Source organism: Neltuma alba, unplaced genomic scaffold (assembly GCF_004799145.2).
Source record: "Neltuma alba isolate B1F8T4 unplaced genomic scaffold, ASM479914v2 tig00010087_pilon, whole genome shotgun sequence".
NCBI lineage: Eukaryota > Viridiplantae > Streptophyta > Magnoliopsida > Fabales > Fabaceae > Neltuma > Neltuma alba.
The window spans coordinates 971,203-1,043,291 of NW_021635044.1; the positions used below are offsets into that span (position 1 = coordinate 971,203).

Consider the following 72,089-nt stretch of genomic DNA (forward strand, 5'->3'; position numbering starts at 1 on the left):
TTTTAATCCAAAATCTCAATTTTTATGTAAAATCCAAAAATCAACCAATTAATCCAATAATGCATAAAAAGTTCATTTAAGCTCAAAATTATCATTTAAATCCTAAATTATTGTGGGATAAAATTTATAAAAATTGGGATTTATCATGAATCAATTTTTTTAAGAGTCATATTACTTTAGATAATACTTGAAGAATTATTGTCATTCACTTCCATGTTCTAAGACTTTAAAACAAATAAATTATTAACAACAATTAATTTCTCAATAATAATTATTACTGATAATTGACACTTGGTAAAATTAAAGTCTTAGAATATGAAAGTGAGTGAAAATGATTTTTCAGATATTATCTAAAATGAATAAACTATTAATAGAAATGTATTTGTCAACAATGACTTTTATTGACAGGTCCCCACTTGAGTAAAATCAAAGTTCTAAAACTTGACAGTGGATGACAACACTTTTTCAGGTATTATTTAAAATGAATAAGCTACTAACAAAAATTAATTTTTCAGTAACAACTTTATATCTAGTGTATCATCTTTTCTATATATAACTTGGCCGTAGTAGTATCTTTTAGCAATATTTTAATATTCCAAATTAGTCCATCCACCATGATATGGTATTACGCAAATTCAACACACCAATTTATCTTGTATGCATTTTAAAAATCTTTTTGTGGGATATTCCCTGTAATGAATATGCAAAGTTTCATTTTTTTTTAATTTTTTTATCATGTTCTATGAATTCTAATAATATTTTTTATGATAATTTTATTTAAACAAGATATAATATTATGCAAATTATCTTTGGGTGAGTACCCCAAACTCATTAGATTTACACCCAAATATGATATTGACAGCCTAGATTTAGTTTTTTATTTTTATTTTTAAGATAATTATTTTAATAGATATAAAATAAAAAATAAACATAATTTCTCAACTGTCATTTTTTCAAAAAAAAAAATCTAAAAATAATTAACTAAAGATGTTATATTTGGATAGGATCTGGATGATTCAAGTTGCTCATCAAGTGATGAGCGTTAATTAGCACCAAAACCTGATCTGATGAGTCTCTCTATTGCTCACCTTAAACTAGACTTGCTTTTTGCAGTGTTTGAATGGAATCCAGTTTGCATTGGAAACAAAAAGTTTGTACAAAAAGTAATCTAATTACTGAAATAGTGTAGTCCTTTTTGCTTTCCATTACGTTAGAAGAAGCAGAAAAAATTAGTTTAGATGGACTAGAGCAATGAAGAAGCAACCGCCCAAAGGTCACATAATGGTGATTTGGACACCACTAAAGCATGGCTGGTGTAAGCTTAATATTGATGAGATTGAAAAAGTAATGGTGTAAAGGGCTGTGGAGAACTCATTTGGGGTGATTGTGGAGAATGGATCAAGGGCTTTTCAACCAGATTAGGATGACGAGATATTTTGATAGTTGAGATGTGGGGTTTATATAAGGGACTTCAACTGTGTTGGGAGTCGGGTTTCAGAAAAGTCATAGTAGAATGTGATTCAGCAGAAGGAGTGGAACGTACTTATCAAGCTGCAGACCTCCTTGAGAGAGACGTCAAAACTGGCTAAACAGATTAGACACCTTCTAAACAGAGAATGACAAGTTCAAGCCAAGCATATTTACAGCCAATATGCAAATTGATTAGCACAAATGAGCTTGAGACAAGATTATTAAAGGCGAACAAGGTGGGACATGCTTCCTAATGAGCTCGTGGAATAGTTACATGGTAGTGGAATCCTTAGAAGGATTGTCTTTTAATTATTTGAGCTCAGCCTTCTTTATTCCAAAAAAAAAAAAGGTTTAGAAGAAGGAGAATAAAAAAGTTTATGGGAGCGAACGTAGTTAGTCCGAGTGTTCCACATAAGAAACAGATGAGCTGGTCCTATGTCTAGTTGTTTGATTCATAGACAAATTAGTGAAATATTTAAGTATTTAGATAGATCCAGGAAAGAGCAAAAGTATTATCTATCAGCAAGTCACAGCTTCAATTGAGAAATGAACTACTTCTTGGAAAGTTAGGATGCTCTCTTAAGCATCTAGATTAACCCTTACTCAATTTGTACTTTCAGCAGCCAACCTGCACGTCTTATCTACCATCAAACTTCCTTCCTACATTGGTAATAAGACAGATGCAAGGTGTAGGCGGTAGCACCAAAATTCTCCAAGATCCAGTAGATCTTCCACCTCCTCTGTAATGCTCGGCAAACCCTGTTGACAGCAGCACTTGCAGAGAACGGTAAATCCGAGTCGTGGCGGCACTCCCCAGGATTAAACAGATTCTTCTTGTAAGAATAGGGTGAGCAGAACAACGAAAAACAAAGAACTCAGTAAGGCAGAACACCAGAGGAGGGAAGAGAGTTGCCAGAAAGCTTAGAGGAGGGAAGAGAGTTGCCAGAAAGCTCAGAGCACGGCGGTCCCTCTCTGAAGTTCCTGCATTTGACTCGTGCACAAATGGGTGAGGGGAAATTGCCGGATTTGTCTCCGATGGCCCATTGTGCGCGTAAGTCCACTCCTCCTCTTGGCCCATTTGGTAGCCCAAGACTACTTATTACTTTGACCCTTACAATCCCAAGCAATGTGGGACTCTTCCTTTGACACACCCACACGCATTATTTACAACACAAGGTGCACTAACTGTCTTGGGAGTCGATCGATGATAAGAAGAAAATGCATTTGAAATATAGGGATTTCCTTTTAAAAAATATTGATCAGGGGGCTTGGATTCAGATCCTCTGAAAAAATGAATATTGCTCTTCTCCCCAAGCAGATTTGGCGCATTCTATCCTCTCCTGAAGACTCCTTAGGGAAGCAAACTCTGTGTACCAAGTATCTGGAGATAACTAAGCCGAATTTGTTTAAGAAACCTTACAATTCCTCTTGGGTTTGGAACGGAATACTCCATAGTGGCTTCCTTTGAATTGGAAAGTAGGGAATGGTCAATCCATCAACATCAACCACCATTTATGGTGGCCCATGTAATCAAGATCTACAACTGGGAGTCCCCTGTGAACAATTGCTGATCTTTTAATGCATTTTCCAACAAGTTAGAACCTAGTCAAATGGAATAAGAGGCTAATCTTCAAGATTTATCATCCTACAATTGCCAAAGATATTGTCAGTATCCCTCTTTCCTTTTTGAATGATTCAGATTGTCTACTATGGAAAGGTAATTCTATTGAGGATGATCCGGTAAGTGATGGATTCAAATTAATTGATTCTCTACCTAATAGTTTAAGAGACTAGGATGACTTTTGGACCTTCTTATGGTCCATTTCCTTGCCTTTTAAATCTCTGTTGTTCATATGGAAGCTAATTAACGAAGCCACCCAACTGGAGACATCCTTCGGTATCATCATTTGGTTATTCATTCCCTTTGCCCTTTCGGATGTGATGAATCTGAATCCTTGGGAAATATGTTCTTTACTTGTCCTTTTGCCGGATCAAGTCGGTTTGGTCTCCTATCCATCAAATTCGGGCATTATGAGTTTGATAATTTCAGACAGTGGTTAAAAGTTACTTTGATGAATTTGAGCCGTGATGGTCATACAAAGCTCATCAACCAGATCATCATTTTGCTGAACCTCATTTGAAAAACAAGAAATACTCCTCCGGTCCTTAATATAAGACCCATTTAACTAATTTGATTAGATTAAGGAAGTTAGATAAGTTGGTTAATTATAAGAAAAGTGACACATTTTTCTAAAACACCATAATCATCTTTCTTAATACCCCCTCTTCCTCTTCTATTTAATTATAGTTGAGGGAATATCCATAGGGGTAATTTAGAGAAAACTGATAAATATGAGAAATGAGTCTTATATTTAGGACCAAAATCAACTCAACAATTGGGTCCTATATTAAGGACCGGAGGAGTAATATATATCATTCACAATACAAGGAAGATGTCTCAGGTGGCTCTAAAAAATTTAGAAGTGTGGAAAATTTTGCTCTTCCGGCCTTCATCATCAACCCTCCTCATCTGCTATTCCCAATAAGAAAAATGGAGATGTCAATTACTATTTATGGTCATTAATATAAGATTTAGTTTAAAGTAATTTGGTAATTTTTTTTAATTTTCTCAAATTAATCAATTGGGTTTTATAATAAGGATAATACTGATTTAATTTTGGAATCTTAGAGGAAAATAGATGGGCAATCATGCTCAATAAATTCCGAAATAGTAGATGCTTGCTCTGTGAAGCTTGGGTGGGCTACAATGGTCAATTTCTTCAGAAGTTTACTTAGAAAAAGGTATCACCCTGTGCATTGCCCTTCGTGATAACCTGCTTCAGATTGGTCCTTTATTGGATCACAAACTTTGCCTTTTTTCATGAGGATGAGTACAACGTTTTGAAGGTTATATGTATTAAAAAGCAGCTCATTCCTCCCTTGAATGGTTTCTGTAAGGCTTCGAAGCAGATTAATTAATACATTGCTTTACTCCTAAAACAGTTCTCTACCGTTTTAATGGTGGCTGCTTGAAGGATAAATTCTTCCTATCTTGCATCTTCAAATTCTTGTCCTTATTACTACGTTTGGACGACTTAATTCAATACTTGTAACGTTTTCTTTCAATGCATTTTGATCTTTTCATAAAAAAATGTAAAATGGGTTAGTTCAAAAAAAATAAAAAACATAAGGTTCATAGTTATAAATATTTGTTTATTGTGCCACATGGACATTTAGAAAAAGATCGTGAGTATTTTTACACATAACTCGAATTTATAAATACTTGTGAAAACTATATTTTGTGGTTGAATTAAAAGTTTGGGTGGTTTTTTTATTTACGAAAGAATTGTTATGAAATTTTAGTTTATTTTTAGTATCAGCAATCCAGACATTTGTTTAAATTAATTAAGATTTAAAAAACCAGACCAGATATTAAACCAGTTGAAATAGTGGTTCAAGGGCTAATGAGTCAGATCAGATCAATTCAGATCAAACAAGCTACAATTAAAATAATATAATATGATTAAAAATTTACAAAATATGTTTATATTTAATCACAAAAAATAATATTTAAATAAACAATGAATTAATTGAATTGATTTCAAGCAAAAGAATAACCGTTCTATTGAAAACCAATAATTCAAGTAAAATTTCTCAGTACATTAGGCATATCATAGGCCATACATTGATGACCGGGCTTAGTGCGTGCTTGCAGTAGATGCACAGTGGAACTTTTTGACTTTCCATCTCACCATGTGAAGCCTCCGGAACTTGCATTTTTAATTATATCAATTAAAAAAATGGCTTCTTTTTCACTTTTCAAGTTCTCCTTCTGCTAGGCGTTTCTCTTTCTCAGAAGGTAAAAATGTTGTCATTATAGATCTTCTAAAGGTGTTGGCGAGAAGCCGAGAACACAGCTACAACGGAAGAAACAATCATAAGCACGATTAAGGGGGTGTTTGGATAACCTCAAACCATGGTTTGGAGAATAGCTTTTGGAGAATAGATTCTGGAGAGAATAGATTCTGAAGAGAATAGATTCTGAAAGAATAGCTTTTCTGAAAAAGTGATTCTGATAAAATGAGAGTGTTTGGATAATTGTTGTCAGAAGTGTTTTTTTATATGTAAAAATTACTAAAAAAGACATAAGTTTAAATGATAATTACATATAAAATATATTTCATAATATATCAAAGAGTTCACTTTGAACTCCTTCACCAATGCTTCACATTGAAGCTGGACCATAATCTGCAACCCCGTCACATAACGCATCCTTATCTCAGTGTAATAATCGTCAAAACTTAGAACCCTCACGGTATTTGAACCCCCAAAATTGCCTGGAACCGAGAAACCAGCCTCATTAAATTGGAAACCATAATCTGAATCTCTTTCTACCTTAAAACCACCCTCAGAACAATTTCCTTGACATTGAGGAGCTTCGTCTTCCAACCCCAGACTTCATGAACTGAGACTGGGAATCGTAGATGGAATCATACTGAGAAATGGGTTCAACCTTGATCGCATGCAAACGCTGGCGGCGGTGACTGGCTAAGTAGATGCCGCCGCTAGCGTCTCCTCCCTTGTTGACGAAGTCCTCATCGGCCACACCGGTGTCAACTATGTCGTCAGCCTGAGAGCCACATCGAAGGCAGTAGAAGAAGCCATCGGAACCATCAGCTAGACCCACGTTGCCACAGGTATGGTAGGTCCAGGTGTGGCTATTATCCATTCCCGACGATGGACGGCGGAACCGGTGGCGGAGACGTTATCGGCGAACGAAGAGGCGCCAGTACCCTTCAAGCTTTCATATTAGCAAGATACGGACAGAGGAGAAAGACGGCGACGGCGAGGAGATGTAGCCACGAGCATTGCAGAAGAGGCAGCCGCGACTCACGAAACGGCAAAGTGAGAAGAGAGAGTGTGCAGTCGCCAGGGCAGTCTTCGATGAGAAGGCCAAAGAGCTCAGAGTGTTTGCATTCTGAGAAGCTACAATTTTTTGCTTCTCCGGAAACCTTAGTTTTGCTGGCCAAAACCAAGGTTTTGGCAGAAACCTTGGTTTTAAAAAAAAAAGGGGTGTTTGGCAATCAGCTTCTCTAAACCAAGGTTTAGGGCCCAGAAGCACTTTTGCCCCATTTGCCAAACACCCCCTAAGATGATAGATGAGAAGTGAGACGTCCAATTTTTTTTTTTTACTCATTTTTCTCTAATTCTTGATTTTGTTCTTATTTCTTCCTCTTTTCCATCTTTTCTTCACTGAACCTTTCCATTTTTCCCCCTTCTTCCCTTTTCTGGCCCAATATAGTATTGCACCTAAACTCTAGAAAAAGTGGTCGATCTGATTTACCTAGTTTGTGGCTGGTTCATTCTGGTTTAATTCAGTCCAATATAGTTCACTTTTCCACCAGTTTTGTCGCTAAACCAGGTTAGACCTATACTGATTCACTGGTTTTCGGTTTGACATGGCCAGTTCAGTTCGGTCTGGTTTTTTATTCCTTGAAATTAATAACAATGACATTTTTGCATCCTTTTAGGCTTTTATAATTTTCATGGACACTTTTGCACCCAAGTGAGCATTAGTGTCAAGTGCCTATTTTCAGATACTTGGTAACCATATTTGTACAATAACTCTTTAAATACCATGTAATGTATTCCTTCGGTCTTTAATCTAATATTTATTTAACTAATTTGATTAGATTAAAGAAATTAGGTAAGTTGGTTAATTATAAGAAATATAACATGTTTTTCCCAAAACACTATAATTATTTTTCTTAATATTCTCCATTCCTCTCTTACTTGATGGTGGTTGAGGGATTATTAATTGATAAATATAATAAATAGGTCTTACATTTAGAAATAAAATCAACTCAATAATTAGATTATATTTTAAGGGTAGGAGAAATATTATATATTCTACCATCTTGTAACACAAATTACATAAACAATATTCAACTTTCATAATATCCAAGAAATATTATCCACATGTACATTTTATTTGCATTGATAAAGTTAAAGATTAGAATCAAGAATAGTATTTTAATTAATGTGATACCTTTTCTAAATTAAAGAACTAGATTCTTTGGAGTTTAGATTGGAAGTTTTAGGGCATCCATATTTTTTGGGAAAAATAATAATATATTTCTTTTCACACCAATTATAAAAAGAATCAGAATATCAAATCAGTCAGCTTCCTTTAAAATCTTCTAAGAGGGTGTTTGGCTATCTCCCCAAACCATGGTTTGGAAAAAAAAATTGCCAAACACACTATAAAAATCTCAAAACCATGGTTTTGGATAAAGCTACCAGGAGCTGCTTCTGCTTTAAATTATTGAACGTTGGTAGTGGGCCGAGGGAATATTATACAGAGCAGGCGTCAATTATTTGCTTCCTCCTTCACTCTTCACCGAGCTCTTGGTAAGAAATAATCATATTTTTTGTTGGCAAAATAAATTATTTTACAAAAAACGTATTTACTTATTTTATTAATATATATATGTATTAATTTTTTTATTTATATTATTTATGTCTTATTTATTTTGTTGCCAAAATATATATTATTAACAAATTTATTACTTCAAATAAACATATATTATGAAATATATCTTATATGTAATTATCATTTAAACTTATGTTCTTTTTAGTAATTTTTACATATAGAAAAACACTTCTGACAATAACTATCCAAACACTTTCACTTTATCAGAATCACTTTTTCAGAAAATCTATTCTCTCCAATATCTATTCTTCAGAAATTATTCTCCAAACCATAATTTAGCTTCATCCAAACACCCTCTCTAAAGTCCTGTTTCATCTCTTTCCTTCCGGCCGAAGGAACCACATACCAAAACTTAAACAAAGTAAACCCTGTCTGCTCTCACCACCCCCCCCCCCCCCCAAAATAATTTTAATTTTTTAATTTGTCTCCTTCTTCATAATTTGCATTCATTTCGATCATCTGCCCAAATAATCGATTAACCTGAGACTTTCGTCGCCACTGTAAATTATCGTTATTCCGATTAGATGACTCCGATTTTGGCATGTCGCCGGCGTTGGTAGTTCCCGGAGCTCCGGTGCATACCGACAATCCCACTGGTTGGGCCTCTCCTCCTATCTCCTTCGAGCTTTTTCGGTTTTCTCCAATCAGCCAATTCGGACGACATCAAAAGTTTCCGCATCACATGGAACAAACCAATGCCATGGATGGAGCATCTGGGATTTCAAAATCGAAGGTCCAGAATTCGAATTTCACCTTTAGCAGCCCTTCTGCTCCATCTTCGCGCCCGGTTTCGGGTCTGTCTAGGCCGAGATTGATGAAGGTTCGCAAGCAGAATAATGCTCAGAATTTGAGGGCGACGACAGGGATCGAGGAGAATCTGCTTGCTCCTGGTTTCAATCCTTTTGCTTCTGTTGGCGACAACGTGGTGCGACCCGTTTCTGGGTCGGGGATGGCTTCGTCGTCTCTATTCAGTGAAATTGATGCGGGACAGACTGGAAATGAGCCATTTGTCTTTGGAGGCAAGAGGGTTGATCCGGGTTCGAATTTAAACAAGAACCACATGGGTTCTGCGGTGAATTTCGATCAAGGAATTGCTGATCAAATGAGAAATTTGAAAATGGGCAATGTGAATGATGTTTCAAACTTTAAAGATGGGGGTTATAAGAAGGGTGAGTATGCATTTCAGAGTGGTCATAAGAAGAGTTTCAGTCATGATGGAAGCTTGGTCTCAGCGCTTCCAGAAGACATGAGGAAGTTGAATATTGGCGTTGGCGGAGTTGAAGACATTGACAAAACCAAAAGCAGATACTTAAATACATATACGGATGATTTTTCCAAATTCACATTCCAGAGTACATCCAACCCAAGTATTTCTTCCACTGTTGAAATAGAACTCCAAAGAGAGTTGAACAAGAAATTGAGCATTAAAGAAAGCAGTTCTGTTGGTCTACATATTGATAACTCAACAAATGAAGTTCTCAACCAAATGAAGAACTTAAATGTGAAGGATTCTTCGGCTTTTGGTAGTGTTAAGAAGAATGAAGTTGATGTAACAACTGGTAGAAGCACAGAAGCCAGTCTGTTGAGAGAAATGGAGAAGTTAAAGTTATTCAGTGAGAAGGAGGACTTCACTAGACCAAAATTTTGGAATCCTTCCTCTCAGGTACCTGAGGGGGAAATTAACCAAACAGTTGGAAGTGGTGGTCAGGTAGACAAACCCAAGGAAGGCATCAGCATGACACAAAATGCCACGCCTTCATTGTCATTCTTATCTGGAGGCGTAAATTTTCCCATGGTTGGAAATTCTTCTGGAGTCACCAAGAGAGATGAATTTGTCTTTACAGGGAAGAAAGATGGTTCAAACTCATCTTTTGTTGAGTTCAAAACACCAGGATTAAGCAAGGAACAAACTAGCAACCCAAGAGTGAAGAAAAGAAGAGGTAAACTTAAGCTGTCTACCCCTGTCCAGTTGTTTCATGGACAAGATTTTGTTTCAAAGGAAACTGTTACCGAAGGAAACCCAGAGGCTTCTGAGGCTTATTCACCAATGGAAGTCTCTCCATATCGGGAAACATGGGCTGAAACTCGTTGTTCAAGGGAGAATTCTGTGACGTCCAACGAGTCCTTGAGTCTTGATACCAACTCTACTGCTACTGATGTGGTGCAGACTTCTCATGATGCTATAGATGAAGATCTAATTGCAAAAACAGAATGCTTACTTATCGATGAATGTGATGCTGCATGCAAGGAAACAAAGGAGAAAGCTTCAGAGTACCACATTCCTAAAATTATTTTCAGTGAGGATCCACAAGATGGGTCTACATCTGGGGTGGAAACTGAAAGCTTTAAATCTGCAAATGATGAAGTGGAAGCTGCGAGCAGTCCACGCTCAAGTGTTGAAGCCTGTGGTGTTGATAGTATGCCACATCTCAGTCGTACTTCAAGTTCAAATGATATAAGTGGGTTCCCCTTCACATTCGCTGCCTCTCACTCGGCTGAAGCTCAATCATCTAGTCCTAAGCGTCACCTCAAAAAGAAAAATTGGCTAAATTTTGGTTATGATGCCCACAGCTCGACTCCAAGCTTGAAGATTTCTTATTCATCACCATCAATGTCCTTTTCTTCATGCTCAGAGACATCATGTCTTTTCACATCAGGGCAAGCTCAGAAAGACAAAGTATCAACTCCTCAACCTAAGACGAGGGATTCTGAGATTAATAAGGAGCAGGGGATGAAGGAGGAGGCTGCTTCTAAAAATGCTGCAAACATTGCTGCTCAGGAAGCTTGTGAGAAGTGGCGACTCAGGTTATTATGCACTTGGGCAGTATTTTTCTTTTTTAATTTTTACTTTTACACTCGTCTATAATGTGCTTAGTTTCATTATATTCACATCACATCTATACTGAAGTAACTTCTAATCAGGGGAAACCAAGCCTATAAAAACGGGGATTTATCTGTGGCAGAGGATTGTTACACTAAAGGACTTCAATGTGTTTCTAAAGAGGCAACATCCAGGAGCTCCATGAGAGCTTTGATGCTCTGTTATAGCAATCGTGCTGCCACACGCATGTCTCTTGGGAGGATGAGAGATGCACTAAAAGATTGTATACTGGCGGCTGAAATAGATCCAAATTTCCTCAGGGTACAACTTAGAGCTGCAAAGTAAGGTTTCCATTCTGGTTCTGATACATACATTGATTGATTTGTAGGAGTGAACGAATTAAAGGGAGTGAGATCTGGTTCATCCTAATATGCACTCCATTTCCGTTGAACTTTGCTATTCAAGATTTCCATTTTAGAGCTAGAATAAATAGAAGTATTATCAGCGTTCTTGTGCTTTTTCTTATGTGTGATTTTGAGGATCTTCTCATGTGATTGTTTTCTGTTCACGTTTTGCTCAGCAATATTTTCCCCCTCATAGGATGAAGTTATGTTGGATTATTTTACTCTAATTTTATATGAGGGAGTAAGATATAGATAAAAGAAGACTTTGTCTTTGACGATATGATATTCATAAGAAGCAGAAGAACTGGAACAAGTTTAAACACAATGAGTTATAAAATCATAATTTCACCAACTGGTATTCTGTTCTTCCCTCTAATAATGTTCACTATTTCCCCAAACTATTGAAATGGAAGAAAGAACCAGCCTGTTATGTTTTTATCAAAGAGGGTCCATCGACCCCTGATGTTGTTTGTTTTGTTGACGAGTAGTTCATCATTAACCATTTTGTAACAAAATTAATCACGTTTGTGGTTGATTGATCCTTTTTCAGGATGCTCTAGAAATGTATCCACATATATTATCACTTCAAAGTTTGAACCTCGCATGAAATTCAGCGCAGATTTGTTGGAAATTAATGGACAGCTTGGGGGCTATGTTTAATAGAAATAACCAAGTTCACTCAGAATATTCATTAATAATGGTTGCGAAGTAATTGAACTCAACGTTAAACCATTACCGAAAAGGAAAGTGTCGGACTTTTCCTGTAGCTATACTAATGCTGGTATTGTACGCTTGATTGTAGATAGCTTGGCAGCGGTACCAATTTAATAAAAGCAAGAACTGCATATGTCAGAATTGTTGATGATTGATAAACAAGAGTTTCTTGTCTTTTTCTCTTCTCTCTTTATAGTCTTTTCTTGTGCTTAATGACGTATCTAAGTGGGTTGGTTCTCCCATTTCAGCAACTAACTTTTGGGAATAGGTTCCCCATCCTTTTTAGGTACCCATCAGCTTCCTTTATTTTTTGCTCTTGTCGTCCCGTCAATGCCCAATGTTTACTCTCATAAATAGTAAATATTTATTGAAAATATTCATTGGGCCTTGTTAGAGTTATTAATAATATATTTCATGTTAGAGATATTAATAAAATGTTTATTGGGCTTTTTAGGTAGTTTTAGCGTTTTGGGATGAAACGGGGGTTATCCGTTATTAATGGAAAAAAGTTACATCACAACTAAACTTTCTAAAATTAAATAAATGGACAAGAAATAATGCGGGACTTCATCAGCTAGGCAGAATTTAGCTATCCTTGAAAATTCCATGATTATGTTCCCCTGAGGCTATGGAAACTAGATATCCAAAACCTCAATCTATTGTCCACTCTTTTCCTTGTTTTCTGATCATCATTAAATGATCTATGATCTATCTCATCCGTCCTCCTTCTATATTTGTGTATATAGAAATACATATGTGTGGTTTGACGTGCTTTCTTTATAGTTACCAAGGGATAATTATATCTGCTGACTTTTTTTCTTCCTTTTTTTGCTTTTTTAAATTTTCAATGTTGTTAAGTTGTTACCTTGCTTTGGGAGAAGTTGGAGATGCATTGCAATATTTCAAGAGGTGCTTACAAACAGGAGCTGATGTATGTGTAGATCGAAAAATTGCTGTGGAAGCCTCTGACGGCTTACAAAAAGCACAGGTTCGATAACATTTAGTTATTTTGTATGGATAAGTAAATGTATTATTATTAGAGTTAATTCATTGTCTTTTCACAATTTTTTCTGCTTTGTTGGCTATGGGCTGTGCACATAATGCTTTAGTATTTGAAACTTTCTACATCCAACTGCTCTGATATCATATATATATATATATTATGCTGTGAGATGGAAAATCATTTTGAAGAACACTTATGGTTCCAAATTGTATTGTATTCAAATAGGAAGGGAAGAATAAATGGATACGGCAGCCTCAATCAAATGAAGGTGATAGGCTGAGATCCTAGCGATCAGGCCAGAATTCTAGGAAATTCAAAAAGATACTGCATTGAATAATAATAATGATAAAACAGCATAATGCTCCTAGAAACCAGATTGCATCAGAAATTTAAGTTTCAAACTATTGCTAATTAGGATTAGGGCTTTTAGTTCCACGGCCCAATTCTTCTTCAGCAGCCAACACTCCCCCTCAAGCTGGCAAGTAAATATCTAACATGCCCAAAGCTTGGATCTGTCCAAAGGTTTAGTGAGTACATCAGCTATTTGTGGGGAAGTATTTATGCGTGAGAGATGTGGCATGCATACATGAGTCTGCGTGTGAGAGAGTGGGAGAGAATGTTGGATTTTATTATTTTGTACTCTAAGATTCTCCTGTTTGGTATCTTGTCACTGCTCCAAATATGGTGCTGTGTTATCCATCAGTTTCCTTTTCACGTGCTATCCTGTTAACAATCCTTTGCAGAAATTCTGAGTTCATTTGTTAAGCTATTTTGCTGTGTGGAAGCCACCCCATCTGCCCTTTTTGGTTTTTCACTCCCGAGTTCTCCTATGTCATTTTCTGTGTTGTTCAATTTCATTTTGAAGGATTTCAGTAAATGTTCGTACTCGCTAGTATTTATGACTACAATTTGATTTATCAATGCCCTGAAAGAAAGTGTCTGTAATGATCTATGGATTTCTCTTTTGGCACTTTAGCATTTTCTTCCCTCGACGTATTTCTATTTAACTTTGCATTGCAACAGTCGGTGCTTTTTTTTTCCCCCCCATTTTTTTTGCTTTTGTTTTTGATAAGATGCATAGAGAAACTTTCTGTGCTTTCACTGTAAATGATTGAAAAGAAAAAAGCACTACCTAGAACTCTTTTCCGCATTGTGACAATGGGGAGTCCTGTGACCTTCTAGTTTAAAACAGTGCTTACATCCCATGTTTTTCAGAGGTCTCAGATAGTGTTTAGTGAGTTTAATTTGAAGAGGGGTAGTGTTAGGAACAGTCATAGGCTACACAAGGACCAGATTAGAATCATTGTGTCAATAAATGGCCCTTCCACTCATGGAATTTTCCTCCTTCATGGCTCTTTTTGGGAAATTAGGCTGATTCTCAAAAAATGTCGCATTCGTACTAAGGAAATACTTCTGAATTGTAGGAGAACAACACCTGTACCAATTTTTTTAGTTGAGGAGTATGCCAAAAATATACATTTTTCGGCCCAAGGGTTGTATTTTTCTCCATGATCATTATGAAGAAAAACAGTACACCGATATATCTTTTGAGGAATGGCAGATAGGACGGGTACAGAAGGGTGGACTTCAAGAAGTTGTTGAATTGTTGTACTGGCATTCAATGTTTTTGTAGCATCTGGTTCATCAAATTGGCTAAAGTATTGCATCTCCCGAAAGATGGTGTGGAGCATTGTTGGTGAGTATAAGGGGCCTAGCAATCTTAAAAAGATATATATTTTTCCTTTAAGCAAACCCATTTTGTTGTGGGTTATTAACACATTATATTTTGTGAATAATCCCATGATTGGATAAATGCTGATCAAAAGCTTGGTTGAGGTTTTCCTTGGGATTATCATTTCTCAAAATCTGGATTTTGGCCTGACATTGAGTTTGTATGTGAGAGTGAAAAGGTTTTGAAAATTTGAAATACCTCATATTTTTCTCTCATAAGTTAAATCCATGTGATCTATTTGTGTTCATCTATAAAAATAACAAACCACCAAGCATTTTTCTGGGTTTCTATCTTTGATGGACCCCATCTTTTGCTATGAACTATATAGCAAAAGGCTTAATGGGTTCATATGGCTGTGGGAATAGGAAGTTTTTGTGTGTTCGGAGAACTAACAAAATTCATATTGAAGGGAAGTATAATCTTTACTGGTAAGAGTTGGATACAGCTGCTTCATATAAGATAAACTAGGGTGACACAGCCTACAATACCACAACATTATCACTGTTTTAGAGGAGCAAGTGACACTTGCTGTCTTTATGTCAGCTTCTGTTAGGTAATAGAATCCACCAATTTTCCTAGCACTGCCGATCTTCTTTCCTAGCTCAAAATCCTGAAAAAATACAGACATTAGGATGATAATTATCCATACAAATGTTCTCTATCAGAACTTATTCACTGATAACAGATTGCAATCTAAATCAGGCACAAACAGGGCATCTTTTAGGATCAAATCCTTGTTTATGTCCACTGAACTGACCCAAAGATCTTAGCATATTCACCATTGGGCACTTCCACATTTATACTTTCTGAACAGGGCTCAAAGTCAACTATTGAGTTGGCATTACTAGTCATGTGGCCTATGACATTGGAATCCACAACCCAAGAGCTGTTGTGAAGATTTTTTGTATTTGTTGGTGCTAGATTGCATGCATTTCCACAGTTCTCTTGTTTTGATTCATGTTTACTCAATATATTCGTCAAGAGATCCATCTCTTCCTTGCTGAATTGGTAGCTGCTATTCTCAGGCGTCTCCCTATCAGTAACAATAAATCCTTTTTCCTAGGTTTTGGACTTCCCTTTGAAATTTGCAAACTTCGCATGGGTCTTCCAGAGTTTCCCTTTCTTCTACAATTCTTGCCCACCATTTCCTCTGTTTACCAAGATCAAGGCATCTGGAACACTTAGGCTGAAAAGACTGGTCGCTTCTTGCTTTCTCCCATGATAGACAAAATAGGATGAGCTGCCTTGATTCTGGCACATACCTCATACGGGACTGCAGATTCAGATTCAGCGAATGGAGATTCGCATTCTCTAGTTGAAGTTGCTCATGCAGACTCCTCTCCTCGAGGGATTTAGATGGGGATCAGATAACGATTTAGACTCAATGGAGGCTGAGGTTGAAGCATCTCATTCATGTCTTGCAAAAGTGAAAAAAATATCCTCCTCCTTTCTTTCAATCTTACTATCAATCATTGACCATTAGGCATATCCAAGAAAGACAGAAGGGGTTGCTTTACTCTAACAAGTAAGCAAGCAAACTACCTGGGGGAAATTTTTTTTTCCTAACTGTGCAAGCAAGACACTGGACCTTATACAGCAACTTCTCCCTCACCTTGTCCAAGCTTGACCATCGACCTTAAATCGAAGAGAGAGTAAGAGGGACGCTTTGCGAGCCAAGTAACTCAAGATGAGGACTTTTTATGAAGAAACAAACAAATACAAGTGACGAAGCCTAACCAAAACTACTTGACTTTCACCACTCGACTTTACTAGCTCCTGAAACAAGACTTATGACCAATGTGAGGATCAGATATAGATTAAAAGGAGGAAAAGTTAAGCTTGCTAACAAAGGGGCTGGGATTTACCTTGCCCTAGTACACCAACCAGGAAGAAAGATTTTGTGCTTTTTCACCTTTTTGCCAAACCAGAACAGAGCCAGTCGGGTCAATCAGAATGTCTTTCTTTCACAGTGCTATGACATTCTCAAGTATTCTTCTAGTTTGACTTTCTCTATTCTAAGTAGCACCCAATAAAGCGCATGCTAAGCAGATCTTTACCAAAGCCATATCTTCATAAGCATCCAAAGCTGCCTACTCATTGGTAGTGAAAAATGCAACAACATAGATATGTTTACTAAGCCAGGAGCTGCTCCCCACTAGAAACACTGAATTGAGCCTAAGATGAAACTTATAGACACTCACAAAGAAGGCCCTTGATCTGGAACAAAGAAACAGCATTTTCCATGGTTGAGTATGTTTGTTTGACACTCTCCTGCGTGTTGAACTGTCTTAGCAAGAACGTAACCCTCATTAATTTCCAGACTCAATGATTGACACAACCAGGTCATAACCTGATTATTTTCAGTCTTCCAACTCTCATACTCTGGATCTGTGGCAACTGGTTCAGCTATTTCTCTAGTTAGATGCTTCTCCTTTCCTCCTCCTCTTGTATACATCAGAATAATTTGATACCACTGCAAATAGATATTTCCTTTCAGATTGTGGCCCGTATCAGGATTCTAATGGACTAAAAGCCCAAAAAAATAAAAGGGAAAGTAAGATATTCTGTAATCAATGACAGATTGAAGCTAATATCATGCCAACAGTTAATGAGAACATCACTGTTTATGATGAATCTAACTTCTAGCAACTGCTTATTTTTTAAAACGAAAGTGCTAAACTCTCAATTTCTTTGGTAATTTTTGATGAAATGTGAAGATTTGTTTTGTTGTATTTTCTCATAACATTTTAACTTGGGTGTGAATAGGAACTATTCCTGAGCTGATCAGTTCTCTTTATGGATGACAGAAAGTATCAGAATTCACCAATCATTCTGCTGAACTTCTGCAAAGTAGGACAATCTCTGACACAGATAGGGCATTGGAACAAATTAATGAGGCGCTGATGATAAGTTCATACTCTGAAAAATTACTTGAACTGAAAGCAGAAGCTCTTCTCATGGTCTGTGCCACCTTGTTATTTGCCGGCATTTTGTTATGAAAATGTCTTGAGACAGTTAGTTGTAGGCTGTTTGTGCAAGAATTTACCATAACACCAATGAAGTCTCTTTAAATGGCAGTTGTGTAAATTTGAGGAGGTGATTCAGCTGTGTGATGAGACACTTGGTTCTGCTGAGAAGAATTTTTGTTCATTGGATGCTGAGGGAGAAGTTATAAATTCGGATATCTCACAACTCCAAAAATGCTTCTACTTCAGGCTATGGCGATGCTCAAGGAAACTTAAATCCTACTTTCACCTTGGAAAGCTTGAAGAAGGTCTTTCTTCACTGGAGGAACAAGAAAAAATGATGTCTTCCATGAACAAGTAAGGATTACTAATCTTTGAGCCTATACACCCTTTCTCTCTCTTCCCCTCAGGGGATGGGATGAAATACGATAAGGCAAAATGGATATATTTGATGGAGATGAGCTTGGATGATGACCCTGCAGGAGTGGAAGCAATGTTTTCAACTCACTGATTCCCCTGGCTCCCATTGTACGTGAACTCTTACATCACAAGGTTTGTTTATACCATTTTGTAACCCTTAAATTCTTCTGTCAGATCTAATGCATCATTACGTAGTTTGGTTGTCTCTTAAAATGTGTCTATGGATGCTGTTTGGCATCCAAATTAGAAGTTGTGCCTGTTTCTGTTCCATTGATGGGTTTATTTAGCAAATTCAGCTTTCTGTGTTCTGATAAGTGTCCAGTTATCAATGATTAGGGAACTTTGATTGTTTCAAACATGAATACTTTAAGATCTGTTCAATTATTCGTTAGAACTGCAAGATGGTGTCAAGTAAAGAGATGATTTTGTAACTTTTAGAACTTCTTCAATCATAGCCAAAGCATTTCTATCCCATGCTGACCTATTTTTGTGATGTGAATTTTGCTATTGCATAAAAATTGCTTGTGTGAGGCTTGATTCAAATGTGTTCAATTCCAGACTGTGGGGAATGAAGCATTTCTGGCAGGAAGGCATGCAGAAGCTGTTGAGCATTATACTGCAGCTTTGTCATGTAATGTGGAATCTCGCCCATTTGCAGCTGTCTGCTTTTGTAATCGTGCTGCTGCTTATACAGCATTAGGTCAAATCACTGATGCTATTGCAGATTGCTGTCTAGCTATAGCTCTGGATGGAAATTATTTGAAGGTTTTCCTCTTCAACTGAAAGTACTATTTGAGTTGTTAGAAAAACCTGTTCGATTCTTAAGAAGACATGAGAATTAAAATGTTGCATGAGATTTCAGGATCCTTCGTAGTCCCTAAAGGCGTTTCTTTTGAATGTCTATATGGGAAGACCAGCTTCGAGAATTGATAAGCATCATGGGGTACATTTATTAAAGCTTCAACTACTGCAATTGAATCCCCCCCCCCCCCCCCCCAAAAAAAAAACCCCCACACTGCTGGCCTTTTTTAACTGGATGCTCGTTTGGCAACTACTAAAGAACTAAATGGACGTGAGAGATTTAATAACTTGATTGTTAATAATTACTTTGACCAATCACTTGTCAACAACCATTTTGTCTTTTTACCCCCTTGGTATAGGGACATGCATATGGGCTATAGGATGTTTCATAGATGGTGTTTTTGGTATTTTAAATGTTAGAAATTCTTCAAGCTTTGCCGTTCTGTTATGTATGATGATCATTTCTGGCATTTTCCAACTATGTTTATATTGCATGCTGGTCTGATTAAAAATTTCTAGTTCATGTTTAATAGAGGTGGCATTTTTTGCTGACGGTTTTCGTACCCTTGCAGGCACTTTCTAGGCGTGCAACTCTGTATGAGATGATCAGAGATTATGCCCAAGCAGCTAGTGATCTTCAGCGACTTGTCTCTATTCTCAATAAGCGGGTGGATGATAAGGCCAGTCAGCAGGGAATATCCGATAGATCTTATAATTTTACTAATGATTTGAAACAAAATTCTATTAGGCTTTCTGAAATGGAGGAAGAAGCCAGAAAGGAGATCCCTCTTGATATGTACCTCATATTGTAAGCTATTTCACTACTTTTTCTTCATTATAAACTAATAATTTAAAGCAGATAACCACATATTTGAGTAGTCAGTCGATTTTCCTAAAGGAAGCATAGCTTATAGTTTTCTCAATATCCCTTGTTTCAAATACTCAAACCAACAAGATTACTGGTCCATTTATGAGAATGAAGTGGTGAATTCGGGGTCATGTTGGAAGTTATTACTATATGAAGAAGGATTGCAAACTGCATAGGTTGAATATGTGATCAATAGTCTTGCATATTACAGTACATTTGCGGTTTATTCAAAGCTTGCATTTATCTGAAATTCCTTGAAAAACGTGTACAAAATTCAATAAAATACCAGTATTCATTGAATGGGATTTGTGAAATTTGATGTGCATGTGCTATTTGTGAGCTTTTCCGAAAATGACAAAAGCCTGATCTGAAGGGCAAAATGACCGTGCAAATAGAGAATGGCATGAAACCACTAGGACTAGATCCCTTGACCCCACAGCCAATCATAATATATGGACCCCAAGAAAGCTAAATAAAGGTTTCTTGATCTACTTGAACCCTGGAACACGAACAATGTGGACTTGAAGTGCTAAAAGATGTCATGAGATTGATCAAACCTTGATAAGTGAGTCTTGGAGAGAATCCACTACGTGTGAAATCCCAAAAATAATTCAATATTCATCAAATCTGACTAGAAATGGAGGCAGAATACATTTGTATATTTTGTAAGCCAAATCCGTCTTTAATTAGCCTAGGAAAGGAAAATTAGGGAAAATCAAAGTATAAACCTTACTTAATATCCTAAGAATCAGCATGTACATCCCAAAATGGTATTATTAGGCCCAAATGAGTGATTCCGTGTATGATCCTTGGTCCAAGCTCTTTCACTTGAATTCTAGCCCACAATACTTTCTACAGCTCCATTTTTGGCCCAAATAATATTAATAACGTCCTAATCTTTATTGCCTAGTTTTGTTGCACAATTGCAACTTGTTTTGCTCAAGTTTCTTGAATGAGTCAGCTCAATGCTTCTTTAAGTCTTTTAGCTTTTGCTTTTGTGATTGGTTTACTAGGAAGGTGTAAGGGATCACTTGAAGTATCTGACTCAACATGCTTCCTATGTTGTATTGCATCAGAGATAATCCTTGTTTCATTGTTTGAACTTGCAACTGGATCATGCAATGCTATGCTTTTTTCTTTTCTTGTCTTTTGTTGTTTGACAAAATTCTAGTTACTAGAATGTTATGCTAAGTGGAATACTGTCACTTATGTGGCTACGAAGGAATGACCTAGACCTGTGAGAATCAAATCCCTGAGGCCTTGTGGGGTATTGTCAAAGGTTCATGAGCCGTTGTAGACAAGTGAGTAAATCACTTATGGATTTATTAAGGAACAGGTTTTCCAATAGAATAAGGAGGCAACCAATGCCTTTCAGCTATTGAAGACAGCTATGAGTAACACTCTGGCCCAAGAATTTCCAAATTATTGGGCTCAGTTTTAGTTGAAATTGGTGCTTCTAAATTGGGCGTGGGAGTTGTTCTACCCAGCAGGGACACCCGAATTTCTTATTAAAATTCTTGGGTATTCAGCTCATCTTCCGGAGTCTGATAATATATTATAGCATTTGCATGCTCTGATGCATGTGGAAATGTCAAACAGCATTGACCGCTTATTATGCTGTTTTGTGTTTGTCAACAGTAGTGTCTGTAGCTGTGTTACAGAAGCTTCTTTTTATTAGTATTGCTTAGAACGTTCAGTAATAATATCAATAATTCAAAGCCATTTGCTGATTCAGATTATGATGACAGGGGAGTTGAACCGTCTGTTTCTATATCTGAAATCAAGAAAGCCTATCGGAAGGCTGCGCTTAGACATCATCCTGACAAGGTTGTTTACTTAACATTTGCTTGGATGTTCTTACTTTAGTTATCATATATTAACAGAATTTTTAATATCATAGGCTGGCCAATCTTTGGCACGAAATGACAATGGTGATGATCAGATGTGGAAGGATATTGCTAATGAAGTACGGCGAGATGCTGATAGGCTTTTCAAAATAATTGGAGAGGCCTATGCAGTATTGTCAGACCCTGCTAAGGTATTTTTCTTCTGTGTTTAGATAACTAATTTTGTTGATAAAAAAGAAAGAGAAGAGTTGAACTTAGGGAATGTGCTCCAGTCATATTACTACGTGCTTGTAGTGGATAAGAGTAGAAAACTCTACGAGTAACCTTATGGAGGTTCTAGAATTGAACCTATAGACATGATGTCATCATTATAGATCCACTTGATTGCCTGTAAGATATTGATGATGACGGTAGCATCATAGATTTTGAAGTGTGCTTAGGTCTCAATTTAGATATCAAAGTTCATAATGGTACTGTTCCATGCACTAGTATGAAGTTTTGGGCAAAAAATGCACTAGTTTGAAGTTAAATCTTCAGATGTTGCATTAAGATTTAGCCAAATCAACTGCTTGGCTCAATTGATTTTGTTATTCCACGTGTGTTGGGAGTATCTAAGACTATCTTGGCTACCAAATTTTATTATTCCAAGCCAATGGTTCAACGTTGATTTTTCTTTTACTTCATTTCAAAACTCAAGGTTGAGTTTTCCCCAACTAAGGGAGAATGCAGACCTCAAGTTACAATAAATGTACACGCATCATTTACATCATTACATGATCATTCATGGCATGAAAGCTCTTCCTTTTCATTCTCTCTAAGTGAACTAGAGAAGGAATTAAGTTTCAAGATCACAAATTTTCATGGGATGAATCATATCTTGCTTGAAAGCTCTTCGCCTCTTCCAATGAGCACTGCTTTGTACCCATGGAATCTCGAAATGGAGCTATTTGAGTTGAGATATCAGCCCCAAAACTCAACCTTTCAAGATGGTTTTTGTGTCGAGAAAGCCCTTGAGGAGAGGATTGTTGTTGAGTTATTTCATATTACCACATGCGAGAGTGGTGCCTGAATCTTGTTTCATTTCCTCTCTCCCCCCTTCCACGCAAAAGATGGTGCTTATAGCTGCTGATAGATCGAAAATGCAAATGTGAAATTATATAATCATATACTTTTGACAATTTTAATATTTCATTTATATTCCTTGTATTTTTGTTCTATTTGAGCTCTTTTTTCAGTCTTTTCTAAATCTAATTGCTCCATATAAAATTTGAAATCCTCTTTTTTCCCCCCCATAAAATACATAAATCGTAGGATTACAGTGGCTTAAAACAATGTGGAACAGCTCAAACTGACTTTTTTCACTGATTGCCTCTTTCACATTTTACCAAGATTTTAACTATTGTAAGTGCTTCTGGTTAATTCACTTAATATATTCCTCTGTTATCCTGTGATGAACGTTTACATTATCTCTATTTTTTCACTTTATTTATATCTCTGATTTTCCCCTCGTTTGGCGCTGCTGGGTATTTTTTGTTGTTTAGTCATTTTAAGTCGCACTAGTCCACTTCCTTAATTGTTTTTTTTTTTTTGGCTCTTCCTCACCTATATTCATCCTCGTCCTTACCTTATAATATTTGGTTGAGCTTGGGAAATGCTGGTTATGACAATAAAGGATGGAAAAAGATTAAGAAAGACAACATTCATCATTTCTAAATCAGGAATTAGGATTCATAGATAAATGTAGGAAATAAGATTCTGAGTAAGATTCAAAGTATTTCAAATTAAGAAAAAATATATTATTTTAATATATTTTATCTTATTTAGGTTGTGTATTTCATTTTTTTGGGGAATTTATTTGACTAATTACTTCTGTTATTTTAGCAAATCATTTGTCATTTTAATGCATTATCCGTGGTGCTCTATATAAAGCCCTCCTCAATTGGGTCACGGTAGAGCTTTTCCCCCTTTTATTGGTTATTTATAAAATTCTCCTGGCTTGTTAGCTGTCTTTCACCCATCAATGACATATCAAAACATTTAGTTAATGATAGTTCACCTAAAGTGTAAGAGTGTCTGTATACTATTTTGGTAAAAATGTAGTTTGAGGGATTAGTATTACACATAAAGCAAAGTCTTTTAATGATATGACTGTCTCTTTTCTCTCCTATACCAATTTCCTCAGTATACTAAACTAGATACAATTTTCAGTGACACCTTGTCATGGGTTTAGACTACTTGCCCACAGTATATTCTGGGCAATTAATAGAGAGGAAGTAGAAAATTTTCTCTGGTGTTTTCAAAATTAATTATCTACAGTTTTTTTTTTTTGGTTATTATTTTCTTTTTCAGTTATGACCAACATGCTTACCATAACACAATCTTGGGCAAAGAGCCTCAAGTGCCCCACTCTCTAATGCCCCAACTACCAAATGTCTCTCTGTTTTTCCCCCCTCTATTCATCATTAGATTTTATATATAATGAGTGGCATTTTAATCTCTTATGGGCAGCAAATGGTGCATGTTTGATTTTTTTATGATTTTCAAAAAAAAAAAAAAAAAAAAAATCAAAACTGCTCAATTTTAGGGTATTTTTCTTTGAAAAATCGTAAAAAATTCAAAACTACGCTGCTTCATGCTTGTAAGATATCAAAGTGTGACTTTTTTTATGCAGAATCTAATGATCAATTTGAAAAAAGAGAAAAACATCTGGGAGGTTGGGTTATTACAAGAGGCATTAAAGAGGGGGCATTAGAGGCCCCTCACGCCACAAGCTTTGATATTATGTGTGTTTGTGTACCTATATAATGACTTTCCTTTAACGTCTGGGAAGTGTGAAATTGATAAATTGGAAACTCATTTGTTGGTATAGACAAAAGATGGGAAAATTAGTTGGCAATTCTCAATGGATATTGTTGGGTATAAGGATAATATTGAGATATGGGGTGTGAACCATGTGAGTGTGGGTATTTGTGGAATTTGCCACTTGACAGTTAGTGAGAAAGAGGGGCTATATGATAGGGACCTGGTTATTGGGATGGGGGGAGGAAATTGTGAGGAGAGTTTCTGTGCCTCTCGAATGCACAGTTGAGTTGTTTCCTTTTGTTTAGGCGTGCTCCATAAGGCTTACACTTTGTGGAGCTATATTTTTCTATTGATTAATACATATTTCAGAGCTGTGATTCCATCAGATACCTGCACTGGGTTATTTATGCAAGAAAAAGATCAGTATGCGAAGATATGCATTCCAGCCCTCTTTTTATGCTGAGCTCGAGAGAAAAAGAAGGCAGTAGTGGGGCTTAATTATCAGAGATTTGGATCTGTTCTGCATGCCTTTCATGCTCTAAATTCTGTTTTCCGTTTGTTCATTACTCCTGTTTTGCAGCGTGCACGATACGATGCTGAAGAAGAAATGAGAAACGCTCAAAAGAAGCGCCATGAAGGGAGCATGGCTAGAACTAATGTCGATACCCAATCTTACCCATTTGAACAAAGCAACATAAGGAGACGTTGGAGAGATTTACGTAGATCATATGGTAACTCATCTTCTAGAGGCTTTGAAACCGGCCAGTCAGGGAGATCGTATGGTAACTCATGTTCTAGAGGCTTTGAAACGGGCCAGTCAGGCAGGTACTAAGAACAAGTTGGAAACATCAATCATTGGTAAGAATCCGGATCAGCTCTTAGAATTCAACATATTTATATGATTCACCAGCTGCTGTTCACCTGCCAAACATGAGGATCTATTTACACTGAGCAAGAGTCATGCACTTTCGCAAACAGATTTGAGATCACTGGCATAACCATTGAGAATCTTGCTTGGTGGATGACTCTCATTGCCTGGGAGGCAATGGTCTTTTCTTATTCCATTGACAAGAGAAAGAAAACTTGCTTGCGTTTAGTGATCGTTGCGTTCATTTTATGGCTTGCCTTCAACAGGAGGAAGGGTTTGGTGATTGAAAGTTGTGAGCTTGGTTTTATTTTTTATTTTCCTAAAAAATTTTTAAAAGCAAAATGAGCTTGATTTTTATTGAAAGCTTGAAATTTTGCAATGAGACTGAGGTCTCTTTTTTTGAGAGATGTAAATGTTCCATAGTCACTCGTCAGGGAGTTGATATTTTAAGATGTAGCCAGTTTTGCCTGTAACGTTAGTGTGTATGCAAAAGGGGAAGGATTACGATCTCTCCCGGGTTTACTTAATGAAGCTTGCAATATACTACCTCCAGTTTTAATTATATGAGTTAGTTGACTAATTTGAGGAGATTAAAGAAAAAAACCAAGTTAGTTATTTGTAATAAGGGAAAATTACACAGTCCTATATAAGACAATTAATTTATAAAAAGTCTCTAAAAATTCCAAAATAATTCCTAACTCCCAAGGAACTTGAGTGTAATAAATTGAAATTATGAATTATCTATTTACCCCCATTAATTTTATTGTAGTAATTTATTTATAATCTCAACAGTAGCTATTAACAACCTAAGGAGAAGTAGTTAACAACCTTGGTAGTGTTCCTGACAACTCACTCTGTGGGATACTAGAAGTACTGTCGAGGTTATTAACCACTTCTCTTCTAGTTGTCAACAGCTACTGTTGAGGTTGTAAATGAATGAGGGTAAATAGGTAATTTCACAATTATAATTTATTATACACAGGTACCTGGGGATTTGTGAGTTATTTTGGGATTTCGAGGGACTTTTTGTGAATTAATTGTCTTGTATGAGACCTGAGTGTAATTTTCTCTTGTAAGAAATATGTATTGTCTTTCCTAAAATATCTTTACTAATTAAATGTATTGTCTATAACTACCATTATTAGGAGGACTATCTTGGAAAAAAATATATAAATATGAGGGGCAAAGTAGAGTAGGGTCTTATATTTAAGATCAAAATAAAAGTCAAACAAGGTCTTATATTAAGGACTGGAGGTAGTAATATATAGTAATTTATTTCTCTTTATTAAAGATGTATAGAACCTATATAAGCTTATCATCATTATTATTATTATTTTTTTTACATAGTGGAGTCGCTGAGGATAGTAATTAATCATCATGTAATATGAAATATACATATTAAAGGAAAGCAATTCATAATACTACGACTCATTCTTCATATTTGATATAATGTGTAGTTTAGCTTGTATTGAGGTTAATACTACTGGAAATTATTTGATTACAACATCTCATTTATCACATGTATGGACCTTGACTAATAAATCCAAACATATCTATTATCTACATTTCATTTTTTAATTCCTTCAAATCATCTAAAAATCAATTATATTTAATTTGAGCAGAGGAAAAAAGATTAGGGTATAAATTTGTTTTAAAAGTTTTTATTAATAAATGCTATATATTTATGAGTTTTTGTGAGTTCAGGATTGTTCAGAAAGTTTCCAAATTGCAACAATTTCGTGTCGACTATTATTCAGATTAAGTATGACTGTTACTTGACCAAATATGCTAAGCTGAGAAATTAATGTGCCATCCATTTCATTTTTGTTTTGGATAAAAATGCAAATTTGCCTCGGAGGTTTTTACTTAAGAACATTGGGTATATGAAGCTTCTTTAAGGTTCAATATCACCATGGAACTGGAAGTTTCAAAATCATAAAAATTTCGCCTTAATTGTTATTTAGGTTAAGTTTAAAGATTAGTTGACCAAATATGCTGATAGGGCAAATCCGCGTATCATCCACCTCATGTTTTCCTCATGTCAAATTTATAAATAAGGAAAAAAAAATTCATCTAGCTTGAAGGAATGGAGAAAATTAAAGAGGTGATATGTGGTTCTCTGTTGCGTGAATGCCTTGCGCTGTCAACAAAGTGGTTTCAATGACCAAGCTTTGTGTTTATATTCTGGGGCAAGTTCATGGTTCACTTCTCTATTCTTTGCCGTTTTCTTCTTCGATCATCTTTGTGCTCTGTTATCTTTGTGTTGTATGTTTATAGAGTATTAATGAATTTCATAATACGATGATTTATTCCCGTGTGGTTTGTACAGTGTATCACCGGGGATTACAAAGTGGTTTGGAGGATTACATGAAGAGATATCTTAGGGATAGGGAGAGATATTAGGAATAGTTTAAATCTAATCTAATCCCCTGAAACCTACCTAATAAATATAATTAATTAACTATATTAACCACACTCCTCCTCAAGTTGGATCATAGATGCCTATAATGTCTAACTTGTTTATAAAAGTCCTAAATGGATCTTCAGGTAACTCTTTGGTAAGAATGTCAGTAAGCTGCTGCTTTGAGGTCGCATAGGACAAGTATATTATTCCATCCTCCACCTTTTCACAAATTACATCAACATGCTTGGTTTTGCTATGTTGTACTAGATTTAGGGCCATGTTTAGAGCAGTTTTATTATCACAAAATAATTTCATTGGACCACTAATTTGGATTTGAGCTTCTTCTACCCTCTTTCCAGCTAAAGACCCTACATGGTACTTTGTGTTAAGGCTATTAGTTCTGATTCTGCACTTCTTTTAGCTGCATCTTTTTGTTTTTTTACTCTGCCATATTACTTGGTTGCCCTTTGCGATGTACAATAGCCAAATGTCCATCCACTATCTTCTCAGGCTCTTGCCCAATTTGCAGATTTTTAGACAAAGAGGACATTTTAGGAATATAAAAATGAGGAGAATAAATTATAGATCTGACAGAAAATAATTACAGAAGCCAGAGTACTATCATTATAGAAAGGAATTTAAACCCGGAGTAAAAGTGCACCAATAAAGTGAAAACTAGAGTCTTGCACTTTAAATGGCCTACATTTTGCCATGTGTCAAGCCCCTAATGGTGAGTATTTGCATTTGCCAAGTGTCACACCTCAAGTGGAGAGGATTTTGACTTTTGGTAATTAATTTTATTTGGATGTAGTTAATTAAGAAAGAGAATGCAAGAATAAAGAGGGAATTGACACTTGGATGTTCATTTAATGTGGTGGTTGGCATATTTTGAGCATTAAAGAGAGCTCTTCCTCCCCCTATTTTCTTATTTCAATTCAGCCAAAGAGGGAAGAGAGTGAAAAAGAGAGAGCTTGAAGTGGAAACAAAGAGAAAGCAACCATATTGGATCAAGTAAACTTGGAGTTAAAGTTAATAGTTGATTTTATGTTGTTCCTTGCTTGATTTCCTTAAGTTGTATAGTTGAAATTTCTGATTTTATTCCTTGTTGGATGTTGGACAAATTGATCATTGAGTAAGGGAGGAAGTTTTGTTGTTAAATATAGTCAGAACACTATGATTTAAGATGGTTACAAGTGGTTTGGTGTTGTTTTGGAAAGATTTCTTTGTTGAAACTCAAGAGGTGCGGTTCGGTCACTTTGAATCTGGAAAAAGGAGATGTCTTTTCTTAAATCCAAGTATACATTTGGAATCTACATGAAAAACCACGTAGGAATGAACCAAGGGAGAATTTTTAGGGCTAAGGAAACAAGCTCTAAAAATTTAAGAACAAAGATAGAAGCTTTCAGGAGTTTAAAGAGTTACTTGAGTTGTGTTGTGATTTTTATATGGTATGGTTGGTAATCTTGCTGCCTTTTTGTGGTTTATCATGTTAGGATTTATTAATTGTGGAGGAGAGGAAGAAGATCAAAGAATCATGGAAGCTTTTGGATCAAGGTAGTGGGATTTAATTAGCTATTAATGTTAACTTTGCACTGTTATTTATGGCATGAATGCTTGCTATTATATGGTTGAACTATGATGTTTGTGATATGGTTGCTCCTTGCATTTTGTTGCCTTGGCTATTGCATGTTGAGGTTGCCTGTTATAAAAAGATTAGTTCTCCTATTATAGCTAATGTTAAAGTGCTTTATAATAATGCATGTTGATGTTTTGGTTGATTAATCTTGCTACTGGGATTTCATTGAAATCTCATCCCCTATATGTGACCTAACATTTTAGGGGCTAAATCATCAAAAGGGAAGCTGCCAATTCAAGGGTAATTGTGGTGGTGAACCATGAGGAAACAATTATATTTCGGTTATATATAAGTATGTATATTTGGTGTTGTAACTCTAAGCAGGATGCTAACTTGGAGCTATGTTTTTATTAAGTTCCTGAATGAATTTCTTCACAAAATTTGGTATGATTAAAGTTCACATCATGAACTTCAGACCAATAGATAGCACGTTAAAAATAGCCAACTATACAATTTTTGGTGATTTTTCAAATTTAAGGTTCAAAATCTGGAAAAAGGATTTTTACCAAAAGGATAGAGGTGACTGTCACAAAAATCTGGGACTTTCTCACAAGGAATTAATTTCCAAGATTATTTTTTTTTGAAAGAGAATTCAAAGAACTTTTCACAGAATTTTGAACCACTCTATTTTGATTTTTCTAGATTAAGTTATGATTTTTTGAATTTAGACCAAAACTAGATTTTTACTAAATGAACAGTAAATCTGAAAATCAGTGTTTTTTTTTTTAAATTAAGCCCAAGACCATCCAATATAATCTAAAATGGCTCTAATTGAACTCTAAGTCATTCTAGAAGTAAGATATAATGCCAACTGCTTCTCTAGAGATTAGTGGGCACTCTACCATGAAATATTCTCCAAATAAACACCCAAATCCTTTTAGCGCCTTTCCATCTCCAAATTAGTTTATAAATCGAACTACAAAGAAAAGCAGGATTTTCCTCAATAAGGTAATAAGCACTTTTAATGCTGAATAACCCTGTACTTGAGGTTTTCTATATTAAAACATCTTCTCCAGTAGAATCAAAAGGAGGAATCACACTAGCAAGTCTTGCAAAAACGTCAACCGAAACCAGATTATGCAATTTAGACTAGTTCCATGAATCATATGTCATCCAATTAGCCACCACCCTATTTTGCTCTTCATCAAATAGGTCCCTTACACAAAGGTATTTAATTTTCCTATTCGGGAATAGCCAAAAGTCAGTAAAGAACCGAATTGATTTCCCCTTCCTGAGTTGCCACATTGATCCTTTATCCACCACTTCTTTTTGTTTGCTAATAAACTTCCACAATTTAGAATCTCCAGGTAAAGCCGTAAAAAGATCTTGTTCATTGTGCAGCATGTACTTCTGACTCAAGACCTTAGACCACAGCCCTTTTTCTCCTGTCAATAATCTCCAAGCTAACTTTGCCAGAAAAGTTCAATGAAGATTATTTTTTTTAAACCAAGCCCTCCATAAGTTTTTGGTAAAGTAACAGATTGCCATCCTGTAGGGTGATAACCATTTTTATCTTGGTTATGACCCCAAATGAAGTTTCTTTGAAGCCTTTCTGTCATCAAAAATTACTTTGGGGGATCTGAGAGACTTGCATGGGATAGAGGGGAATAGAACTCTATACAAATTTGGCCAATGTAATTCGTCTAGCCATGGATAAACATTCAGCTTTCCAACTAGCTAATTTTGTTCTTACCCTTTCGACTATGTACTGGAACTTTTCTATAGGTCTTCTATTATTTGAGAGAGAAAACCAAGATACCTCCCAATCTTAGTTGAAACTTTCATCTGTGTCATATCTTTAATCTTCCTTTTAATATTAGCATCCACTCTAGGTGAGAAATAAAGGGAAGATTTGCTTTATTAATTTGCTCTCTTGAAGCTTGAGAAGATCCAGAATTCCCTTCATACAAGAAACTTCCCCTCATTTATAGCCTCACAATTAGACGAGATAATCTGTCTATGCATAGCACAAAGAGAAGAGGAGATATTGAATCTCCTTGTCTGAGGCCTCTTTCAGTAGGGCTACTAATATAAGCCAACCCGCGGGTTGCAAGTTGGTCCATGACGAGTTGAACCCATATAGGTCAAGCTAAAAAGGCTCGTTTGAAGGTGGGTTAGCTTTTAGCCAACCCTAACCCGCTAAGGTGGGTTGGTGTGTTGGCTTGCCAACACGCTAACACTTGTTTTTTTTTTTTTTTTGAATTTTTTACTATTTTTTTCTTATAAAATATCCAAAAAAAATAAAAATTCTTATTTTTCCTTAAAATATTTGATTGAAGGTACCAAATAAATTATATAGGTATTTTTTTTATTTTTTAGATAGGATGTAATATATAATAACTAAAAAATTAAAAAAAAAAAAGCGGCTTAGCCCGCGGGTTGGCTGGCTAACCTGTAGCAGGGTGCAAGGCCTGACAGTGTGGGTTAAAAAGGCTTGTTTACTGGCAGGTTGGCTTTGGCCGACCTTAAGCCATCATTTTTGGTGGGTTGGCGGGTTGGACCTACGGGTTCAACCCATATTACCAGCTCTATTTTTCAGGAATAAAATATTTAGTAGTAGAACCATTCCACAATATCAATCAAGTATTTGATGATTTGATAGAAAAAGTCCAATAGGCCTGTGGATATATTTTACCGAGACAACATGCTGAATTGAATACAGAGTCTTAATGGTGATAATTCCTTCTTAATTGATGGGTGGAATTAATGTTATGTAATAGCTTCATTTATGCAATTTGGGATAGGAATAGCCTAACTCTTACATCATTATATTGTGGAACTGGTTAAAGTAATTAGAAGGAGAGGCTATACAAAAGATGTAGTTTGGCAGTTCATCCGTAACTGTTGTGAGCCTCCAAGAATGGTAACGTTTTATTAAATGGAATTAAATTGAAAGCGTGTAATAAAAATCCATGTGATCCATGTCGTTACATGATAATTTAGTTGTTATTGGTGTGAAAAAAAGTGTTTTATTAGTCATAAGAAGGTCACATTATTGTCATCAGTGTGGTGGAAAATGGTTTTATGAATTAAATTAAAAGCGTGTAATAAAAATCCATGTGATCGATGTCGTTACATGATAATTTAGTTGTTAGAGTTGGTGTGAAAAAAAGTGTTTTATTAGTCATAAGAAGGTCACATTATTGTCATCAGTGTGGTGGAAAATGGTTTTATGAATCTTCATTGCGGTGCAACATTACAGTGGAATCATTGCGGTGCACCTCTCACTATTCATAGTTGGGCTATTCTATTTGACCTTTAATTATATTCCCCCTAATGCAGAATTGAAAGAAAAAAAATACATATAAAACTAATTTCAAGTTAGGAACTTGACATATCGAAAGAATTAAACAGATTTCATTAAGTCAAATCTTAAAAAAATAGAACTCTATTAAGTCTACGCATATGGATAGAGCAGCATTTTGAATGCAGGCAAGAATATGAAGTTTACATAAATTACAAAAACAATACAAAACTCCCTTCCAGTAAAGAGCTTAATATTTTCCAAAAATAAGAAACAAATTAAGCCAACAACCAAATGTCTTTTGTGTTGATTGACAATATAAGAACCTAACCTCACATAAGCCATGCAAACTAAATTATGAAAAAGAAATCATTACAAAAACGTTACCTTCACATGGCTCATAAATTTCACCACAGGTTTTCTCCAAATACATTAATTAACACATTACAATGATGAGGGTGGAATGCATTTTGCAATAAACGCTTCTGCATTTGGCAATGTAATAGACCGGCAAATTAATTGGTGGTAGCACTAAAGATGACAGTTACATGGCATTAACACTATTCATCAATACCATTTAAGCATACAATCATGGGCATTACCATCTCGTGCCACCATAGTGATATAGATGTTGCACCTACTTGCCACTTTCCATAAAATTGTACTTAGTAAAAGACTATTGTTGGATTTTAAATCAAGATACTAATATCAATACCATTGCTGTCACATCCCAAAAATTTTCACCTGGTTATAAGGGATTAAAAATTGGGATGAGGGTCAATGTAGGAACTAGACGGGGAGATGAAACAACTTTTGATGTGAAACCCCGAAGAGGTTCGGGCTGGCATTTTCGTAAGTATTAATTTAGGAAGGGCAAAACGAAAGAATTTGAGAAAAATTTCAGAAAATCCCCAAAAAATGGGAAAGTGGAGAGTAGGGGTTTTGGAAACTCAGTTGAGGCCCGAAAGGTGAAATTTCGTTGAAAATGAATGATTACGGAATTTCCCATAAATAGAGGTTTTTCGGAAAATTACTGGGAAAATGAAGAAAAATAATTATTTTAATGAGTTAAAGGCCTCGATAAATTTGGAAGATTGATGGAAAATTGATCCAAATGTTTATTTGAATTTATAAAATTGGTTTTAGGCCCTGGAAGATCAAGGATTAATTTTAGGGAATTTATTTTCCCGTAGTGACACTGATAAAGGCCTAACCGGGGAAAATTCAAAATAAATACCTAGAGATGGTGAAAAATTCTGAAAATTTTTAGATCATATTTTCATATTAAAAAGTGAATTATCATGGAAAGAAATGAATTTTTGGATGTCTGGAAAAATTATGAAATGTTACTAGTGAATAGTAACCGATAAAGTTTCTAATTGGTTTGAGATAGTGATTTGGTTTGTGGGTCATCTTTTTGGGCCAACCCAAACCATTTGTGGGGCCCACAATGGACCTATTAAAGGCCCAATTTCATGAACTTTCCAGATTCCACCATTTTATTAAATAAAATGTGAAATTAAGGGATATGTTCAAATCTGAATATTTTCACACTTGATGGCTGCCACATAACCCCATTGAGCTGTCCCAATTCGTGCAAATCAAGAGGGAGAAGGAAAATGGAATTTTTCTATAAATACGCCTTGAAAATACATGAAAAATGTTAGAAAATTGGGAAAAATAAGGGGAAACTCTGCCACTGTTCATCCGGCCACACTTGCACGAAATTTTGAGGTGTTTTAGGTAAGAAATCATCCAACCTACTTCAAGGAAACACTAAGGTATGTCCAAGCATCAATATCCCTAAGTTTTACATTGATTAAACAAGGATTTTTGCTTGGGAAAATGCTGGAAAAATTTGAAAATTTCAGTTGAGATATGTGATGCTTAGGGAAGGATAGAAACCTTAATAATCAAGTGGGATAAGCAAGATTAAGTGGTGTGTGGATTGATTTTTGGAAGAAAGCCAAGTTAGGGTTTTGGTTCTTCATTTTTGTTTTGCACTGTTCATGCAGAAGCAATTTGAGTTTGCTTGATTTGATTATTCCAATGGATTTAAAACATGTTTTTGTGTAGGGATTTAATGTTGGAAGATGTTTAAAATCATTGGAATCAAAAATAGAATTTTTGGAAGCATATAGCGCCCTATTCGGCCAAGTGAGGATCATGGGGAAGGAGTTTGAATTTTAAAAATCTGATTGCACCATTGGATTCCTCATGAAATGTTGTGTAGGATTGGGTCATGAGAAGTTTGATCCTAAAGGAGAAATCATTTTGTTGAAAATCAAAGAAAAAGGGGGGAATTGTTAAGTTAATGTTAAAGTGTTAGAATTAAGTTGTTTTGAGATTAATATGGCCTATATTTATACTTGGTTTAATAGGCATTAAGAGGAGGAATTAAGGAGAAGCATTGCTCCTTGGAGGAATTAAGTGGACAAGCTTTGCAAAGGTAGCTTTGAATTATAGTTTGATTGTTTATCTTGCTTGTTTGTTGTGATTTGTTGTTGCTTGGATTTGGAGGAACTTTGTGGTGATCTTGATTGTTTGATTGACATTGGTTATGCTTTGGCCAAATGCTTTGTAGTATGTCAATGTGTCACACCTTACTATTATATCCACTTAGGTTTCATTTAAAACCACTTTAGACCACATTGGATGGTCTTGGGCTCAAAATTACATGGACAAACGCTGATTTTCGGATTTTTACTGTTAATCGGGTAAAAATCCAATTTTTCTGGTCCAACTTCAAAAATTCATAACTTATTCCACAAAAATCTAAATGGGGTGGTTCAAAATTCTATTTAAATCTATTTAAGTCTTCTTTCAAGGAAAAATAATCTCATGATCCATTTCCTTATGAAAAAACGTCAGGTTTTTGTGAAATGCAACACTGTCCATTTGCTAAAAACCCTTTTTCCCAAATTCTGACCTTTAAATTTGAAAAATCATTATAAATCGTATACCTGGCCATTTTTAACGTATTAGTTATCAAATTGAAGCTCAGGATGTTATCTTTCATCATACTGAATTTTGTGATTAAACACGTTCGGGAGCATAATCAAATAGTTGCGTGAACATGGCAATGTCAGTGTGCTTACAGCACTGTTAGCTTAATATATACATAACCAAAAAGGGTCCACGAATTTTATGGCAAGAAACCATACTTTAGTCTCCAATCTATAGCTTGCTCATAGGAGTTTTAGGCCCTAAAATGTTACATTATATTTGGGGGATGAGATTTTAAGAAATCCCAGTAGCAAGATCAATCAACCAAACATTAACATGCATCATTATAAAGCATTTCAACATTAGCTATCATAGGAGAATTAATCTTTTATAAATAGGCAACCTCAACATGCAAGGCCATGGCAACAAATGCAAGGAGCAACCATATCACAACATCATAGTTCAACCATATAATAGCAAGCATACATGCCATAAATAACAATGCAAAGTTAATATTAATGGCTAATTAGATTCCACTACCTTGATCCAATGCTTTTTGTTTTTCTTGTTGTTCCTTCTTGCTTCCACAAGTGCCAAACCCTAACATGGCAATCCACAAAAAGGGTAGCAAGAATCATCAACCATTCCTTATAAAATCAATAGCATAACTCAAGTAACTCCTAAGCCTCTTAAAGCTTCCATCTTTGTTCTTGAATTTTTAGAGTTGGTTTCCATAAACCCTAAAAATTCCCTCTTGAGTCAATCCTACATGATTTTTCATGTAGATTCCAAATATCTACTTGGATTTAGCAAAAGAAAATTCCCTCTTTCAGTTTCAGCTTGGCCGAACCACTATGGTTCACTTTCCAAAAATTACAACTTTGATTCTATAGCTTCCAACTTTTGTTCTTTAGGTTTACCCTACACCATTTTTTATTTTGAACACAATGGAAGCCTCAAAACTTTGAAAAATACATCCTAGGGTTCAGATCTTGTTTTGGCCAAAATAGATCTCAAGCAACATATCAAAGAAAACACTTCAAAATCAACCTACAAACTCTTGTAACCACTAGGATCTAACATGCTTTGAAGTGTTCTAGCAAGATCTAACAACCAAACTCCCTCCCCTACACAAGAAGCATTTCGGCGAGCACTCAAAGAGGAAGAGAACCAGAAATTTGAACCATACAACTCAAGCAAACAAGGCAAGGAACAACTTAGAACCAAAAACTTACCTTGGATCTCACTTGTATGCTTAAAGTTGATGCCTTTCTCTTGGTTTTCCTTTGAACTCTCTCTTTTTCCCTCTCTTCATGCCTTGCACGAAATATGGATCAGATTTAGGGGGAGGAGAAGCTCATTCAATGCACCAAAATATCCCACCAACCATCGTTAATGAGGAGCCAAGTGTTAAGTGCTTAATTAGTCTTAAACCTCTCTCTTAATTAACTTAAATCATAATGTAATTAAATTCCAAAGTCAAGATCCTCTCCATTGGTGGCTTGACACTTGGAAAGCTTTAATTACCATCCATTAGAGGCTTGACACATGGCTAAGTGTGAACCATTTGAATTGCAAGACTCTAGTCTTGCTTTATCGGTGAACTTTTACTCCGGGTTTAACTTCTTTTCTATAATTACAGTGCTCTGGCCCTTGTAATTATTTTCTGTCAGATCCATAAATTATTCTCCTCATTTTTATTTTTCCAAATTGCCCTCTTTGTCTCAAATTTAATTTTCCAATAATTAAATAAAAAGGAAAACCAATTTCCTTCTCTTCATTGATTTTTCCACTTTCCAAAAGAATTGGGAAAAATCCTAGATACTTGAGGGTCTTCTTTTAATTTCATAATCTCTTATAATTCCTTGGGATATCATAGAAATTTTCTTGGGATTTTATTCTTCTTAAATATATTTATTTGGAATTTTCCAAATAAAGACCTTAAATTAGCTTAAATTGCCCTTAAATTCCTTTGTAATTTCTCTAGGGGCAAATTGGTCATAAAACTAATTTTATAATCCCATATAATTCTCAAGGAACATTGTCCTTATTTGTCCTTAATTTTCTGAGACTCGAAATTATTTTTCCACAATTATTCTTGACTAATTTTCCTTAATTAGTCAAACTTTTCATAATTGGCTTGGAAAATTATAATAATTATTTTCCACCAAAATTATTCTATTTCTTCTTGTCATTTTTTGTCTTTAAATATTTAGAAATATTCTTATTCCTAATTGCCATATTACCGGATGTGACACAATGTGGATGATATGATGTTCCTCTCCTTGCCTGGTATTTGGCATGAATTCCTATGAGTTGGGAATAGTTTGGATTACATGAACATGTCACAATTGAACTTGCATTGATTTACATGATAATTATAATTCATATGCTACTGGGATTTCTTTGAAATCTCATTCCTCCTAGGTCATTCTATGCACTAATTAGGAAATGGACCAAGCATGGATCAAGGCAAGGAATTGGTATTGGGATAGTGGAGCAATATGTAATTAATGTTGTTATGTTATATTGGGTAAGGTATCATTGAACTTTATGTAATGATGGTATCTAGTTATGGATGATGTTATAATGTGTATTATACTTTATTCTCATGCCCTAATGTTAAAGTTATGCATGGGACATTATGGAATGGACGTGGAAAAAGAGAAAGGGATAATTAGGGGATAGAAATTCCCTAAAAAGTACCAAATTTGTGGCACATAAAATAATGAGCAATTGTGAGAATCTAGGCGTGAAATTTGATAGTCTAATAGATCTCATTTTTATCTTTAAATCAAGTAGTAATTCATCAAATTCGAAGTGTGTGCTAAGAGTTATGCCCTTCTAAAGTTGGGCAAAAATACTGGAAATTAAAAAATTTACCAAATAAACAGTACATTTTGATGAATTTCCTGAAATTATTCTGGATGGAATTGAACCTAATGATTATTTTTCCTCCACAGAACTCTTAGCCAGATTCATGTGAAAATTGGAACCACTTCGTTTCGATTTTTCTAGATTTAATTATGAATTTTCAAACTTGGCCCATTTTCGAATGAATAGTGTACGGACAGGATAAACAGTAAATTCTGAACTTTAAATTTTTCATCCGGAAAGGCTGCGAAACATGTTATATTGGTTCCAATTGATGTATAATGGGTTATAAAGAAAGGTGTGACAATTGCCACATTTGAAAGGAACTCACATCGACAATAACGCATCCAAAATCAGCATTCCCTTATCTCAACAAGGCAAGTTTTCCATCTCTTATCATGTTTCATGTTACTTGATAAGTCTTAGTACAATTTACTAATGAAATATTTTATGCATCAACCAAATGACTCGTAACTCAAACAAACAATTTTATATTATAATTTATCAAACTGTTCAGTTAATTTTCTTTTTCCTCTTGGTTGGGGAATTCAATTACTTAACAATCTATGTTGTGTCCCTTAATTATTGTAGTTGTCATTATTTTCTAGATATTGATCATTACAAAATTTGCACCATAAATGGACCTTTCACGATTGCATGTTCATTTTTCAATTTGATTGGAAAGAATGATAGCTACAAGAAGAAAACTCATCTATTAAGAGTGAGATGAAATATAATATGTAAAATAAAAAAATATAAAATTTACAATATATCATATTATTTAAATTAAAAGATATGAATAAATATATTATATTATTTAAAAGGTATGCATAATAATACTTATTATTGTGTTCTAAAAAATTTAATTTAATGTAAAGCATTAGTAAAAGATAAGTTAAACTAACAAGGTAATGATTATACTGGCTATCAAGCTTCGCCTAAGTAATTCACGTGGCAAAAGAAAAATACAATAAAAAGTAAAAGAATGATAGTCCCAATAATTTCTTAGTTGTCGCTTATGTGTTAAAAATGAGAACAAATGTTCTGGCCTCTTATCTTTAACCCTAATCCATAAAATGTACTGAATACAATAATTAATAATGTACGCTAGTCTTCTTACATGCCTGTCACAAAATAAATTAACTTCTAGTCATGTCAAATTACTTATCAACATATAATAATTATATAATTTTTTAAAACAATACCAATTTAAAAAATAACACATGAAAACCGTGGCACCATTTTATACGCATCAAGAATGTGACTTTTTTTAAATGAAGCAATTTTTTTTTTTGGTTTTATATTCTTCTTATCTTCATGCACTTTAAAATTTTTAACAAATTTTTTAAAAAAATATTGAGAAATAAGGGTGATTTGTAAAAGTTTTCTAATTGAATTCCGATTATTGTATTTTTATTTTTGCTTCTTTTCTAAAATTAATTTTTGTTGTACACGTTTTTATAGAAATTCTTATTCAAAGAATTTTTCGTTTCTCTCAAAATGTGTCTATTTTATTATAATTGACATACTTATTTTTAAATTTGTCCAATATAATCAGTTGAACTAGTCATAAATAAATTACTATGGAAAGCAACACAAACCACACATGGTGTATTACCCCTAGTCAATAAGCAAAAAAGAACCCCCAATCTCACCAAATATTGAATCAATACATATTTAAACAAATTAACCCTACATCATATCCAGTAAATCATAAGTCCCTAATATAGTAATGATGTAACCAAGAAAAATTGTTAGCTGAAGCCCCACCTTACACACAGGTACTAGCATAGAAGTCGCCCATGATGACACACAAACATCCAGCACCAATGAATGCATCTAGCCTCATGTGTAGGCCATAGGCTACTTAGATGATGGAGACCCCATATAGGAGTGTCAATTTTGTGGTGCCTTACTTTGGCTTAGTGAGCGCCTCAAGCATTGCTCTTCTTCTAAATACCTGCTTTTCTCAATTTGCTGTTGTCATGACAAGGTTGTTGTGCCTTAACTCCTAATGCCACTAGAATAATTATGGCAACTTTTCTTCCAAAAAGATCATCCAAAATCTAAAAACTTATTGGCCAACATCAGAACATACAACAATATGCTCTGCTTTACTTCCATAGGAGGAAAGATTGACCATTCCCTCAACTCTAGTGGAAGCAGCCCCTACTCTTTCGTCATGTCCAGACAGAACTATCATCTCTTGGGAAGCTTATTACTACCTAAAGGATGCCCCCTTTGTACTCATAGCTATATGATTACGACACAAACAACAAAATAAGGAACTGGATGGCAGCAATCAAGTAATCACCCTCATGCTACTTATGTCCTCCATCATCATGTTCCACCTACAGCGCACTTCAAAATAAACCTGTTGGCTTTGAATTGCAAGCACCATCTAGACAAATTGGATGTTAATGAAACCATTGCTATGGACATTAAAGATTGCCTCAACTAGCATAATGCCTTGGTCAAGAAATACCATATGGCATCAGATATACTTCGCCAAGTAAACACTACTAAAGTTAGGATAGAGCTCCTCAGAGAATCAAATAATAGAAATAGAAATTACGAGCTACCCATAGTGTCAGAGGTAGCTATGTTAATAGTCAGAGATTTTGATGAATCATATGTCAACTGAGACATAATCATAGAAAAGAAAACAAGCTCCTTAAAGCGTGTCCATGAACTATACAAGTCGTACTTGCCTCTTTAATATCCCCTCATCTTCCACTATGGCAACAATGGATTCGTACCAAAGATGGAACATAACAACGCATCTCTTATCAGCACTAAGAAGAAAAAGTACCTCACAATACGAGAGTACCTAGCTTTCAAACTGATAGACAGAAATATAACGGAGTTTGCATTACTACACCCAAAGAGGTTATTACATCAACTCATTGTAGACAGCTTCGTAATGGTTGAGAGTAAGAGGCTTGACTACATAAGGAGATACCAGAGAGAGCTTAGGGTCGACCTATATAAAGAACTCGTCGACACAATAACAAGGGGTGAGACAGACACATCCAACACAGGAAAGAGGATAATCTTACCTTCTTCTTTCACTGAAGGTGCTAGATGCATGATCCATAACTACCAATATTCAATAGCCATATGCAGATGGGCAGGATACCTGGACATCTTCTTAACCTTCACCTGCAATCTAGTATGGCCTAAGACAACAAGATTCTACCAAAAACACAACCTCAGTCGGTTTGACCTGACATTTTGACAAGGATGTTCAATCTCAAACTTGTAGCACTAATGAAATGTATTAAGGAGAAAAAATATTCAGTACAATCAAAGCAGGTAACAATACAACCTCCCTTTAATCACCTCACTACAAAGTATGTGGGACTTAAACCCTCTGTTTCCAAAAACCATCCAACAAAATATCCCCACCCTCTCACGAATACAACCTGGAGTTACATAATCATATTTACTTCTATAACTTCAAAATACACCCCTGTCATATACTGATATGTGCAATTTCAGAGATATATATACAATTAAGTTCCAGAAGTGAGGGCTACCACATGCACATATCATTCTATTCATAAAGCCATGTGACAAGCCTAAAACATCTAAGGATGTCGACATAATCATCTCAATAGAGATACCTGACAAGGACATAGACTTAGAGCTATTCAAGCTTGTCACTAATTTCATGCTGTACAGACCTTGTGGTAGCTCCAATGAGAAATCGCCTTACATGAAAGACAGAAAGTACTCAAAGTACTTCCCCAAAAGATATGTGCCACACACAACAATAGACGATGAGGGGTACCCTTACTGTGGGAGGAACAATGGCAGAACAATTGTGAAGAAAGGAATTTCTTTGGATAACAGATATGTCGTGCCGTGCAATGCTTAACTGTTATGCCTCTTCCAAGGCCACTTAAATGTCAAAAAGACAAACCAATCAAGGGCTATCAAGTACCTATTCAAACACATCAGCAAGGGTTATGATTGCATCATCACAAGGATCTACCATAGTGATGAGCCAAGCAGTTCACGATGCAGTTTTGATGAGATCTCGTATTACCTTGACTGTAGATACATCTCAACCTACAAGGGCGCATGGTGAATATTCTCATTCGACATCCACCACAGGTACCCCTCTATCAAGAGGATGAGCTTCCATCTCCTAGATCAATAGGTTGTTTTTACACAGCCAATGATGAAATGCCTTCACTATTGACAGGCCACGGGTGAAGGAGTCGACGTTCCTTGCATGGTTCGTCAAGAATAAAGAAGACTCATTCATAAAAACCCTAACATATGCTGAGTTCCCACAATATTACACTTTCAATAACAAGAGAGGGAGTGGAAGTTGCACCAGAGAGGCTTCTCTGTCAATAGATTAGCTCATGTATCGCCATCGCAAGGTGAGGCTCCCTACCTCCGTGTTCTGCTAACTAAGATGAGAGGGGCCCTCAGCTATAGAGACATCAGGACAGTAGACAACAGCATCCAGCAACATTCAGGGCAGCATGGTATGAGCTAGGGTTGCTTTGGGATGATCAAAAGTATATCAACACGATCAAAGAGGTAACCTTCTGTGCTACAGGTCGATACCTCAGGAGATTCTTCATCAACATGCTCTTATGCCAGTACTTTTGTCACATCCTGACAATTTCATCTGAACATAGGAAGTTAAAAATTTAAATGAGGGATAATATAGAAAGTGGACAAAGGGATAAAACAACTTTTTGATATGAAACCTCAGTAGGGTTCGGGCTAGCAATTTTAGAATTATTATCCTAAGAAGGGTAAAACAGAAAAATTCCAAAAAATTCTCAGAAAATGGTATAGAGATAAATTAGAGGTTTTGAAACCTCAATTGAGGCCTGAAAAGCAAAATCAACGTGAAAATAGATTATTACCGACTTCCCTGAAAATAAAGGTTTTTCAGGAAAATAATGAAAAAATGGGGGGGAAATAATTATTTTAAATAGTTAGAAGCCTTAATAATTTTGGAAAAAAATGGAACAAGTATCTAAATATTTATGAAAATTTATAAAGTTGATTTTGGGCCTTAGAAGTATAGGAAATTATTTTTGGGAATTTATTTCCCACAATTTTATTAATAAAGGTCTAATCAGAAAAAATTCAAAATAAATAGTTAGCGGTGAAGAAAAATTATAAAAATTTCTAGATCATATCCTTACATGAAAAGAGGATTTTTCATGTATAAAAATGTAATTTTGGAGGTCCAAAAAAATTATAAAAAGTTACAAGTGAATAGTAACCGATAAAATTTCAAAATGATTTGGGATGGAGATCTAATTTGTGGACCATCATTTTGGGCTATCCTAGACCATGAGTGGGCCCTACATTAGGCCAAGAAAAGGCCCAAAATTCGTGCAAAATTCAGGGCCTAATATTAAAGCCCAATCAAACACAAATAACTTGGAATATTCAAGGCAAAATACACTTGACATGATTTGGAAATTCAAGCACTTGATAGCAGCCATGTGCCCCTTTTATGTGGCACACTTCCACACCAATTGAAGAGGGAGAGGGAGCAGAAATTTTGCCTATAAATACACTCTAAATACATGAAAATAGGTATAACATTGACAAAAGAGGGGAGGTTCCGCCAAGTTATTTTCTTGAGCTTCATAATTGAACTTAGTGAGATTATTTGGATAAGGAATCATCAAGCTTTAGTCAAAGATTCACTAAGGTATGTTCAAACTTTATTATGGTTGAGATTAAAGCTTGTTTTAGTTAGAAAATTGAATTATTTTTAGAGGTAATTTTACTGCCACAAATTTGGTCAAGATGCATATGAATTAGGGAAGGATAGAAGCCTTAAAAATGAGTTAGAATAATCATGTTTAAGTAGTATTTGGATTGATTTTTGGAAGAAAACCAAATTAGGGTTTAATACGCTTCAATTCGGCCAAGAAGAGATCTTGATGTAGGAGTTTGTTTTGATGTGCTTTGATGATTCCAATAGGTATAAAAAGTGTTTTTGTGTCGGGAATCACCAAGAGAAAGTGTCTAAAATTATTGGAATCAAAAATGAAATTTTTAGAAAATATCGACCCCCAATTCAGCCAAGACTGAATGAGAAGGAAGGAGTTTGATTTTCATAAATATAAATTGATATTTGAATTCTACATGAAAAATTGTGTAGAAATGAGCCAAAAGATTGTTGGAATCAAAGGATAAACAATTATGTTAAAAATAAAAGAAAAGGGGGATTTAAGTAGAGCATTGGTGTTTAAGTTTGAATAATTGTTAATGTAGCTTGTAATTATGCTTAGATTGATAGGTATTGTGAAAAAAAATCAAAGGGAGCCTTAATCTCTTGATGAGGCTGAATTGTATTAAGCATCAAAGGTAGCATTGAATTATAATTTGATTGTTTATCTTACTTACTTAATGTGTTTATGTTGATTGCTTAAATTGAGGAATTTACATTGTGGCAATTGTTATTTTATGACATTTGATATGCTTTGGTCAAATGCATAGTAATATGTCAATGTAATAGTGAGAATATTCCTCTCTTGATATGATGTATCATATGATTTTAAGTGGTTTGAGGATGTCTCGAAGTTCTTTGACATATCATATTATGCATTGCTTGATTTACATGATGATTATAGTTCACTGCTACTGAGATTTTCATGAAATCTCATTTCTTCCTATGTCAAATTATGCATTACTAGGGGGTGGATCAAATATGAAAACAGGCAAGGAATTGGTATTGAGCTAAGGAGGTCATGAAAATTTTGTGACATTGTATAATATTTATGTTATACTTTGATGACTTTGTTATGAGTTTGTAATAAATTAAGGATATGATATACATTGGAATTATGTAAATTATAATGTTGAATGGTTGTTTATACTCATGGTTTGGTGTGTTGGAATGGATGGTAATTGGAAAAGATGAAAGAAAATTGAAGAGAATTGGTTTAGGGGATAAAAATGCCCTAAAAAGGGTAGTTTTGTGACACATAAAATAATAAGCAAATGGACGAATTTGGATCTAAAACTTGAAAGTTTATAGATATCATTTTTAACTTCAAAACAAGTGATAAATCATCAAATTTGAAGTTTTGTGCTAAGAGATATGCCCTTCCAAAGTTGGGCTAAAATATTGAAAAATTGGAAAATGACCATATGAACAATGCAACTTGATAAATTTTCTAGCTCTATTTCATGACAATTTGATACCAATGAGTATCTTTCCCCTATAGAACACATGACAAGCTTCAAATAGAAATTAGAATCATCTCGTTTCGACTTTTCTATATTCAATTATGAATTTTCAAAGTTGATAAAAATTGCTATGAATAGTGAACAGTAACCCGAGGTTAAAACTTCAGAATTTAAATTTTCTCATACTTAAGGCTTATATAATGATCCTAAATAGTTCTAATTGTCATATAATTGGGTAATAAAGGAGGTGTACACTTGTCTGACCCCACTTTAGTATGGTTGCAAACGAAGCATCTCATATGTGAAGACCTTCTGTATATACCACACCACGACCCACGGTGTCAAGATAAAACAGACACCACCTAAACTATGTTACACTCACACAACATTCTAGACGTATGATCCATGCCTTGCACCCACACGATGTAGTCATCCCCATTAGCAACATTCGTTGTTGTTAGACGTGCCTAGCCATGACATCTCTTACTTTTTTTGATTCACAAAAATATCAATCATTGACTCAAAAAAGGAGGAGGTTGGACTAATTGAGATTCAGAGGCTGCTCCTAAAGAATAGCAGGTCACTAGACAACTCATCGCTACCAAAACTAAGCTCTACCAAATTCTTGGACATAACAAACAACTTGCTACTGTAGGAACTTAGCTACAACAGATATGCTTGGGTGACAGACACCATAAGGTTAGCAGCATCACTCACAGATGAGCAAAGAAAGATATTCCATAAAGTCCTTAATACAGTAAATAGGACAACTAGTAGGTTCTACTTTATCTAAAATTATGGGGGTATTGACAAGAGCTTCCTTTGGAATGCCCTGACCGCAGCTGTACAAGCGAATAATGACATAGTCATCAATGTCGTATTGAGCGAAATAGCAGCAACTCTACTGCCCTTAGGAAGGACTGCTCATTCAAGATTCACGATCCCCATCAACATAAATGAATAATCCACATGTAACATTAGCCACAATTTCCCTATGTCTCATTTGCTACGATCCACAAGATTAATCATCTGGGATAAGGCGCCAATAATAAAACGACACTATGTAGAGGTTGTCGATCGAACATTGAAGGACATAATGAGATGCAACCTACTGTTCGGTGGCAAGTGCGCTGTTATGGGGGTGATTTCAGATATTGCCCATTATATCAAAGGGATTCAGTACAGATATTATAAACATAGCTATAAACTTATCCGCTCTTGGCTCGGTGTGCAATCTATTCAAGATCACTAAAAACATGAGCCTACAGTTGGCATCAGCGGCAATAGACCAGAGAAAGGTCAGTGAATTCTCCAGATGGTTGCTTGATAGTTGTGATAGGACAATTAGACTACGCCATGAGGGCACAACAGATATTAAGATCATGGATAATTTCCTCATCACCGACTCCCTTAACCCTATCCACTCTATAGTCTCATCCACATATCCTATACTCCACCAAAACATGACACATCTAAACTACCTCACAAAAAGGGTGATTTTAGCCCCCACAACTGATATCATTGACCATATAAATGATTACATACTATCACTCCTTCTTGGAGACTCTGTTCAGTATCTCAGCTCTAACTTTGTCTCTAGCACCGATCAGGACAACAACTCATGCCAAGATCTAAACTCCATGGAATTTCCCAACATCATAAACTGCTGCGGGATGCCACCCTATAAGCTCTCTTTAAAGGTCAAAACACAGTCATATTGTTGCTAAATATCGACCAGTCTGCAGGCCTATACAACAAAACAAAGATGCAAATCACATATCTAGGTAAGAACTTTATAAGGGAAGTCACATTAAACAGAACCAACACGAGTGACCAGGTGCTCATCAACCATATGGACATGAATCCGTCAGAGACCACCCTCTTATTCAAAATGACCAGACGACAGTTCCCATTCATAATCTCTTTTGCGATGACCATCAATAAAAGCCAGGGCCAGTCATTAACAGATATTGATTTGTACCTGCCCAGCCTAGTATTCACATATGGACAGCTGTATGTCGCCTTGTCAAGGGTCAAGAATATGGATGGTTTCAAAATATTGATCCTCGATTCTGATAGTAAACCCATAAATGTTACTTGAAATGTGGTCTACAGGGAAGTCTTTCAGGATGTGTATTCAGAACGACCTTATTTTCACCACCATGGGCTGTTACCGTCTTCACACTATTACTATGAGAACTTCTTTCATTAAAATTACATAGTGTTGTCATATGACGTATTGTAATAAAGTGAGAATTATTTATATTTATGCAGCTCACATGACAGTACTTCATACTTCACCTCCTCTATTAGTCTTCAATTAATCAAATAGAATAATGCATACTTAATAAAAAAGCCTCCATAAACAATTGTCACACGGGCAGAAAATCCTATCAAGAGGTCTTCCACCAACGTTACTTGCAGTGCAGTATATTAGGAGGTCTTTCATAATATCCATTTGAAGTAACCACATCATCTAATTCACAAACCGCCTTTCAACTTCGTACGAAAGCTACCAAAATTATATTACATTTAGAAATCTATGACTATGGGATTAACTTACATTTATACACTTTTTAGGTAATCGAATAACAATCCTCACCTCTTATACAACTTACAACTAAAACAAGCACAATAATACATAACCCGTAAAAAACTTACATGCATGGCAACCAATTGTGTAATGCATAGGGAGAAGATCCTAGTTCTAAGATATATCCGAACACAACCACCTCGACTAGCCTTATCACGGTTAAGAACATGAGAAAAAATGTTAACATGCTCAACAATATCAAATCTCCTTACCCTAAAATTTCTGCAAGATTTGGTGAAATCTGAATTTAGTTAATTAACTATGCCAAACTCACTACCAGTTTTGGAGCTTAAGTGACTAATATGAATCTTAAATGGATTGGCGGAGATAACCTCACAAATGATACAATATAATCGAGACATGCCATCCTCCTCATCATACAAGGCCTATATTTGCTTTGGCTTGAAGCATTCCTCTAACCTGTCTTTATCAAAGTCATAAAAATCAGAATCTGGGACAATGATTAAGACTGGACCAGTTTTTTATGCTCTAGTTTATGACTACACAAATTTAGACTTGGTCGTCCATTTGTATCTCCTTTGTCTTGAATGACTTCAGCTTTTGCTTTTTCTTTCTCCTTAACAATAGCAACCATTTCAGATTTCAACTATCTCTTCTAGTATCTTTCTAATTTCTCTTCTGGCCTTCTCCATCAATGCTTTTCTAGTGTCAAACACCAATTCCATGGAAGACTGTTTAGACTGAATTTCACTTATTCCAGAAAGCTTTGGACCATGCCCAATGCTTTCATTTTTATTGGCCACTTTTGACTCCAAAGCAACTTTCAAGTCATTTTCTCACAATTATTTTTGGAGCCACCTTCCATGACAACTTTCCTTCTCTTATAATAAAGCTACTGTTTATGGTCAGACCTATGAAAGGAAAGTCAAGGGACATTGAGGTCTAAGGAATGAGAGGTGGGTGGTAATTGACTTTGACATTTCAATAGGGCTCTTTTGGTTACTTTTGTTACTGCTTATATTAGGGAATAGACTTTCTTTTAGGGTGTACAATGTTTCTTTTGGGAGTGTGATACATTTGAGAGGACTAGTGCTCACGGGAGGCCAGTTGGACCTTACTTAGGCTTGGTTGGTTTCTTTGTATTAGGGAATAGGATTTTGATTTAAATCATTGAGAGTCTATTGTAACACTAATTCAGTTATTTTGCCATCGTTATCAAAATCTTAGTATTCTTATGTTATTTCTTTGTTATTTTGCTTTATTATCGGGATATATTTTCCAAGACCTATTATTTTGGTATCAAAACAGCACAATCCTGAGGCAATTAACTAAGAAGAATGGGGGAGAAGTCAAAGACATAGGTATAGGAGTTAAGGAAGGAGATGAATGAGAAGGTAGGGGGATTAACGAGAAAGATGAACATCCTCCAAGAGATGATTTTGAGGATGGATACGACTTTAGATCAATTGTAAACCATATCTAACCCAAATGCTCACAAATTAGTAGGCACACTAAGGGAGGATGAAGCCAACAGTCACAAAGGGAGAGAAAAAGAGACGGGCAGGTATAGAAAGCTAGAGTTACCTCTTTTCACTAGTGAAGATCCCCTCAGCTGGTTCTTTAGAATCGAAAGGTACTTCGGTGCGAATGCAATAGGAGAAAACCAAAAGATAAAGGTGACTATAGTGTATTTAGAGGGCAAAGCGCTGAACTGGTACTAATAGGTTGAATCTAGAGAACCTATTCAGAGCTGGTTAGTGTTCAAAAGTAAAGTCTTACACAAGTTTCATTCAGCACACAAAGAAGGAGAGTATGAGTTGTTAGTGGTAGCTTCACCTAAGAGGGGGTGAATTGGATGAGCTATAAAAATTTATCGTAATGAAACAGTGAGGTAAATTAAAACAGAGAAGATGAGGTAGAAGGATTTCATTACAGAGCGAAGACACAGAATTTATACTAGTTCAGTCTTAGCCACTTGACCCACATCCAGTCCTTAGAACACCTCTGAGATTTCTACTATGATCCCAAGATTAAACAAGCTCTTGACACCTCGGTATAATAATTAACTTTCTCAATCACTCCCCCTTACTACCCGTAAGGTTACAATCCCTTCAAGAGTCCACACTTTTGAGTTACTCTCAGAAAATGAGTAAACAGTATGTCAAACTCTTTTACAGAGTGAATGAATATTAAACACTGAAGCTTAGTGAAAAACAAAGTATTGAATGAAATAGTAAATATTTCAACAGATGGTAGCTCACGTATTCAATACTTCATTCAATGCTCTTTACGCCTCTTATAGTCGGAGACGTTTAATTATCCGTTAGACTGAAGAGCTTCTAGCCATTGGAAGTTCAGTTGTGCGTGTTCCGCAATTGCAACGATAGTTCGTCATTAATGCTTCTGACACGGTAGGTTAAGAACTACTAAATAACTATTGAGCTTCGTAATCTGTAACAATTCTTGAAACAAGTAAGTCCTCTTTCAGAAGAAAACTTGTGAAGATAATTGAACAAATGATCATCATTGATATTCATATAATAGTTAGAAAAGTAATGAATTAATCTTCAGGTACTTTAAATATGAACTGGACATACTTGGTCAATAAATGGTTGATCACTAAAATTATCGATTAAACAATAGGAAAAGGCTTGAATCAAACATGTATATTTATCGATTAAATTATGAATCAACAAATGATCGACCATGTGTTCAATAATTGATGATTCATGAATGCAGTGAGCTTTAAATGGATTATGCAAGGATAATTTTTTTAAAGTTACGTTTGCCTTTGTATCCTTTCAATAGAGAGTTATGTGAAAAAAGAAGGCTGAGAAAAGCTTAAAGATAAAAAGATAAAAGATTTTGAAGATCATTGTGAATAGCTGTAGTGAAATGAACTGGTGCAATGATCGAACAAGTGATCGAAAACTATTTGATCAATCATATTATTGATAAAGGTAAGTATGAGAGAAATAGATTTTCAAAGAGCATTGATCGATCACTTTATCAATAAATGAATGATATGAGAACTGATCGATAAAAGGTCTAGAAAAGAATTTCACATTAAAATCATAGAATATATGATGTTTGAGTAATTGATCGATTAAGTGATCAATAAAACATCATTGAAAACTTAGTATAAAAGGTCAGGCAAAAAGCTTGATCGATCACGTTATGTGAACACAGAAGTTTCAGAAGTTTGGATGATCGATCATTTTATTGATAAATCAATGATTGATCAGGTGATCCAAAAATGACTTAAGATAGGGAAGTTTAGTGAGATGATGACGATCGATCATTTGGTCGATAAAGCATTGATCAATTAAGAATCCTGACAGGCAACTTTAAATAGACCCTATTATCGATAAACTAGTAAGTTAACAAGTAGTGTTAGAATAGGTTATCGATTAATGATTGTTCGATGAAGTGATCGATAAAAGGTGTTAAATAGAATATAAAGTAAGATGATTTTACCATTTATCTGTGTTCTCATCAATAACTCGTTGATCAATCAAGTGATCAATAAAAGCTTACCAGAATTGTGTGCCTTTTTCTATCAGTTGATCGATCATTAAATTATCGATCAATTGATTGATAATTTTCTGCAAACTTATAGACTAAATAGTGTTAACCTTGATTGATAAATTGATCGATCAACTCATAAATTTTGATTTATCTAGCAAGTTATAGATCATTCTTACTGCTAAGTTACTTTTATACAGAGATATTTTATCTGACACATGATTGACCTTTAATCGATCAGGTGATCGATTAACTTACTAAACCAGAACTTACTTAATTTGTTATCATCAAAACCTTAAATCTAACATGAGTTACTTTTTTCCCTTAAACAAAAATGTAGAGATATTATAGGAGATATTATAAGATATGTAAATATCCTGTAATTAGTATATAGGATATGATATGATATGATTTCATATTAATGAGCCGTTAATACCTAGGCTCCTCTATTGTATATAAATACCCAATCGAAGTATCAATAAAATACAATTTTCATTCTCTAAATTACATGGTATCAGAGCCAATTCACTAGGGTTAGAAGAAATTTTTTTTCTGGCCGCCAGCGTCCGTGCACTGTTCACCAGCATCCGTGCACTGTTCACACGCTACCAGAGGTCTGTTCTCCTGCCCTCTACAGTGCACACGCGCCAGTCAGGGAAGGTCGCAGGGTTCTGATCGGCCAACCACCGGAGTCTCGTCGCCGTCCGAGCAGCGCGTGGCCTTCACGTGCCGTCACGTTGTCCCTGCACTGTTCACGCGCCGTCGCGTTTTGCAGCGTTTTCTGGCGTCGTCTGTCATTTTTCGGCGTCCTCTCTCGGTTTCTGGCATCGTCTGTTGTTCCCTGACCCATCCCTGCTACTTCTACTTCGTGAGTCCCACTATTTGTTGTGATTCAGAGCAATTTTTTGGCTTCCTGAGAAAGCGTTGGCGCTCTGGTTTGTGGAATTCTAATCTACTTTTTATTTTGTGATCCCTAGTGTGATCCATTTGACTGATTAGTGTTGCTGTGATAATTATTATCCTAATGGGTGATAACAAATATGTTGTTCCTGAGGTGGTTCCAGTAGTCACTAAGATTACTGAACACAAACTAACTTGGAAAAATTATCTGGATTGGAGTAAGACTATTCGTATTTATTTTCGGAGTATTGAGAAGGAAGATCACTTGACTGACAATCCTCCTGATGAAAAGGATGCCTCTCGCAAGTCATGGTTAAGAGATGATGCACGGCTTCTGTTACAACTTCGTAACTCTATTGACAGTGAGATCATGCCTTCTATTACTCATTGTGAATTTGTTAAAGAGCTAATGGATTATTTGGCCCTTTTATACTCAGGAAAGAACAACATCTCTCGTATTTACGAGGTCTGCAGATCGTTCTATCGGTCCGAGATGCCAGTTGACTGTTCCCTCACAAACTTCTTTATGGATTTTAAAAGCACCTATGAAGAGCTCAATGTTCTTATGCCTATTTCTGATGACAGGAAAGTTAATGTGTCTCACCGCGAGCGGATGGCCACCATGAGTTTTCTAACTGCACTGCCATCTCAATATGCGGCTGCTCGATCACAAATTTTGTCTGGAGCTGAAATCCCCTCTTTTGAAGAAGCTTTCTCTCGTGTACTGAGAACTGAACAAAACCCTTCCTCAGCTCCCACTACACCTACTAGTGCATTACTCAGTCGAGGCCAGAATGACAATCGAGGGCTCCCTAGTCGTAGTGGTCCGAAACCAAGAGGTGGTAATTAGGAGCCCAAGGAAGTGATATGTTACTACTGCAAGGAACCGGGACATCCTAAACGCACATGTCGTAAGCTGCAAAACAAACAACAACGGCAGAACTCTACCCATGTGGCCACAACGGCCAATGACATGGTTACTATCTCAGCTGCTGAGTATGCTCAATTGAAGTATGCAAATCCCCCCGTGAGCGCTGCTAGTGCACCAGGTAATGAGGCTACTGCCCTTGTCTCTTCTTCCTCCAAATGGATCATAGACTCTGGTGCTACTGACCACATGACAGGTAACCGTCATCTCTTCTCTAGCTATAATTCTTATGCCAACCCTTTTGCCATCACCATTGCGGAAGGTTCCCACTCTCGTGTCCTTGGCTCTGGCACTGTTAAACCTACTCCTTCTATTCATTTAAAATCTGTACTCAATGTCCCGAATCTTGCTTTTAACCTTTTGTCCCCTAGTAAGCTTACTCACCAATTAAATTGTTGGGTCTCACTTTTTCCTAACCATTGCTTGATACAGGATCTTTTGACGAAGAAGATTATTGGTAGGGGCTACGAATCTAGCGGGCATTACTTCCTTGATGATCAGGGGTCTCGTGCAGTGGCTTGTACTGGTGGTGTCACTCCATTTGAAGCACATTGTCGTTTGGGTCATTTATCTTTATCCTCTTTAAAAAAGGTTTATCCTCAGTTTCAGCATTTGTCATCTTTAGATTGTGAGTCGTGTCAGTTTGCTAAACATCATCGTCTATCGTTAGTATCTAGAGTCAATAAACGGGCTTCGTCCCCTTTTGAGTTAGTGCACTCCGATATTTGGGGTCCGTGTCCAGTTGAGTCCAAAGGTGGTTTTAAATATTTTGTCACATTTATTGATGATTATTCCCGTACCACTTGGTTATATTTAATGAAAAATCGTTCTGAGCTTTTTCTCTCACTTTTGTACTTTTGTTGCCGAAATTAAAACTCAATTCAATACGCTTGTCCACACCTTGCGCAGTGATAATGCTAAAGAATATTTTTCTGAATCCTTTCGCTCTTTTATGCTTCAACACGGCATTCTTCATCAATCCTCTTGTGTGGATACACCGGCTCAGAATGGTGTTGCCGAAAGAAAAAATCGTCACTTATTAGAAGTGGCCCGTGCACTTTTATTTCAAATGCAGGTTCCAAAACCATTCTGGGCAGATGCGGTCTCCACAGCTTGCTTTCTTATTAATCGCATGCCCTCCTCTGTCCTTGATGGTAACATTCCCTACACCACTCTCTTTCCTTCCAAAGCTTTGTTCACTATTGATCCTAAGATCTTTGGCTGTGTTTGTTTTGTTTGGGATGTACGTCCCACGATCTCCAAATTGGACCCCAAGTCTCTTAAATGTGTCTTTCTTGGCTACTCTCGAGTTCAAAAGGGTTATCGACGTTTTTCTCCTACTCTGAATCGTTATCTAGTTTCAGCCGATGTCACTTTTCAAGAATCTATTGCCTACTTTGCATCTAATGCTTCCGCTTCACCTTCTCCATCGGTGGATGATGCGATACAGCAAGCTAACTCCTCAACTTCCAATGATCCATTGCAAATCCCAACTGGACCAATCACAAGAGCAAGAGCTAAAAGAATTAAGGAAGCTTTGAGTGGGCTAGTGCAAGACACCTTGACAAAGCAAATGGCATTTATTGGAGTATCAAATCTGGATAAAAATGCTGAGGATGTCACTAATGTCATTTGGGCTGAAAATGGAGCTACTGATCATATCTTGGGCTTGGAGACTTCAATTTAAGGAGCTTGGATCAAGTACAACACATGAGAAGACTCATTTGGGCCTAATTAATCATATTTTGGGCTTGATATGCTGATTATATTTCATTAAATGCATTTGTGCGAAAATTCATAATTAGTTGGCAGATTTGACTTTTGAATTTCCAAGTTACCTAAATCAAGTCCTTATGAATTTATTATGTTTTGATTTTCTAGATTGCATTTAATGCTTTTTAGGTCAGATCTTGAATGTATCCTCTATAAGATATTGTAACCCTCATTTTGGGAGGGGATTTGGAATTTTGAATGAAAACTTGCATTTTGCAATTTCTGATTGAGAGGAGTTCTCTCTAGGGTTCTTCATTGAACTAACAGACTTATCAAGGCTTGATCAATCTTGTGGCGTCTTTCAACACTTCGGGTCCTTGTTCTTCCGTGTTCAAGGGTTCAAGTAGATCACCAGACCTTTGTTTACGTTCTTGGGGTGCGTATATTCAGATCGGTTGTGGGTTCGTGGGATTTTTCCCTTGTGGGTTCTCACCAGTGGAGGAGGATACCTTTCTGGTCTATTCTGTTAGTCTAAGCTCACCACCAGCACCAGCTCCCGTATTAGCACCTGGTCAACCACCTTTGTCTTGGGTCTACACCAGACGTTTGAAGGAAACTACTCCTATTGTTGCGCCACATTCTGCTCCACCATTCTCTGCTTCGTCATCTGATCCTGCAGCAAGCATCATGCACCCTGAGCCTGACCCTGTTCCAGGTCTAGATGCCGATCCCTCAATTGACTCTGAGACACCTCTTGTTCCAGATCCAGATCCCTCCCTTGATTTGTCCATTGCCCTTCGCAAAGGTAAACGTACTTGTGCACATCCTATTTCTTCTTTTGTTTCACATAACCACCTCCCCTCTATTTCTCGTGCCTTTGTTGCCTCTTTAGATACTATTTCAGTACCTAAGTCCCTTCAAGAAGCCTTGTCCCACCCGGGTTGGCATACTGCTATGGAAGAAGAGATGGCGGCCCTTCATTGTGCTGGCACATGGACCTTAGTAGATTTGCCAGTAGGAAAGAAAGCTATTGGGTGTAAATGGGTGTTGATCCCTAAAGTTAAGGCGGATGGTACACTTGAACGCCTCAAGGCTCGCCTTGTCGCAAAAGGCTATGCTCAAAAGTATGGCATTGACTACTCTGAGACTTTTTCCCCCGTGGCCAAGCTCTCTTCTGTTCGTCTATTCATCTCCATGGCCGCTACCTATAGTTGGGATCTCCATCAATTAGATATCAAAAATGCATTCTTGAATGGTGATCTCCTTGAAGAAGTGTACATGGAGCAACCACCAGGTTTTGTTGCTCAGGGGGAGCGTTGGAAGGTGTGTCGCCTTAAGAAATCACTCTATGGCTTAAAGCAAAGTCCTCGTGCATGGTTTGACAGATTTAGTACTGTTGTGAAGAACTTTGGCCTGCACCAGAGTAAGTGTGATCATTCTGTGTTCTATCAGCGAACAAGTGCTGGCATGATCCTACTAGTTGTGTATGTCGATGACATTGTGATTACAGGAAACAATGCCTCGGGGATCTCATCTCTCAAGTTGTTCCTTAACTCACATTTCCAAACGAAGGATCTGGGTTCATTGAAGTATTTTTTGGGAATTGAAGTCATGAGAAGCAAGAAAGGCATCTTATTGACTCAGAGAAAGTATGTTCTTGATCTGCTAAAAGAAACTGGGAAACTAGGGGCTGCCCCGACCAGCTTCCCTATGGTCTATAATCCTCTGCTTGATGCTGGTGGTAGCATACCATGGGAAAATCCTGATGAGGTTGCTAAGAGCAAGCCATTTGAAAATCCAGAGAGGTATAGGAGACTGATTGGGAAGTTGAATTACCTTACAGTGACCTGTCCTGATATCACCTATCCAGTAAGTGTCCTTAGCCAATTTATGGTTGCGCCAACTGTCCGACAATGGGAAGCCTTAGAGCATGTGTTACACTACCTGAAGAAATCCCAGGGTCGTGGGATATTGTACAAGAATCATGGTCACACAGACATTGAGTGTTTTTGTGATGCTGATCATGGCGGGTCGAAAGCCACGAGACGATCTACTACAGGATACTGTGTTTTTGTAGGAGGCAATTTGGTGTCCTGGAAAAGCAAGAAACAGAATGTGGTGTCACGATCGAGTGCAGAAGCGGAATACAGAGCCATGGCGCAATCTGTATGTGAGATAGTTTGGATATACCAGCTACTAAAAGAGGTTGGTCTTAAAACCTCATTACCAGCAAAGCTGTGGTGTGATAATAAAGCAGCCCTACACATAGCTTCGAATTCGGTCTTTCATGAATGAACGAAACATATTGAGATTGACTGTCATTTCGTCCGAGACAAGCTCAAGGAAAACTTCATCTCTACAGGACATGTCAAATCCAGTGACCAGTTGGGTGATCTTCTCACCAAAGCTCTCAATGGGATTCGAGTTGAATATCTTTGTAACAAGTTGGGCATGATTGACATCTATGCTCTAACTTGAGGGGGAGTGTAGAGATATTATAGGAGATATTATAAGATATGTAAATATCCTGTAATTAGTATATAGGATATGATATGATATGATTTCATATTAATGAGCCGTTAATACCTAGGCTCCTCTATTGTATATAAATACCCCATCGAAGTATCAATAAAATACAATTTTCATTCTCTAAATTACAAAGAACAAACAGTACTGGAATATGTTGAGGAATTTGAGCACCACTCAGTACCCCTGAAGGATGCCTCTGAAGCATACTCAATCGGTGCTTTTTATAATGGACTCAAGACGAAGATAAGGGTGGAGCTCTGACTTACTCAAGTGACCTTGCTAAGAGAAATCACGGAATGGACTCTCTATATTAAGGAGAGAAACACGACCCTGGGGGAAGAGAAGATGATTACGGTAAGGACCCAACATTTTCCAAGTAGGCCTAGGCAAGTCGCGGCCCAAACCCAATTTTCCAGGGTCACTTGTAACATCCAAACTTTTGGGCCTAGAAGTACTAGAAATAGCCTGAATTGGATAGACTACTAGACCCCTTTTGAGCAAAAGTCCCAAAGATGAGAAAGGAAGGCAAAGCAGTTCAGGGACTAAACTGCAAAGTAAAAGTTTTAAGGGGCTAAAGTGTAATCAAAGTTAGAGGCTTTAGTAAAGTCTTGAAGGCCCAGAGAGAGAAAAGAGGCTAGACACAGGCCAAAGGTTAAGTTAGAAACCTCAAAGAGAGGATTGTATGAAGCTAAGTCCAAGTAGGGACTAAACTGTAAATCCAGAAAGTTATGACCAATAGGGGTAAAAAGGGAAGAGTACACAGAGAATTCCAAGAAAATCCTAAAAAATGGAAAATAATATTCTAAGACTCTTCTGTGAAGAGAAAAGACGAAAATACCCCTGAGGCAGCTTTAATGGAATTTATGAGGTTATTACCAATAAAAAGTATACCATTTGAGGTAATTATTTCAAATAGCAAGAGACCTCAAAAATGTATACAAATATGAGGTTAAATGGTTGAAAGGTTGTACTAATTTATAAGATTAGTCCCGCAACCAAAAGGCCAGTGGAGTGGCTTTAATAAATTAAAAAGCCGGTTATGCTGATAAGAGGGCATTTTAGTAAATGAATTTTTATGCAAGGTTTCAAGGAAGTGTTATGGCCTAAGAAAATTTATAGATATTATCTAGAATTAAAGGGAATTTATGGAGTAGATAAAAGAATTTTGTGAGCTCCGAAAGGCCATAAAGAAAGTCGGAGAAACGTGAGCCAAGTAAATTCGGAGGAATTAAGTTTGATCCAACGGCTAGGATCTAATCTCCCATCTCCTCCACCACTTTTATGACACTTGGCATCTTCTAGAAGGTTGAGGTAAGCATGATGCAAGAAGATGATGCAAGGATGATGTAAAAGTCAACTTGAAGTTCCAAAATTGCCCTTACCCTTTCTATTAGCCGCCAAGGGTATTTTGGTCCATTCAAACCAAATTTTTGGCTATAAATAGGCATTCCCTCCCCTTCATTTTCAGCCAAGCAAGGATCTATAGGGGAAACTCTTCCACTCTTGTATCTAGAGAGAGAAAGAGCTATTTCTAGTGAGAGAAAGTCCACCTAAGTTCAAGCTTCAAGATCAAGGTATGTGGTGGCTGTAGCATCTGATTTGATGCCTATTTCGAATTAGTTACTGTTCATATCTGATTCTAAAATTTTTCATGCTTAAAGCACATTCTATGAGCTTTATATCCATGGGTAGAACACTCCATTTGGATATGTGTACGATTTATGGTGAGTTTTCAAAGTTAGAGATTGAAATCTGGAAACAGTGTTGAACTTTTGGAAGAGTTTCGAATTCCGTACAATTCCGGTACTGTTAGGAATAGAATTGGTTTCTGAAACTATTTTTCCTTTAAATTTAACTTAAGGAGGTTTCAGTGAGACTTGGAAGCACTCAATTTGGATTTTTCTAGATTTAATTATGAATTTTCAAAGTTGAGCAAAAATTCTGGAGGTTCTGCGTGAACAGTACCCGCGAACCAAAATTTCCAGATTTGGTATTCTTGAATCTAAGGCCATCTAAAGTGGTCCTAATTGATAAGAAATGGATCTTAAGGATGGGAAATGATAATATTTATACTAGAAAAGTTAGAAAGAAAACCTTAAGACTAAGAGAAAGGGTTGAGGTTCAAGAAAGCTAGTCTTGAACTTTATGTAATCTAATGGTCCTAATGGATTGTGTGATCATTATGGTTATGTTTAGGACCTTTGGAACATCCAAGAGGATGTTTGGTGATGTTGACCAAATGCCCACATGGTTGGAAAGTCAAGGGAGTCAAAAGAAAAGTAAGAGGAAAGCTTGAGGTGCAAGGTAGTAAACTTACCCTTTATGTGCTTGACATGGTATGCTCATGTGTTGGTTTGTATTTGTTGTTTGAATGATATTGTGACATGATGATTGTTGTTGGAAATGCTGTTTTTAATATGTTCCCATGGCCATGCATTTTTATACCAAGCATAAAGCATGATGGCATGTCACTAGTTAACTTAAGTTTATGAAAAACTACATACCATACACTAGCATCCATCTTGTGCATGTATGTGGTAATGTTTGCTACTGAGATTCCCTTGAATCTCACCCCTTCGTAACCAATCATTTAGGTCAATCAATGATGGGCACTAATGGCATGAGAAGCAAGGAGAAGAAGTGGAGAATTATTGATGCTAATGATTGATACTAATATTCAATGTATAATTCTCCTATGTTATAATTATGTTGTGAATGCCATGTATTTAATTATAAAGCTTATGGCATGTATAGAAATGTATAAGCATGAATGGAAAAAAGTACACCCATGTTAGGTATGCCAAAGAAATAAAAAGAATTAAAGTAAAGAGATTTTAAGGAATAAAACGTAGGTCATGGAGCAGTTAGTTTCGAGCTTCAGTTTGAAATATCATATGAATGAGTTAAGCTACAAAATTTGGTATACTTATAGTGCACATCCCAAGATTTAAAAGGAGTGGTGAATCACCTTATTTGGATGTGTATACGAAGAGATATGAATTTTCAAAGTTAAGGCGGAGAATTTGAAAAGTCCAGATTTTACCAAACGAATAGTAATTTTAATCCAATAAACTGTACGTTTTTAGTAAGGGTGAGTTCAGTTGAATATTTTTCCCTTAAAGAGCATTGAAAGAGATTTTTGTAGAATTCTAGAACACCTCCATACGATTTTTCTAGAATTAGTTATGATTTTTCAAAGTTGGACCTGTAATCTGAAAACTGGACAGGGAACAATAATTTTCCGAAAATTAACGTCCAAATTGAAATTTTTAAATGTAAGACCATCCAACATGGTCTGGAATGGTTCTAAATGAATGCTAAGGTACTAAATAAATAAGGTGTGACATCACTCACCTGCTTGACAATATGAAAGGAGCCACCATGAGTCTGGCTCTAGTGGAAAAAACGAAGAAGGCTGAAAACAAAGTAGAGAGGCTAAATCGAGCAACAATGTGGCTGGCTCCATTTCAATTAAAAAAGGGAGTTTTTTTTACGCCTACCAGACTTAGAGATAGGGGGAAGACAGGAACAAGGTTTGTGTTTCAAGTGTAGTGATGGATATACCCTAACTCATACTTGTAAAAATAAACAACTACAAGTGATGATTGTAGAAACAGATGAAGCCTTCAAGTAAGCCTTGCAGGGGTTTGAATAAGAAGAAGACAAATCTAAAAGGGAGAATGTGGTGGCTACTATGGAGTTATCGATGAACTCTCTTGCAGGTCTGAATAGTAACCATACAATGAAAGTGAAGGGCGAGATGGGGGACACAAGTTAGTAGTATTGATAGACAGTAGAGCAACACACAATTTTATATCAGAGGAATTTATGACCAAAGTCAAGTTAACATTAGAAGAAGTCTCAGCTTACACGATTATAGTAAGGGATGGCTATAATTTCAAGTGCAATTTAAGATGCTTTGGCTTTATGATGAAGGTACAAGGTATTAACATAAACTAAACTTTTTACCCTTTTCTTCTCAATAGAGTAGATGTAGTATTGGGGGTTGAATGATTGAAATCTTTGGGAGAGGTAAAGATGAATGGGAGCCAACTGACAATGAAGATTGGCAAAAAAGTAAGTTGGGTCTGCCCGAAAGGGGATCCTATATTGACCCAAACTCAATCTTACTCAAAGCCCTTATCAGGCCAGTTCATAAACAAGAGGAAGCATTCCTAATCGGATATAATAGACTCATGGGGGAAGAAGGGGACAACATATCACCTCAAATATCAAAAATTCAATCATTACTGAATAAACATTCATTGGTTTGTCAGGTGGCAACCCAACTTACTCCTTCTCGTTTCAGAGACCACGCCACAATTATTAAACCAGTTGAACAACACCCTAACAAAAGGCCTTACCAGTATCCCTGTGCTCAAAAAAATGAAATAGAAAATTTGGTGAAAGATATGCTAAAAGACGGGATTATACACCCGAGTCAGAGCCCTTATTCTAGTTTGATATTGCTAGTTAAAAAGAAAGACGGGAGCTGGAGGTTCTATGTGGATTATAGAGCCTTAAACAAGACCACCGTACCTGATAAAGTTCCAATCCCTACTATCGATGAGTTGCTAGGCAAACTAAAAGGGGCCACAATATTCACCAAATTGGATTTTAAATCCGGGTACCATCAAATCAAAATTAAAGCTAGAGATGAATTCAAGACAGCTTTCTGGACATATGAGCAGCATTACGAATTCAAAGTCATGCCATTTGGACTAAACAATGCCCCATCTACCTTCCAAGCATTGATAAATGAGGTATTTCATGACTACTTGAGAAAATTTGTGCTTGAATTTTTTGATGATATATTAGCATATAACAGTGATTTAACCGCTCACCTCAACTATGGAAGTTGTTTTGTCTGTTTTGAATGAAAACTAGCTAGTGATCAATTTAAGAAAATGTACTTTTGTTCAATCACAAATGGAGTATCTTGGCCATATTATATCTAGAGAAGGTGTGCAAGCTGACCCTAGCAAAAAATCGAGCATGGTACAGTGGCCAAAACCCCAAAATATCAAGTAATTAAGGGGATTTTTGGGACTAACTGGGTATTACAGGAGATTTGTGAAGAGTTATGGGAAGATTGCAAGCCCGCTTACTAACTTACTCAAGAAAGACGCTTATAAATAGATAAAAACTGCTAGTAAGGCATTTGAAAAACTCAAAATCGCAATGAATTATTTGTCGATATTGGCATTACTGGATTTTTCAGTTCTATTTGACCTAGAAATCGATGCGTCAAGGACTAGTGTAAGGGCTGTGTTGATGCAAAAGGGCCAACCTATTGCTTTTTTTAGTCAAAAGTGTCTTTAAGGGCTCAAAATCGCTTTGTATATAAGCAGGAACTGATGGCAATTGGCTTAGCTATTAAAAAATGGCATCACTACTTATAAGGACAAAAATTCATCATCCAAACAGACCGCAAAGCTTTGAAATTTCTATTACAGCAGTGAATTGTTTAAGAAAATTAGCAACATTGGGTCTCTGAACTAATGGGGTTCAAGTTTGAGATCATGTACAAACCCAAAAAGTATAAAGCAGCTGATGCCCTCTCAAGAAAAGAAGATGTAGTGATATGTGGGATGTCCTTGTGGCAGAATGTTGATCTTGAAGAATGGGAAAAAGAGGTATAGGAAGACCCAAAGCCAAAAAAAAGTGATGCAGCAACTAATTACCAAGGCTGGAAATGTTGTTGGATATAGCATCAAAAATGGGTGCCTATATTACAAAGAATGCCTAGTACTGCCTAAGAACTCAACTAGAATTCTGCTATTGTTAAAGGAATTTCATGACTCTCTTGTAGGTGGGCAATGGGGATCTCTAAGGACTTACAAGCAGCTATCTAATATAGTATATTAGGAAGGCATGAAGAGAGACATTCAACAATATGTTTCTCACTGTGATGTGTGTGAAAAAAAATAAATACCAAGCTTTATCTCCAGCTAGTTTATTGCAGCCACTTCCCATTCCTCAACAAATATGGGAAGATATTAGCATGGATTTCATCATAGGGCTCCCTAAAGCTAAAAGGTATGACGCCATCCTGGTGGTTGTTGATAGGCTCACAAAATACACCATTTTATGGCTCTTTCTTAGCCTTTTACTGCTAAGGATGTTACTGAAAAATTTATATGTAAGATTCTCAAGTTGTATGGGTTCCCAAGGACTATTGTATTTGATAGAGATCAAGCTTTTGCAAGCCAGTTTTGGAAAGAGCTATTCAAATAGGCTGGGACTCAATTATGCCTTTGCTCAGCCTACCACCCTAAAATGACAGACAAATAGAGGTGCTAAATAGGGGTTTAGAGACCTACCTGTGTTGTTTTGTATATGAGCAGCCCAACCAATGGCTTCAATGGCTATCATGGATAGAATACTAGTATAATACTCCATACCATAGTGTAGCAGGGATGACACCATTCAATGCAATCTATGGGAGGGAGCCACCAACCTTTTTCAAGCTAAATGATGAGCTATCACTCATAGAGGCAGTTAATGAGCAAATTCAAGATAAGAACTACATTATCACTATCCTGAAAGAAAATCTCAACAAGGTTCATGTGCAAATAAGGGAGCAAGCTAACAAACATTGCAAGGATGTTCAACTAGAAGTTGGTGACTTAGTATATGTGAAGGTTAAACTTTATTGATTAAAGACACTTGCAAAAAACCTTAATAAAAAGCTCAGCCCATGCTTTTATTTACCTTTTAGGCTAGTTGCATACAAGCTGGAATTACCTTTTATAGCTCAAGTTCACCTAGTTTTTCATATTTCCAAACTCAAAAAATTTGTTAATTCAACAGCAGTATCTCCTACGATTCCTACAACTTTATCCACTACATGAGAGCTCAACCTGAAGACATTTACAAGGTGTGCAAACTCTCAAATGGCCAATTGGAGGTGTTAGTCAAGTGGAAAGATCTACTAGACATTGATAATTCATAGGAAGAAGCTACAATTATCTCCAAGTAGTTTCCAGACTCTCCCCTTGAGGACAAGGTGAAGCTTTTAGGGGAGGGTAATAATAGAGCTACTGTTTGTGGTTAGACCTATAAAAGGAAAGTCAAGGGATATTGAGGTCTAAGGAATGAGGGGTGGGATAGCGATTGAATTTGACATTTCGACAGGGCTCTTTTGGCTATTTTTATTACTGGTTATATTGGGAAAATGACTTTCTTTTAGGGGGTACAATGTTTCTTTTAGGAGTGTGATACACTTGAGAGGACTGGTGCTCATGGGAGGCCAATTGGATCTTGCTTAGGCTTGGTTGTTTTCTTCATTTTGATTATTGTGATTGTATTAGGGAATAGGATTTTGATCTAAATCATTGAGAGTCCATTGTAACACTGATTTAGTTATTTTTCTATCATTATCGAAATCTCAGTATTGCCCTACTTCCTTGTGTTATTTCTCTGTTATTTCGCTCTCTTATTGGAATATATTTTCCAAGACCTATCATCTTATCAGGTTTATTAGGCTTAATTTCCTATTGATCATAGCAAGAGTGTGATAAATCTAGGTTCATATTGAGGAAAGTCTCTCCCACATAGTGACTCCTGTCAACTCCTGATCTAATTTTTGGTCTTCCTCTCTTTGCATTTCCATTGGCCTGATATACTAAATCAACAAATAATGTACTTGATCCGTTTTGACTAACATGTCCTATTGAGCTCCACTGAAATGAAACATTTGGAACATACTCATATCCATGTCCAGAATGATATCCAGTGATTCCATTTCCATTAAAATAGGGAGCACTAGTAGGGACACACGTAACTCTATCAAATGATTGACTTTTATAACTACTACCCTGAGTAGAAGACCAAGGACCATATGGGAAGTAACCATTTGCTGGGGCTGCCCCAGTTTCCACAATAATGAAATTGCCACAACAGTTTTTGCATGAAAATCTCTTATTCATATATTTGCGTAGATACTCATATTGAATATTACGTGAAGTGCAAATTGTCCAGAAAGTGTCAAGTCTCCATGGGAGGTTCAAAAATTAGGGCATTTATTATAAGTATAACTTATAGCTCCTGTAGCACATATTGATGACAAATTTGTTTGATGAATCCCAGCAGATAGTTGTGTATTTCTCTTGAGATCGTAAGAATTATGATTAGCATTATCTAACAACCATGTCCATGCTTCAGATACAAGTTTAAATGCTCCATCAGCTCCTACACATTTGTTCTTATCTAGGTGAAGCAACATAGCCATCTTCCTGTACTATTTCTTGATGCTCTCTTCATATGCAAAAGGTTTTAATATGAGAATTGAATAATAATCTCTTTCAGCATTATTTTTAATCTGAGAAGCAATGTAAACATCAAATGTCGCTACCATTTGAGCTACGCCCTCCATTACTGGACACAGGGTTTTGGCCTTCAATGCATAATTTTTTGCACCAACAAAGTATCTCTAAGCAAATCGCTGCTCAGCAATTTATATTGCTTTGTGAGCCTCCTCTTCTTTGCTTGCTTCCATGAAGGAACCCAAATCACTTTGATCTGAACTTTTGAAACAAAAGCCTATAACTCGCTTGACTTGTTGATCAACTAAAAAGACTCCATTCTTGTATCAAACTAGGTTTCCTTGCCTCCTAACTGTTTTGTGGAAGAAGGAAAAACCAATTTTAGTTTGAAGGATCAAAAAAATTTCATCTAAGATCCATGTACAACTATAAAGCATTGATACTTTTTTTTTTTTGGGTGATAAGCATTGATACTTTGAAAATGTAGCCATATTAAGTCCAAAATGTATTGAGCATGTGTATCAAAAATCACATTGCACTAAAACACTATCATTTTGTTGGCAATATCCAGGTCAAACTGTCAGTATTGGTTTGTATTAGATGTACAAAACTCAAAAATTCTCAACAAAATGAAACAGTAAGGTAACGTGAACTAATAATTTTAGGTGGACTTATCAATGTCAACCTAGGACTAATGCTTTGAAAGGTTGTTTAGAAAGAAGGTACGGTTTAGATTCCCCCATTGATGGGCTACAAATCAAAACAACACAGATCATGAACGTATTGTACCACGATTTTCTTACCTTCCTTCAGTTTCATCAAAAATTATTGCGAAACTTTGTATTTCTCAGTCTTGGATAGAAAATAAACTTGTCCACCGTCAAACTCAATACACCATTTAGAACCTTAAATCCCTTCCCAAAAGGGAGGAAGCAACCAAACTCTCAATCGGGAGCCAAATTCGGCTAAATTTGATTAAAAATACAAGATTTTGCACTAAGATCGAAATTCTAAGAAAAAGAAGCAAAATTTAAACCCAAATTATTCCTCCAAGAAAGGAGGAAACTCACCGACATCGGTGCTGGTGATGGGCTTGAGGAAAAGCTAGATCGCCACGTGTACTAGGAAGCTCGAGCAAAATTGACCTGAGCCAATAGCGAATCTCACTGCGTTAAAAAAATTTGGAAACACAAGCCAATTTTTTTTTTGGGGGGGGCGGGGTGAACTCTACAAAATAGTAAAGCTATGGGGAAAATAATGACACTAAGATTTCAAGGATTTGACATTCGAGCTCAGGAGTGGGTCCAATGCGGGCGGAGGAGCCGCGATGAACAGGAGCTTCCGTCGTGAATAGCCGATCAGAAATGGGAGTATGAAAAATAGGATTTATTATTATTAAAAATAGAAAAAGATAATTTTATGAGGAAGCAAGCCAGTTATTACAATTAATACTAGATGTTCGGAATCAGGCTGACGTGCACCGCTGGTGCATCAGCACACTATTTAATATATTTAATTTTTGCTACTTTTTTTTATTATCGGGCCATCTTTCATAAATTTTGTTTACATTTTTTGTGAAAGTTAGAGACATTAATCTGTATATTTTTTGCTTCACCAAAATAGTTCAACGTAGTTTTCTTTCATGAAGAATGTATCTGGTCAGACGGTTATTAACACTTTGATCCCTACTTTAAAAAATTATCAACGTAATACGTTATTATAGTTAACAAGTTTTAAAAGAATTACATGTTTAAGGGATAAAATGACAATAATATTTCATAAGGACCCAAATGTCATTTTAATTTTTTTCTTAACCTGAATAGTGAATGCCTGAAACTGGAAGTTCTTAGGAGAATCATGAGTGAGTTGATGAGCTATAAAGTGATGAAATTATCTTATGCACACAATCATCTTTTTAGATAGGTAACTTATTCAATCATATATATGGGAAACGTATTTTATTCATTTGACTTGCAAATTTTAGCTGAGGTAGTTTAACTCTAATGAGAAGGTATCAATTCTATTAGTTTGTTACGCAGGGAGGGCTCTGCTAGAGTTTTGTACCCTTTCATCATCGTCGGAGGGTGCTACCTTAAAGGGTGTGGATGATTTCACAATTAGAGGATCATGCGTTGTGATTGATGAAGAATTGGGTAGAATCGAGTGGTTGACAGGTGAGTAATGAGTTACTAGTAATAGCGAATTTTTCGAAGGACCGTTTTGATCTAACCTATTGTTTTGGCATGGCTGACATAATTTTGAACATTGGATGTTAGATCCGCTTTGTTTGCTGGTCTTGACTATTACAATTACAAGTTAGGGAAGATCTATATTGGTCATGGTTCTACTAAATTGTTTATTTCTGTTTCGGAGCAAAATTGGAATCCATTTAGTTTTTTCTAGTTCCATCTTAGTATTCGTATGGCCGATAATATTTTCATTGCAAAATTGACATGGAAGGGAAATATATGTCAATCTTTGGATAGGAGGTAACTCTCTTAGTTCTGGGGATTATCTATCTATATGACTGGATTGCGTGTTTGTTACTTCATTGTTTTTAGCACTGGGAGAATTAAAATGTATTTAAGATGGATTCTTCTTGGAATTGAGTTGTTTCTCTCTGATTATGTTATAATATAAGAAGTACTAGGAATATGATAGAGTTCTTTTTTTTTTTTTTTGGCATACAATTGGTAAGAGTTGTTAGTACTATTTCATTTTGGTGAGAAGGCATTTGCTTGGCTCTAGTGGATTATTTTAATCTTGGTAAAAACACTTATGAGTTAGTATAGCTTTTTGGGGATCCCCAGAAAGCGCAACTTAATTGCAGATTGGTGTGCGCCATGCAATTTTATTGAAGAAGTGCTCCAAAGAATGGGTATCTTAGGAGCTATTGGCTTGTGTTTTGTTTTTCTTCGATATGTTTATTGCCTTTTGCTTTAGTTTTCTGTTTCTATCTGTTCCAGTTTGGAGGTCAGTTTTTTTACTCTAAGCACAAATATTTTGCTCTTAGAAACAATCCCATTTAAAACACTGTCGAGTATGAAATATAAACACTTCTCTAAATAGAAATTTGAATATTAGTTCGCTACATTGTGAAAAACTAATTCTTTCTACTAGACCTAATCATTGTTAGTAGTTTTGATGCTAGTTTTAAATTGGCCTATCTCAGTATTATACACAGTGCAACTTAAGAAGATGTCTACTAAACCAAACTAGAAATACCCACCATGCCTCTGCAGTTGCACTTCATACACTAATTTTGTTTGGATAATGAGAAAAAATGACAAGAAAAGGTGTTTGAGAAAAGAAAGGGAAGGAGTAAAAGAGAAGAGTGATTAAAAATGTTTTTATTACTCATATATGGATAAACAGAAGAAAATATAGAAAAGAGAAAAGTCACTGATTTAATAACAATAATGATAATATCTACATAAAAAAGATGTCACACTTTGTGTCTTAATCTATCACTATGAGAAAACCAAATTCATTATTTGGATAAATAGAATTTTATGAATTTGGATTTAATCTATACTCAACTAAATTTTTTATTACAATTTTTTAGAATTTTAAATACAGGATCTATCCTAATTATTTGAAGTCTCAACCTACCTTCTGCCGATACTACCCAAACATGTGAAAATGTCACACGAATGGGACGACTCATTTTTATTGGCGAAGATATTTATACTATTCAAATAAAAAATTTTAAATACATGAAATGTAAATGTTTGAGATTTTAAATCTAAAATCCAGCTATCGAAAACGCCACCTTAATCTACTTATTTGGCAGCGGATGAGTGATATCTACAAGTCCTTAATGAGAATGCACTACCGTAGGGATACAAAATATTCAAATATATACAAACTGAAAGAGTTTTAGGTATTTTTTATAAATATTAAATAACCATCTAACTATTTTCTCATTTCAATTTTTAAAATTTGATTATGGTTTTTTTTCAATTGGTAGCAAAACGAAAGAAAAGTTAAATAATAAAAACGACTAATTAAGTTAAAAAATAAATTGAGATAAGCGAATAGAAATGCAAAAAATGAGAGTACATTTCCAAATAAGTTGATAATTTTTTTATCACCATGAAATGGTTTGTTTTTTTTTTTTTTTTTTTGCCAACACCATGAAATGGTTTGTTAGTCATATAAGATTATTTCACGATAAGAAACGCACCCGCGAAGTAAGGTACGACATTAAAAAATGTAATTCGTTGTCCAGGCATTTTTTAAAAGAAAAAAAAAAGCTACGATGTGTATGTTCTAAATTAAAAAAAATTATGTTAAATATTATTTAATTATCACGATTTGAGTCTTAACAATAAAAAAAAGGGCCAAAAACAAAAAACAGAGAGCCTAATGAGAAGTAAGAACTCCAAATGTCTCACTTTGTCCTAAAAAGGACAAATGACCCAATATCCTTAGCTTACAAAGGGGAACATTCCTCTCACCGTTTCTTATTGGGGAGGCAAGGAACAAAGTGGTAAATGTTTTTTTTATCTTTGATATAAGAGTTAACTAGAGAGTTAAATTTGATCTTAAATATAAGAGTATAATCTACTTTGTCTCTTTTTTTCTCAAAATATTTCTATTAATTGTAAAATGTTCCCATCGAAACATGCTTCAATACACATGATTAAATTGAAAATGATAGTTTAGAAATGTCAATATATATTTGTGACAAATAATCAACTGAACTGATTTTATTAATGTTTACAGTTATCTAGTTCTTTTATTAAGAAATAAAAATAATATATTACAAAGCTAAATTGTAATTTTAACAACTAACTATTGTTTGCGGAGAACCTTGGTGCGAAAATAGAAACAGATCATGTTGATTTGGTTACTCACGTTACGGAGCCAAATATACGTCTCTTTATTTAATGCGGGTCCCACTTGTCATGTTGATTTGTTGGGCTATGACATGTGGGAGTCCCTGTTTGCTCTCCCCTTCTTCTTATCTCAGATTTTGCCAGTGAAAAAATGAACGGGTCCCATCACATTTTTAACTTCATATAATTCGAAGATTACCGTCTTCCTTACCTCCCTTATTCCTCTCCACATTAACACGGCAAAACCCACCTTTAATTCTCCTTAAAATCAACAACATAACCTACCTCCATTGAACGTGTCCTCCGCCACCATCATTGCTACTGATAAGCATTCCAGGAACAGAGCTAGAGCTGTCAATAAGGGCCAGTCCAGTCCCAAAAGGCTAGTCCCTGAAGGGTTAGGATCTAAAAAGGCCAGCTTTTTAAAACTCACATATCTTAAAATTATCTAATTATTAAAACCCGACTCTTAGACATGGGGGCTCAGGGCTTAAAAGAGCTGGTCCTTTTATGTTATTTTTTAAAATTTAAATTCTTTTAAATTATTTTAAAATAAAAAAAATAAAACAACAAAACTTCTAAGATTTTTTATTCAAATTATAAATATAAGTAAAATAAACTAAGGGTGTATAAGGAAAAAAAATTAAATACCAATAAACTATTGTCCAAAATTAAAAAAAAAGTCAAAAATCCGAAAAACAGAAAAGTAAAAACCTAGCCATTAAAGATTAACAATATCAACATCATTATTATCTTTATCTTCATCTTCATCAGTATCATTAAGATTAGCAATACTTGATTGTTCTTTACTACAAGTGAGCTCTTTTTCAGTGATAAAAATATTAAGATTTTTGTCTTCATTTACCTTATCTAAAATAAAGCTGTGTAGTAGTTATAAGTACAAATAAGAGCTTGAGCATTTATTCAAATAAGAAAAGTTTTACACTTTGTTAAGATATGTAAACTGATGGCAAATAAAGATTTACTAGTTATTGTAGTGATTAGAATGTTAAGAATATCAGCTGTTATTCTTGAAAGAATTGAAAATTGATTTTAATTGTTTTTCCACAAGTCCAAGACATCTAATTCTTTTCAAAAGGATTAGCCCTTAACCCTAAAAGGTTGGCCGTTTTATTTTTGAGCTCTATAGGACTAGTTCTTTTAAACACAATTTCTTTTTAAATCACCTAAAATACAAATCTGACCCTTCACTTAAAAAGACTTAAAAGGGCTAACCCAATGAGTTTCGCCCGTTTGACGGCCCTAAGCAGAGCAATGCATTATTGTGTACCCATCGTCTTGGACGGCGACATCGGATCAGAAAAGGAGGGGGAAGA

General features: G+C 35.8%; 1 protein-coding gene across 1 annotated transcript; it reads left to right on the plus strand.

Annotated features, from left to right (window-relative positions):
* Nucleotides 1-8,407: 8,407 nt before the first annotated feature.
* LOC114754136 (uncharacterized) lies at nt 8,408-25,771 on the plus strand. Its single transcript, XM_028942895.1, has 11 exons — nt 8,408-10,768; nt 10,886-11,125; nt 12,761-12,890; nt 17,445-17,597; nt 17,716-17,960; nt 18,086-18,155; nt 18,582-18,788; nt 19,397-19,632; nt 21,441-21,519; nt 21,593-21,730; nt 24,922-25,771. Exons 1-11 carry the CDS (start codon nt 8,505-8,507, stop codon nt 25,171-25,173), a joined length of 4,014 nt encoding a protein of 1,337 aa, XP_028798728.1. The 5' UTR covers nt 8,408-8,504; the 3' UTR covers nt 25,174-25,771.
* The last annotated feature ends 46,318 nt before the right edge of the window (nt 25,772-72,089 follow it).

Coding starts and splice junctions, on each gene's coding strand:
- LOC114754136 (XM_028942895.1), top strand. CDS start 8,505: ATGTCGCCGGCGTTGGTAGTTCCCGGAGCTCCGGTGCATACCGACAAT. Junction 11,126..12,760: donor GTACAACTTAGAGCTGCAAA/GTAAGGTTTCCA, acceptor AATGTTGTTAAG/TTGTTACCTTGCTTTGGGAG. Junction 21,731..24,921: donor TATTGTCAGACCCTGCTAAG/GTATTTTTCTTC, acceptor CCTGTTTTGCAG/CGTGCACGATACGATGCTGA.